This window comes from Phalacrocorax carbo, chromosome 6 (genome assembly GCF_963921805.1).
Source record: "Phalacrocorax carbo chromosome 6, bPhaCar2.1, whole genome shotgun sequence".
Taxonomy (NCBI): Eukaryota; Metazoa; Chordata; class Aves; order Suliformes; family Phalacrocoracidae; genus Phalacrocorax; species Phalacrocorax carbo.
The window spans coordinates 55,803,358-55,864,305 of NC_087518.1; the positions used below are offsets into that span (position 1 = coordinate 55,803,358).

The window sequence follows — 60,948 nt, forward strand, 5'->3', positions numbered from 1 at the left end:
TCATCTCCCACATTATCAAATAAAAACTAGTTGTCCAAAGCCAGGCAACATTGCCATAACAGCTCCAGCATATGCCATCAATCTTTCCCTGAAAAGTGATTTTCCTTTCATTGCACTGACTGTCCTCTGATTTAGCAGAAGGTTAATAGCAGGACAATGTGGAGAACATGCCTTTTCCAAAGCCACGCAGAAAAAAGTAACTCAATCCTGGCTTGCAGCTTGGCCCAAACGATGTCAGAGCTGCCTCACGCCCTGACCAACTCCCCTCCAGGTGAGAGAGAAGAAAACTGATCTTTAAGAGAGGACGAAACTTGCCTCCTAAGGAATTCACTCCCAGGTACGGTTCGGCTCATGGGAGACATCCACCACCTCCAGCAGAGAGCTGGGTATGATGCCACCGACCCACAGGCACATTCTGGGGATGCAGGGCCATGCTGACCGCTTTTGCGAGACCAGCAGTGCCTCTGTTCCTCCAGTTATTCATATTCTGCCTCCAGATAAGGGTCCATGCTGGCTTCTCTGGCATGGATGGTCTCCCCAGGGTGTGAGGCTGAGCCCGAGGTGGCAGCGTTTGGGGCCCAGGATGCTCTGCTGCACAGCCCGGCTGTAGCACAGAGCCTCGCAAGCTCTGCTTTGCCATCAGACTGTAGTGCCACACAAACACCCGTGTTTTTTCACAGCAGAAGGAAATTTCTCCAGGAAATGCCACACTCAGGCATTCATATTTTATGCGCACAGCTTTTGCTGTGGAGTAAGAGAGAAGCCACATCAGCTGTCAGTGAAACACCCTCTGGACTGAGGTTTTTCAAGCGGCCTGGTGTGTCGATTCCCTAATTGCACTAATGGACCTAATGAACCAAGCCTCCTGGGGGAAGCAGGGAAAACCTCAGTGAGAGAGTCATTTAGAATTAAACCAAAGTCCTTGGGAATATGTTGCCAGGAATAGCTCTGCCTCGGAGGTGGTGGCGGTCCATAGGTCCTATTCACCCACAGCCCATTTTAATCTCCAAGAGTGCTTGTGACCCCCTTGGTGGGCAAACCCACCTCATCCAGGGCTGTGGAGAGCATCAAGGAGGCAGCTCTGCACCACCGAAGCCACAGTGCCCACGCTCTCCTGGGGTGCAGGAGGGGTTTCCTGCACTAGCACCCTCTCCTTCCAGGATGTTCCTTGTAGCTTCATCTCATTTCACCCCACCTATGAGGTGCTGGTGAAAGAGCAGGGCACACCACTCCCAGTCCCGGTTCTGAGATGGCCCTTAACAACTCTGCCTTTGCTTTTTCTACAGGATTTGCTACTGGCAGTCATGAATCTCTGCAGATTTTCCAGCACAGCCTTGCACTAGCCGCACTCTCAGCCCTGAAGAGGAGAGGCTCAAGAACTACGTTGTTTCTTCATGCCAAAAAAATGCAAATAAACAAGCAAACCTCTTATTTCCTAATGTACCCAAGCCTGATGGTTATTAACTGGATGTCTGCTATTTTTAGTATCTGTTTTAAGCTGTTTTGTCTAATTTCTCTGCCTGAAATCGGAGTGTATAGCGCACAGCTTGCTTCATGATCCTGAGGTGATTTTTAATTCATAAAAGGCCTAGCGCTCATTGGATGCTCAGAGCTATCTTTTAATAATAAAACAGGTTATTTCTTTATCTAGCTCCCCTGCTGTAACTGCCTGGTATTAATTTCCATAACGTTTTTTTTATTAACTTGGGCAAGGAAAGCGTCAGGACCCAGCTCCTGCAGACTTGTGCTTGGGCTAAAACGCCGGCAGCCATCAAGACTCAGCGACCAACCTGCGTTGCAGTGCTTGTCAAAGTAATGGGGTGGAAAGGGATGCAGGGTTTGTTGTGCTGTGGTTGCCGTAGAACTATTTAAAAGGCATTTCATCCCAGGAAAGCAAACTTTAAAATACAACAGATAATCGTAAACCTTTCATATTTTTCTCCAGTTACTCAGGCTCCTGTTTGTAACTGCAAATATTTATATGGAAGCCAGGATAGTTTATCCCTCATGCCTTCTTAACAGCAACGCAACATTACTTGCAGATCTTTAGCCCCACTCACACAGAGACCTCACAGAGACCTGCTTCAGGGAAGGGAGTTTAGCTGTTAACCCTTTCAAGAAGGACAGGAATCATAATATTATTACCTGCAGGTAACACTGCTCAGGACCAGCAGTGGAACCAGAACTCTGGGAGCAGTGGCTGTGAGGGTTGTAGGTTGCCTTCTTCCCACCTTATCCTGCAAAACAAGAAGGGTGAAAGCTTTACAGCCCTGACCAGGTACCTGCCATAACACAGGAAAACCCCAGAACTCAGCACTGGAAGAAACCTAGGATTATTCCATCAAATCGATACACCTACTTAGGTATGACCTGCCCTGGGTAGTAGAATTAGTCCTGAGAGTAAGATGTACTGAATGCTTTTCAAACCTGCATGACAGAGATGTGAATCATAGCACAGTAGACATATTTTAATTCTTGCAAGGATAGAAAATGGCCTGGAAATGTGTTTTACCATCAGCCTTGAAAAAAATAAACTTAGCCCCTCTCAGATCTCTGCAAGCCATGGGAGAGCACTATTGTCCCAGATGAAAGCTCAGGTGGTCCTTGCTTTTCTTTATTAAAAGAACAAACTTCTGAGGGCTATTTTCTCTGGAAAAAATATGGCAAAATTACTGAGAGCAAAGACTCAAAGATAAGACCTCTGTCTTTGCTGTAAAAAATATATCTGTGCAAGTCAGGACTCAGGATTAGCAGGCACCTGTAGCCTTTAGGAGCAGGGATTTCCCAAGCGGTGTGATATTTGGTGGCTAATAAGAGTACTGAAAGCTAACAGTGCAGACAGGGCGCTAGCAGGCTGGAGAGATGCTACTCAGTGTAAATGTTGGAGAGGCCAAGAATTTCTCAAAATTCTTTCTGTGGGTTTTTTTGGCCTTATTTTCCCTGTAAACTGAGAGACGACTGCACTTAACTTTCTCCCGGGAAAGCCAAAGAGGTCTGCAACAGCAGCAGTGTTTGGAAGCTGTGGCCACAACGTCATGGAAGAGGGGGAACCCTCAAGAGAGATGCATAGCTAGTTCAAGGCTTATGTGCATCACAGTGCACCTTAAATAAGCTTTCTTATGAGTTTTATGCAATGTCAAATGCACTTTGATAGCCTGGGTACGGATGCGATCCCCTCCTGTGCAGATACTTGCAGTGGGGTCACCCTGAAGGAGCAGCTCTGTGAGGCTCTGTGTGCAGAGCAAAGGTGAATGCTGTACCTTGCCTCCAATAAACACCTTGTGGCTTCACCAATTTTTTTGCCATTTCGAAGCTGTTCTTTGGCTCTGGACAGCCCCTCTGTGCACTATTTGGAGTCCCCTACTAAAGGACAATCTGGAGTTGCTCTTCACAGGAGGCAATTCACCTGCCTGGGTAGTTTATGCAGCCTTTGAGGGTACTATGCGCTGGGTACACTTGCTCTGATGCTGTTGGTTGATGCACCCCTCAACTTCACCTCCCACATGCAGACAAAGGAAGCGCAATAATAGTAGCCACACTTTTAACAAGGGGAGTCACAAAGGGCTGCTCAGTGAAACTGGAAAAAATTGGGAAGACGAAAGTAAAGAATGGATTTTTCTAGGCCAGCAATGCTGCAGCTCTGAGAGAAGCCAGTAGACATTTAGACTCCAATGGGGAAGGGAATAAAACACTTTCAGTGGTCAGAGGAAAGGAGCACTTTGCAAACATTGGTGGTTTAATTCCCTCCTGTTTTAGCTTCATCTTCTTCCGTATAGGGTTCAGGCTTTGAGATGCCACATTGACTGAACCAAAGCATTGTCCCTGTGGATTGATGGCAAGACTCACCCCCGTAGCTCAAAGCATAGAGCAGCAGCCCCAAAGTCAACATTTCCACATTTCCTAGCAGCATTTCAGGATTTCCTATTCAGTCCGAGCCCTCCACAATAACTTGCAGCAGCTACTGTTCCTTTTTCAAGGACACGTTCACTAGTAGGCACGCATGGTACCTCACAACCACTGAAGGAGAACGCAAAATTAGATAAGACAGTCCCGATAAGATATATTTGTATATAGGTTACAATTTTCTAACTGGAAACCAGCTCTTTTATTTTTTCTTGCCCTTTCACTAACTTTATAAAAAGGTCCCTGTTCCCAGCCATTCACTATTTCATTTCAGTTAAACATATCTGCTATTTTCAAATACAAGACTAAAGTCGATTTAGACAGGTGGATTAGCCCATAAGCCCCCCTAAAGCTCTGCCCCACAGCCTGGGAAGTGACTCAAGGCAGCAGCACAGCAGAGCTGGGCCGGGCACGCCTGTTTTGAGCCGGTGTTTGATGTTCACCCTTCCCGCCCCTTTCGTTACCACCTCCTTGAGGCAGGCACATGCAGTGGCTGTGACTTACCCCCACATCACAGCTTTACATCCCCTCCGCTAATTTGGGTGCAGGAATGAGAAGCAGGAGAAGGAGGACCCTTGCCATTCGTGTTGCACACCAATCCCCTCCGACACCCACCAGCAGGACGGAGCGCCGCGAGGCCCTGGGGTAGCCCCGCTCTGGGGCGAAGGGTGCTGCTGGAGGAGGAGAGGCGCCCGCTCGCCGGCCGTCCCGCGCCGTCCTGCCGGACGTCAATGCCGCGTTAACCATTGCTGGGGGGATGAAGGCAGCCCAAACCTGCAGCTGCCTGCCCTCACCGAGAGCTTAATCATTTTTAAATGGGGAGAATGAATGCCACGACCTGCAATTATTCATCTTTTGTGTTGTTAGCTACAGCTCCCTGCGCTGTGCCAAATCACACGGTTTCAGACCGGTTTGGTGGTTGGAGCCTTATCAACAGCCCCCATCTTCCCACTCCTCTGCCTGCCCTCCCGCTAAACCACCCTGTCACCCCCCAGCCCAGACCCCGGTGAGGGGCATCAAGGGGCTGGGCAGGATCAGCGCTGCTTGGGGAAGCCCTCGGGGTGCTGAGGGAGCCCTTGGGGTGGCACACGGCCAGAGGGCACCAAACAATGATGCCGCTGAGGTGCTGGGACGTCCCTGGGCCCCCCCCAGAAGAGGGGGGCCCCCGGGAGTGCCGTGTACTGTGCAGGGAACGTGCTGTGCAATCCCCCGGAGTGGCTCCCGCCAGCAGCCCCACGGTAGCACCAAGGGTGCTAGTGCTGTTGGGGGGGGGGGGAGAAAAAAAAACCCACACCAAAAACATGCCTTACCTGATAGTGGGTTGCAGTTGTTGCCACTGGGGAGAGCTCGGGTCCCAGCACAACCCTCTCCCACCTCTGGCTTTAGCCATAAAACATGCTTTTCTCCAATGCATTATTTACACATCCCTGGACTTGAGCAGGGAGAAGCCCCTGCAATGCCAGGAGAGCCGCCGGTGCTGCCACCTCTGTGCCGCCGCGTGGGGCAGACCCAGCCCCAAGGGCAGCTGGTGGCCATCACAGCATCGCCCCTGTCCCTGCTGGGCTGTGCCCAGGAGAACTGCGCTCTTCAGTAGTTTTCCAGGCGGGTTGAAGGACCAGCAGGTGCTGAGCCTGTGGGGTCAGAGGTGTAAGAGCAGCCAGGGCCAGGAATGGGGTGCCTGAGCCTCCTGCAGACGTGCACCTCGTCTGTGTGCAGCACTGCAGAGCTGCAGCATTGCAGAACCTCTTCGGTTGTTTCCTCATGCCGCGCTGAGGCTGTGAAGCTCCCCGAGGAAACAGAGTCTATTAGGTGATGCTTGTTAATGGGACACCTGACTTCAAGAAGTCTTCAGAACTACTCAATTAATATAAACAATGTTTCATTTAATTCATTGTCCTAATTATCACTCATTTAAGTGCACTATTCACTATGGAATTGTAACTTTCACTTCTGAGAGACGAACAAGATTTCATTCAAGACATCTCCTGCTTCATGAGCTATGCTTATAATTTGACTTTTGATTTGTCATGAAGTCGTTGGGGTTACACAGAAGACGGGAGATGGGTTTGGCCCAAACAATACTTTTTTATCCTGTGCGAAGCTGCCTGCTCATAGGTGCTGTCTTCCAGTGTTGGGGAACAACCACGCAGAATGCTGAGGCCACATTTACACAGACGGTTATATATTTGTACATGGGTTATAAACAATAACGTAACATTGCTTAAACCAGGAATAAGCAAATAATTGTACTTAAAATTATAGATGTATACAACCTCCCTCTTACGCAGGAGTAAAAATCCAGAGGTGCTATAAATCGTAGCATTCCTAAAATCACGTCCAAAGAAAGTTTTATTGTAACAAAACTTGGCTTATCTTTAGTGGTATCAGGTTTTACTACTTTTTGAAGAAAACTAAATAAGACCTTTGACAGCTGCTACTGTCAGACAGTGGTATTTTTGCTGCTGGAACCATGGCATTTAACAGATGGAAAAGCAGATAATGTAATAATATAGCATTCGCAAGTAACATTTCAGAAGTGGTAGTCATGGTCTTTAAATAAAACTGGGCAAAGCAGAGCTGAGTCAACTTTGCTCCCGGATCCAAGAAAGCTCCAGTTGCTTCAACTCTGACAATGTCAAAAATGTTCCGTAAAAACTAAAGGGACAAAAATTTAAACCCCATAACTGGAAAGACGCAATAGTGCCTGCGGGCTCTCCAGGGCGAGCGGCGGTGCGGAACCTGCGGAGACCCCACGTGTGGGTGGGAACCAGCCGCTGCACACTGACTGACCGGGGCCACCAGGACTCCATCAGCGAGGCCACCCTACAGCTCTCCTCATCGCTTCCGAAACACGGCAGGAGTTGTAAGGAGCTCCCAGCTGCATTTGGTGGGCAGGCAGTCCCAGTCACTGTGGCATCTCAGGAAGCCCAAGGCCCTTATGCTCACAGCGACGTCTCCCAGTTTAACCTGTGCAGAAGAGCAGTGCACAGAAATCAAGCGAGCAGAACACAGCCAGTGCCCCCCCTCTCCTCCCTGCCCTGAGACTGTTTTCAGTTTACTCTCCATAAAGATAACACACCACAAGAGCATTGCTTGTCTCCCAGCCAAACATGGAGACCACATAAAGCATTAGCAAAAACCCACTTTGCTGGGCTGGGTGAGGCACCGTTTTTGTCATCTTTGGCATGCTGAAACAAATACATGCTGGATGCAGCTTGCCTTTTGAAACAATAGCTCACTCAATCTTCATCGTGGGACTAAATGAATCGACAACCCTTCAGGGCAGCTCCTGATCGAGGCTGTTGCTACCATTTGTATCAAACCAGTGGATATCAGCCCACAGGAAATTATTGTAGCAAGTCAAAATACTCAGTGTGACTGCCGCAGGGGAGGACGAACTGCTCATAACAAATCCAAGTGTTATCTCATCCCTGGCACCTCTTCTAATCAGTGTTTGGCTTTACTCACCGAAAGCTCTTTGCACTTCAGCTCCGAAGCTCGCACTGCTGCTGCAAAGGGTGAGAAGGGACAGAGGGCAAGAGAAGAGAGGACAGAAAGAAGTAAATTGTCACCTATCAGAGACTCCTGTCTGGCAACCCTCAGCAAGTCATTTGGGCTTAAATCCCTTGAGATATTGAGATGTCACCTCTTACTGTTCCTTTAAGCTTCCTACCCTCGTGTCTGGGCACTGAACACCAGTGCCTGGTCCTGCTGCCCCTGAACACGGCAGCTGAGGCTGTGAACACTGACACCACCACTGGGATGGCCCATTCGCATTCAGAAATAAAAGGGCTTGCAACCATAGCTGTTAGTTAAACAGCCCAGCAAAGAGTCAATAGCATCAGGTTTAGTTCATAAGAGGAGTAACCCTCTGCACTGAGGATCTCCTGTGACCATCTGCATCCCCTGAGGCTCCCTCATGTCAATCCATCTGTGATCTCTGGCTCATATGAACCTCTCCCACTGGACACAAAGGTCTCAGGATTCATGCACAGAAGCAAATACTCAAGCCGTTTTGCAAAACCTCTGAAACTCAGACATCGCGGTCAACAGACCGTGCACAAGCTGAGCGAGCATGGGAGCCTGATTTTCCTTCATTTATAACTGTGTGTTTGCAGATGAATTCACAGCTCTTCGCAAGTCATCATGCTACCTTTTGGAGAACCACAAGCCATTTTCATACTCCTGCAGAGAGAGGGAGTCAAAGCTACTTCACCTTAATAATTCTTTAACAATTTTGCTGGCTATAAAATGGGATAAAGATGGCAGATTCTGGTATTTTCCTGGCACTGTCTGGGTGAGAGGATGATTAGAGGCACAGTAGTGGTGTGATATCAGGGTGCTGGAGATCTACTGTGAAGTAGCTTTGTGGATTGCCTTCATCCTCCCCCAAGGAGTCCTCACCTATGCACAGGCAAACGTAAAATCGCATCCATGACTTACGTAGCTTGAACCAGAAAACAGTTTTATCGTGATTTCTGAATGGAATGAGGCATGTGTAGCTATATTGATTTTCACTTGACTAGGCCCTCATAATACCTGAAATCAAAAGTCCTTTCAAGGGAACTTGGCCGAGAGGAAGAGACCTAAGGGTATTGCTTCACCAACAGGTTTGGGGAAAATAGGAAGCTGGGTAGAGGAAAGCCTGCTCCTGCCTCCACAGAAGGAAGGGCCGTGGTGCAGCCTCGGCCACCGCTGGGGAAAGGAGGCACAAGCACTTGCCAGAACGTCTCCAGCCAAAGCTCACGCTGTGTTCAGCAGAAGTTCCTCCATCCTCAGGCTTGGTTTTGTTCCCATGAATCAGCAAAGCTCCCGGTGCCCATGGAGGCAGAAACGCGGCTGGAGCTTCGCCGGGGGAAGGGGCTCAGGAGATCACCCTTCTGCCTGGATGCCCTCGCGCCGGGCAGGAGCTGAATGCACGCAGCAGCTTCGCTCCAGTTCAGAGAAGTCAATCAGAAAACAGGTTTCTTCACCTCTGCTGTTCAGAAAACTCAACAGTTAACAGTCTGGGATGGGACTCCCGAGTCACATTTTAATTGCAAAAATAATTCGTACGCTTAGGGTCTACTTTTCTTTTGCCAAAGTATTATTGTCCAACATTTTTAACTAATACATACAAACATAACTTTTTTTTCTGTTATTGTTGGTATTCTGACCTTGCAAAAACCCAAGACTAGAATCTCTGCTCAACCATATTTATTTCTTTTTGTGGCTCTCTGGTCTGTGAAATTGGAGGGTTGCTCTAGGACCCAATACTGCTGGAATTTATCTGTTTGGAGAAAAGTGCGGTTTAATCTATGCTTTGAAGAACAAAGCAGAACACACAAAAAATTACATGGACTGTGCAAAGAGATTATAAAGGAGAAAATAGGACAAAACAAAGTAGGTCAAATTTGGGACATAATCCAACATTGTAAATTTGTGCTTATGGGCCCAAATGTTTCCTCTTTAAAATCAACAACTGTGTCTGTGAGGGACTGGTATGTGAGGGAAACCAGCTTGCTGCAGCTGTGCCTCTTGGTAAGGGGACAGTTTCCCATATAGCAGAAACTTACAGCCTAAACCACAACATTAAATGTCTTCGTCTCACAAATGCCAACACACACAGGACTCCTTTCACAGCAAAAGGTCTACTGAAAGCAACGCGACTGTGCAGAAGGCTAAAGCTAGGCATGTGGGTGAGCAATTGTGTGTTCACAGTCTACGGGCCCTTTATCCCTATAGGCACAAAATCTTACATTTCGAATTAAATTAACTCATCTATACCTGTGGGAAAAGCCCAGTATCACAGAGTGTGCTGCACAAACAAATACACTGACATTCATAACAACTGATGCGTTAACTGGGATTTGAATAGAATCATTTAAGCATTAATAACATTTCCATCTCTGGAGGTCAAGCCTTTTCACTCCCGTGCGTTTTGACATCCATTAGTAACCGAACATATTCCTAATAGAAAGCTAATTAAAGCCAACACAACAAGCATTTGTTTGCATAAATATAAATGGACGCTGGAGATAAAATTAACCCCACAGTACTGTGAGAGCCTAGCATACGCAAAAGAATCTTAACATTTAGGGTCAAGACAGCAGATCTATATTCTTAACTACTACACACACAAAATCCAATACTGGGTGAGATGAACAGCGATGCTCCCAGGCCAGCATCCCATCTCCTGCCACAGAAGCTTTAGGAAGAAACTAAAGACCTCGCTAGAGGAGAAGCACATCCCCAGGTGATCATCTACCAAAACCCCAAGCAATTACTTGTGCTCAGAAACAAGACTTCCTTATTTTCATATATGTCAAGGCAAGTCAGGTAAACTAAAGGTCAGGGAAGATAAGTACGCTTACTTGCTCCTGGCCTGCAGATATGCAGAGTTGTTTGTTAAGGTTATTTTTGTTTTTGTCATGGGAATTTTTGTTCTTTTGTTTTGGTATTTTTAGAGAAGTTAGACCATGTCTATGGTTTCAATGAAGTTAACATTTAAGTTAAAATACAGCTATTGGTGAGAACAGATTAATAAGTGATTTGTGCTTTTCTTATTCTGCTTGTTGATCTTCTTATAGGGCTGTACCTCAGAATCCTAAATGTACAACTGGGATGCTAGTAAAGGCTAGTTCAGGAAAAAAAAAAAAAAAGAGATGTTCTTAGGACATTTTTCTGTGTTAAACATAGCAGAGGTCAGTTTGAAAATTAATTTATTTCAACACACAGAGGAAAAGATGCATAGATGCATATACAAGACAATTCAAAATACCATAACAATGGGCTGCAAAATAGCACTTCTAAGTAGGTTGGAAGAAAACAGATGCTTCTGCCAGCTGCAGTCAAAAAACACCCTCAGTATTACACAAAGATGTATAAAAGAAGCCCAGGGACCGATTACTAGTTGAAAGATAAGCAGGATATTTTGAAGAATGGCTCAAAGCACATAAGTGTCTAAATTCCTTAGCTTCCAAAAGACCTTGGGGGGCGAGGGCAGGGGGAGACTATGGTGACCGAATTCCTTGCTTCCAGATGGATTTTTTGTTTCCTTTTCCCTCTGATAGAAGCAAGCCTAGGCACTGCGCATTGTAGCATGCAAGCAGGGCTGTATTTTACAAAGATTTATAGAAAACAAATAATCTGTGTGACTATATAACAAAACGAGGAAATAATGCAGCTGCTAGCTCATGACAAGTGGAGGATCTCTAGTTACTAGCAATGTCTATTATCCAGAGTTATTTTTCAGACCCGTTACAGTTCACCATATGATCTCACCAGCATAAGGAGGGAGTGGGTGCAAGGGGGAAAGTGGGATCACTTCTTTCAAGTGATTTAAAACATTCATTGGAGTTGTAGGCTAGGATAAATAACAGAATTTCCCTGCCTCCTTCTTTTCAACATTTCCATACATTTTCACTTTTGGGCTTTAATCTTGTAAGCTGCAGTCGCTTTGGCCCAGACCAAAGGCTGGTCCTGCACTGCCTCTGCCAGGATAGTGGCCAGTAGCCAGAACTATAGGGAAGGAGTATAAGAAATATGACAAATTTAATATGACCCTTCCTCCATCAGCTTCCAATAACCAGTAGTTTAGAAATCTCTATGCAGAGTTCACTTAAACCATGGAAGAATCATGGTAGAAATTTTGCTTCTATAGTTAACTGCTACTTGGAAAAGAGTTTTAAGTTAAAACACATAAAAACACATGTATAAACATATATAAAATATAGGTCTGATCGGAGAAAGGCACCATCATGTCACATAGCTGCAGTAATCACTGCAGTTCACAGGTAGGTGCACGAGCTGTCATATGCACAAATACAGTCAGCAGTAATTACTTAAAAAAAAAACCAAAACCAACTGAAAAATCTACACTGAGGGAAAAGTAGTCGTGGTAAAGCATCCCCAGAGCACCAGAGAAGCCATGCTTCAGAGCCACTCAAGCTATAGCAATCTGGCTGCTCTCCCAGAGTGACTCATCACCCACACCACCTAGGTCAAACCGACAGCACAGATACTAGAGAAACTTCTCTCCCACGCACACAGTTATTAAACAATGATCAGTCCAGCTGCTTATCCAGAAAGATTCAAGAGATCTATCGTGTAAAATAAAACCCCATTGTTCCTAGCTTTTAATAATAATTCTCTGAAAAGCATCTCTAATGATCGTGACCACACAGGCTTTATGGGAGAGCTAACCCTGGAGGACAGACCGTATGTTTTTGCCCTGGGAAAAGCCGTGAAGTGTTTCTTCCTGGACCCACTGATCAACTGGAAGAGGAACTTTGGTTTGGGAGACAAGCAGCGGGAGAGGGGAAAAGGAGGAGAAGATCACAAAGGTTTTTAAACCATAACTGCTGCAAAGATGTTGTAGTAGAAGTATCTGCTTGCTACTTACTGCAGTACAGCAGCTCTCAAGGCGCTCTCAGACACAGAAAGGCCTCCTGCATCACCAGGAACATGCAAAAGCTTATAACTGTCCACCGTAATGGTAACTCTACCCTTGCCTTCCTCTCCCTCCTAGGAATTAATGTCCTCGGGTTTCTGTGGGTGTTCACCCTAAAGCCTTCCCCAAACGAATGAAGTTCATCTCGCACACCAGTACGCTGGCATACATAAATAGGAGCAGGATTATTATTCTGGGAAATTAGTGAAAAAGGCAACAGGGAGACCCCGTAGAAGTTGCCTTCACCAACTGCCTGTTGCCTTTTTTTTTTTTAGCTCAAGTACAAGTAGTGCTTTAATGTTTTCCTTTAGACAAACTATTTTGATAAATGTTTATGGAAGTAAAATGAAATTCCCCACTGCGTGAGTAGCTGAATGTTTAGACAGTTTGACATAGGAAACATTATACAGTCTCTGTAGCAGTTTGTAGGAAAGTTTGATGCAAGATCAGTTTCCTGTTCCAGTCATGACACATTGTAATTTATAGTAGTAGACGACGAGGTAGCAGCTCTGAGGGAAGCATCATGCCAAAATAGAGGGCATGTCCTTGGAAATAATACCATTCACAGAGCAGCAGTTTGCAAGCTTTTGGGGATTGTCTGTTGGCTTTTTTTTTTTTTTGAAATGAGGCAACAGAAAGAAAAAGAGTGCAGATCTCAAATTCTCCCACATGCTTGTAGCAGAATGATTGATAATACCTCTCAGAGCTTAATCCAGACGAGGAATCCACCGCACAAGGTGCTCTACAAACAACGCAGCCCTTTACCTTTACAAACGTCACCTTTCCTGCTTACCTGGAACTACCATCCACATGGAGTAATTTTGCAGCCTGAATCCCAAACTCTGCAGGAGAGATGTAGTGTTTTCTCCACTGCTGCAGATGTTCCAGATCTTCATCCAAGCTCTCTTCAGGGCCTCATTCAACCAAGTATTCAGCCTAGTATTGCTAGTAAACATGAAAATTTTAATAAAACATCCCTCACCCTGTGGTAACATGAAGTAACGTTTCCCAACCTTCATTTTTATCTGCAGTTTGATAGTTTTAGCTTTGATGGATCTGTGGAAACAACCAAGAGTAACAGCAGATTGTTGACTGTAGTGCCAGGTAACGTTCAAGCACCGTACAAATGGGAAACAAACCAACTATTTTATTTTTAAGTAATATTTTATTTTCTGTTAGCTTTGTATACGGAGCTTCAGCCTAGTTAACACGAACTGTGCACTGCAGGTAGCTGTAGGGACAGGAATGCTTGCATGCTATGCCTTTGCAATGCCACCAGCTCTAGAAAGCACCACTTTACATACTTTTCAAAACATCAAACAAATGAAGTAGTATTTGCACGAGAACATTGCATTATAATGGCAAAAAACATGTGTAAACCTTTTTGCATTACTCAAATATAGTATCTACCTTGAAATATTAGGCCATATCCCTACAAGGTAACGTGTTATGGGTGAGCTCTCTGAACAGGGGCTTGCTGTGTTCGTAAGCTAAGGCCTGCTATGAAATCCCCGAGTGCCTTCTACAAAACTGCAACTTGGCCTTTGAGCCAAGTGCAGGTTCTGCTTTGACCAACACAGCCCAGATAGCAACATGCCAGTTGCACCGACGGAAGAATTTGCCCAAGCCACAGCCGATCTTCATCTTTCAGTGTCATACAATGTACTCTTCGTGTTGTTCTCTGACAATTCCAAGTGGTCACTTTCCAAAGTGACCTCTGGTCGTGCTCACCTGCTTAAATACCAGGGATCAGACTTTCTCTAGGACATAACACAGGTAACTCCTCTTAAAATTAAGATAGGCAGCAGGGAGCTCACTGGCAGGAGCCAGGTTCTTAGAGTACTGAGAAATCTACATTCCGATATTTAATTTAAAAGTTTAAGTTTAAAAACTTTACCCTAGAGCTTTAAATTGCTGGATCCTCCATTAGAGTATACTCCATAAATCAAAACTTCAGCTTTTGGGGCTGTGGCTGCATTGACACTAGACTAGATTAGTCACAATGCTGAAAGCCCTTCATTGCTTGCCGTTTCACGGCCTCTTCCTCAAGTACCTTGCAGTAAGACCTGCTTGCAAATCAGAGGTTAAATGTGGTCCAGACAAGGTCAGACAATCAATGCATACTGTACTCTTGGAAAGGCTTAGGTTGGTTTCAGGCTTTTTCCTGTAAATTAATTTCTGTTTTAAATAGCTTGATTGAACCTATATATACGTATATTTAAACTTCCCTTAAAAGTTCGTCCTCTTAAAACAGAGTTTTGGATTTCATTTCTCTCAGTGGCATAGCAGTTAAAGAGGGGTGAGCACACCCGTTTGATGTTATCCGGCTGAGTAAGACATGAGCATAATGAACATGGTCACGCTGCTCTTCTGTTAATCCACCCTCAACATCTACACAACAGCAACCTACACAACAGCAGCAGAGTGCAATGTATCTCCTTGCAGCATTCACCCCATATGGAAGTAATAACGGCTTCTGTGCTTTTTGTACTCTCAGATCCTGACAATCCATGGTCAGACATACTCATGCACACTGATGCCTGGTCTGGGCTTCCCATCACAGCCAGGTTTCTGGCACAGCTTTAATAAACCATCAGACTACCTATTTTGAAAGCAAGGTAAGGAGGAGGAAGAGAGAAAGTAGGTGTGAAATATTTCATGAACTTTGTAAACCAAGAAAACAGGTCACAATTCTGTCCAATGGAGCCTACAATCCTCCTCAAGATGCACAGAAACTGTTCAAAGCATAAATACTCAATGAATGCCAAGCCTGCACAGTGAGGCAGGTTTATGCTCTCTGTAGGAGCTTAAGGAGGGTCTCACTATGTTGCTTACATTTTGTTTCCATGCACAAGAAGTCTCTGAGATGTATTTATTCCATTCATACGAAATAACAATTTCATGTACTTAAAAGAAAAAAAAAAAGAGAAAGACGGCAGCACAGAAAGTTTTCTTCATTACAAAGTGTTTTTCCATCAGGCAATTATTTATAGGAACTTTTGTTAACACTGGAGTTTAGGCTCTGGAACAAAGTGGATATATTGTTTACCAGCTTTGCCAGTCAATCTTCTCTTACAAAACCTCTCCCTTCCCCCTCTCCTTTTCCAGCCAAGTCAGTCCCCAGCTCAGGAGTTTCCTTTGTCACCAAGATCTCCTTTTCCACAAATTGTCCCTTGAATAATGCCATCTTCAATGTAGTGCCCCGAGGTATCCGTGCTCCTGCAGAGAACTGTCGAGGGGATCCGCGACGAGCGTCTGTCCTGGCTTTTATCCTCAGAGGAGCAGCAAATCATCCTTTTCATGGTACCCCACATCTCATCATCTTTGTATGAATAAATTATTGGATTCATGACAGAGTTCAACAGGGCCAGGAGAAGAAACCACCTTTTAACATTCTGAATCCCACAGTAGGTGCAGTTCAGACCATCAAGCAGTAAGACGACCAGGCCAGGGGTCCAGCAGACAACAAAGGCACCTAGAAAAAAAGGAGACAAAAAAAAAAACCACCAAAAAACCAAACCACCAAATGAACCAACCCAAAACCACAAGACTTCAAACTGCTAAGGGTTTGGGGATTTTTGGCATCTTACAAACTTACTGGGTTCATCAAAATTCTACATAAAAATTATAAAAGCAGGAGATGACAAAATTCTAATGACAGTAGCAAAAAATGTATCTACTACAGCTTCCCTGCCAAGCCCTGAGCACGAAGCAGGGCAGCTCTCAGAAGGCTGCAGGGAGCAAGAATCCAGCTGCTGACAGCATCAGCTCAAACACGAGTGGGGAAAGGTCATCACAACAGTGATTTGTCCATGCTGATAAATAAAGAAGAGCATTAACAAGCAGAGAACTTGCGCTCTGAATGCGGACTTCCTCTCTTCATCTCCTGTGCTGGAGAAGATACCAGGTGGCCCACTTCCACCACTGCCGCAACACGACCCAAAGAGGAGACGTGTCTTCTGTCACACTACAGTTGGCGCTGCGGAGCTGTAGGCACAGTGCCCAGTTCATAAAACAAGAGCCACATAATTTAAACATGTCCTGGCTGGAAATGCATCCTAGCGTAGGATGCATGTCATTGCCTGCGACACACAAGCACTGCTGGCTCCCCAGCTGGAGCAGCAGCCCACCTCTCCACTGCTCCCTCCCGGTCTGTGCGTGCTGGGTACTTGAGACCCAGCAACTCGGATCCAGGAAACAAATTCAGTTGTAAATGAAAAGAGAGAAAGAAACAAATAGCTGAGTTAGCAAAAATGAACGGAAGGATGTAGCAGTCAGGGCAAAGAAATGAAGCAAAGAACAGAATAAAAAGCAAAAATAAAGACAAAAAGGATGAGGAAGTAAAAGTGTAGTGACGGAGGAAACAAGAAAACTCTTAAAGAGGGTCATTTCCCCAAAACATAGCAAGAAACCATAGGACCAGCTCAGGAGCAGCAGAGTCCTCATGTTTCAGCTGTGAGGCAGAGAAGACAACAGCCCTGTGAGGAACGAGTGAGACACAAGGTGATAATAAAGACTGAAAGATACAAAGTAGGACAATTCATTCCTCTCTCACCAGCCCCTCAAAGGCTGGTGAAAGGGGGAATAAGGGAAAAGAGATCTTAGAGTGAAGAAAATATAAAGAAACCCTAAAAACCACAGCTCAGGAGGAAGTTCAATATTGCATTTGCATCTTTCCATGTTACTGGACATCCCCACCACAAAGGCAGGGGTGTGGGCAGGACTGGTGGGGAGGGGGGAACATCGCGACCAAACGCAGCCCTTGGCCACGAGCCTGGGAGGGGTCCTGAGCTGCCCCATCTGCCCTCCTGCCTCCCCCTGGCACCACAGCCTGTCATCCCTCGCCTTGAGCCCAAGGAAGGAGCAGACATATGCATGATAATACTAACTTAGCACAAGCCACAATTGCTGTCTGACATACAGAAATAGTAAAATTACAACTCTGCACAACTGTCACCGTTTGAACAACGTACTGAGGAAATTCCAATCATTTATAACAGCAGTTTCCCCTTTTTGGGGCTTAGAAAAAATAATCAAACAAATAAGGATGACAGTAGCTACATGCTAAAAAGCTCTCCTGGGGGTGTTGGTATCTGTTCAACAATTTTGGTAGGGAAAGCAAGTCCAGCTCATTTTTTTTAAAGCTGCTGGTTTTCCCATATCTGAGCTGTGCAAGCAAGCAACGAGAGGGCAGCCTGGCTCATGGCAGGACGCAGGCAGCGCCGGAGCCAGGACTCAGCGGCGCGTCAGGCATCCCACCGGCTGTGCTGTGCACAGGGGCTGGTTTCAGCAGCACTGGACACTTCTCCCCATCGAGGGTCTTAATGGACACTGTGCCCACCTGATTGGGCAGGCCATAATGGTATATAAAATGAATTAATGTGATTTAGTAAACATTAGGATTGCTGAAAAAAACTTATCTAGGACAAGGTACCATGGATCTTGCTGCAAATCTATGCTCCTGGAGTCCAGACAAAATTCAACCGATTTACTATGTTCCAGGCAATATTGTACAGAACAGAAAGGCAAGAGACCACCTCCTCAGAAACTGCATTTTCTACTGTGCTGTACCAAGATTTTTGCTATGCTAAGTACTAATTTCATGGTGTTAGTTTGGAGATACTGGTTACCATCAGTAACGTTCTTCCATTGCCCACTGGCATAGGAGCTGCAGGCTGCTACCACAATGCTTCTCTGGTCAGTCTCTATACTACACACTGGTTTGGCTCCAGTGTGCTGAGTAAGCAGTTGTGATACCAACTCTCTCTTACAGTCTATAATGGAGCAAATACTGCTGATTTATTGCCCTGGGGTTCAGCAGCCAACCCCATCCATTTTAACAAGCGCTGGAACCAGACCACCCGGACACAATACGGTGCCTAGTTGAGTGTCTCGGTAAGTATTTGGACAAAGAGCTTTTGCTAGCCACCAAGGGTCACTGGCAAAGTTGCCAACTCACCAGCTCCATGCAGAAATTAAAATGGTAACAAACCCTCCTTAGAAAAAGCACTGAAAGCATTTTGACCACTTACACCACAAAGCCTGCAAGGTCCAACCCTGCTTTCATGGAAGTCAGCAAGAGAGGAAACAGACCCCAAAGCCACATTTAACAAAAGAAACAGACAAAACCCTTTCAGACAAAGCCCAGGATCACAGGCCGGATTAGTCCATGAACTCCTAGGGTATATCCATGTCTACCTATACAGGCAAAGCCCTAAAAGGTTTCAGTGGCAAAAGTAAGGGAAGATAAAGACATCTGCAGACACGCCTCTGCACATTTCCCCCACCCCACAACTGAAGACAAGGACAGGGGGCAGTGCAGTGACAGTGTCGGAGTTACTGGCTAGGGCTTTCATGGGGCTGTTGCTTTGACTCCATCAAAAATACATTTTGCTGTGTAGGGAGACAGCACAAGGGATTCACACCCTGCTCTTAGCACCGCAGAGATGAAAGCGAGGCATGGCTCACGCTTGCAGCCTTGCTCAGATTTTGCTATTTTTGCCACAGAGCTTTCAGAGGTAACCATGGTTCAGCATAAATATGTAGCTTTGTTTTGGCCCTTTGGTGATTTTCTTGTTTGCAGACTCTTCAACCCGTAGGAGCTCCTCTCCCTGACAGAGTGCCACACTCCAAAAAGAATTTAATTTCTGGTACTCTAAAATTTGCAGAAGTGACATGAAATGTAGCCTGGCTGCAATGCGGATGAGAAGAACAGCTCTGAGTCTTCCCACCGGATTACGGGAGATGAGGTGCCACAATGCCTGTTTGAGGATTTTCCATTAGATTTAAACATGTATTTTTTTGTAGATTATATCATCTCTGCTTGAAAATGAATTCCTAGGTACCTGGAAGCACTACTGATGCTTTGGCAGCATCATGTCGTAAACCTCTGCACATCAAGGCTGTCCCTGTAGATGCCAACGCTGAGAAAGAAGAGTGCAGTAACTTCCAGTTGCCTTTGCCACATGTGCACCCGAGTTAAAGAGCAACTTACCAATTAAACTATAAATTCACTGAAACTGCAAATCATCTGCCCAAAAGCTGCTATTTCACCAGGAATCTCACTGCCAAGTTCAGATGAGCTACCGCATACACACGACCTGAAAATCACATACCCGCACACCTGCAGCCACCCTTCTTCAAAGCTACACTCCCAGGCTTAGCTAGGACTATGCCACAAGGTCAGCCTAAGAGGATTTTAGCCCCTTTTGCCAGGTTTCACATCTTCCAGTTTCAACCAGATAACTTCCTACAGTTTAGCACGCCAAAGGGAAAGCCTTGCTCCTATCCTGTGATGGACCATTTCAGGGGTTATGGTAGGAAAAGTTACGTGACAGGGGCCTGAGTCCCAGCCTCTGCAAGAGGCCATCCAGGCCCAAAGGGTAGTGCAAAAAGCCACCTGCAGCTGCGATCACCACGGGTCCTTGAAGTCACCCTGAAATCCAGATTCCCCCAACTCTTAACTGTAGGACCACAGGAGGAGAACACCCAGAGAGGACCGCAATGTTTTGCTGGAGGGGCAGCCAGCCACAGGCCCAGCCTCCCCAAGAAGTGAGGGGGAGGCAGATGGGGTGAGCAGCATGCCAGCAGCACCCAGCTTCACGCAGCCTCCTTCCACACAGCAGTGGGGCAGCAGGATTTTGTCCTGAACCACCCATGAAACCAAGAGAGCACATTAACGAGAACTCTGGTTCTCATCATGCTTCATCAGGCAACAGAGCATCTTGGAAGAGCTTTAAGTTAAGACCGTATCAGATGCGTACTCCAAAGGATTTTCAGATGTCTTGGAACAAGCCATTAAAAATAACTGCCTTGGGCAAAATCCACATGCCGCATAGAGCTGTAGGTTGTTGCATCAGTGGATGTAAGCAGAATTTTGGAAGAATCACTTTGGTCACTTGGTGACTGCTTTGGTAATTGGAAAGCCCAGAAAAATGTGCTATTCAGTTTCTAATACATTTTGCACAGTGTGCTTGAATGACTTGGCCAGGAATGCACATTTCAAACTCTTTTAAAAAACAAATCCCCATTCCTAGAAATAAATTTTTACAAAAAGCCTCTCAGAGTAAAAATTTGGAGGAATGATATGAAGGAACATGCCAAGATATACTTCCTCTGACAAAGGAGTTTTGGGTAGGTCCTTGCACCCAGCAACACATGCACTCAATTTGACTTCTTTGGAAGCAGGCTCTGATTTGGTTTTGTTTCTGACTGACAAAGTAAATATATAAAATTATGATCTCGAAAGTAGCTTTACTTTAGGAGTAATACTAGAAACTCAGGCTTTCTAAGTTAAATTTGCCTGGCCCAGCATACAATGTCATTAAATGCTTTGCCCAAGTTATAGTTTAATCTTGTGGCTGAAAAGCCATATTCTGCAAGTAAGAGAAAGCTAATGCTGATCTTTAAATCAACCTATAGTTCTAAGGCCCCTCCCCCTAGTAGAAGAAAGAATAAGTTGAAAATGAAGTTCAAAGTGGAGTTCCACACAGCATCATGGCCATGGTGAGAACAGAAGACCTGCCACAGGGTAAAGAACCACGAGGGATCAGCAAATGGCAGCCACCATCGCTGTCCCTCCAACTCCCACATCAGCCAGCCGTGTGTCCTCCCCGGCACACAGACCACCTCTCTGCTCTCACCTGCAAACACGCACGGCTGGCATCGAGAGCTAACAGTGTTATTCCAACACTCACTTTGACTTATACAAAACCAAAGTAATATTAACTACATAAACGTACATATAAATTAGACAAAAATAAATCATCATGCAGAACCTTATGTGACTTCCCAGAAAGCAGCCTGCAGTTCTGCCTTCCATAAAGCAGCTCAATGAACTGCTTTTTAAAAGTGCTTTTCTTTTTGTCTCTTTCCAATGCAGCAGTTAATTACAGTCTACCTGATGCTTATGCATTAGCGCAGGATCATATCTGGAGCAAGTCAGAGTTTTTCTGCAGAGGTTTCCTGCTGCCAGGTGGATGGTTTAAGTTTCACTGCACGAGAACTTCAGGTGGGCCAAAAGATCGAATCTTGCCCCTGCAAGTCAAGGCAGGGATAGGAACCACCACCACATTGTCTCCTTTAGGTTCTGTAAAGTCAAGGGAAAAACAGGAAGGGCCACTGGGGAAGGATATAGAAGGGAAAGGCTCTGGCAGTAGACAAGCCAACTTCAGAAGACAGGAGTATAAGTGAGAACCTTGTACTTGCTTGAACGATCAGTCCACTTTCTTTTCCAAGGCACTGTAAAGTTTAGCTGATCTCAGCTTCTGAAGCATTTTAAAGCATCATTTGGTAGACAAAGGTGTTGTGTACTACAGCACTATTATTTCAGGGGGAAAAAAAAAGAGAAGAGAACCAGATACCAGACTGTGCAAACAGCATCCATAGACCGCAAGGGGAAGAAAGTATTCCTACCCTGGCAACTCCTACCTCCATGAAAAGTGACACTTTTCTCCCAGAGCTCTATAGTAGTGTGTCCCAGGCATACATGGACACCAGCTTTCCCAAACACTCCCACTTTCTTGTGCTGTCTCATACAACATCAGAACAGTTGTCAGCATGGTAAAGCCATATTTGTGGTTTAGAGTCCCCCTCCACCTGAGCCCAGCACCACAAGTGTCCCGTGGTACAAGCCACGCTCACATAATACCTGGCTTCCAAAAAACACCTCACTCAGAATCAAGTCTTCCTGAGGAAGACTGACTGCTACAGCTAATACTTCGTTCCAACAATCAATCATCGGCCCTGTGCATCTCTAATTTAACAAGCAGCTACATCACAACTAGGTGAAGAAGTGATCTGAGCTGCCTAAATATCAGAGCAGTGTCTCTAGGGCAGAACCCAGCTCAAATCTCATGTTATGACCTAGCGATCCAAGGCCATACTGTATCAGCATCTGAAAATATTTTGCACTTCACAGAATGAAGGTGAATTCTCCACTTGCAAAGCAAATCTCTGTCAAAATCACAGACCCACCAGCCATCCTCTCCTTTCCCCAGGGAAGATGCATTTCCAGGGGGAAGAACTTAGTAGGTTTAGGAAACAGCCAAGGGGAAGAAGTGCAAAGAAAACTAACCACATCCAGCCATAGGATTCATGGCCTTGTGCAGAAATTAAAGAACATTCTTTTGAAAATGTTCTCCTACCTAGTTGTGAATCCTCACAAGCCTTCCTCCAAAGTGATTTTTGTATTCACACACACACCCAAAAAAACCCTGTAGATAATTTGTGTTTTGTAACAATCTGCCTACAACATAGACATTTTTCTTCTATGGGTTGACCTGTCCTCTACTTTGCATTCTTGCATGGTGCAACACTTATTTCACTGTCTAAAGCAGACAGAAGTCTAAATGCCTCCAGCACTTAAAAGTTTGGTGAGGATTTTTGTTTGTTTGTTTTGGTTTAGAGGGTCAGGGGTCTTTGGTTTTGTTTAAAAAAAAACCAAAAACACCAACAAAAAAACCAGGCAAAACCAAACCAACACAAACCCATTCATTGGCACCGCCAGCCTTGCATGCTGCGGTTTGTAGTCTCTTACCTAAAAGAGTCATGACGGTCTTCATAAGCTTCACAGGAGTTCTCCTACGGCTAATGGATCCGCTAGTGTGCGACGACAAGACATTAGTTTTCCTCTGGACGTACATGTAGATTCTTATGTAAACCACCACCATAATGAAGAAGACAACGAGGTTTAAGATGCTCCAGAACACCAGGTAACTTCTGCTGTAAATAGGTGCCAGGGATGAGCAGGCGGTAATGTCACAGAGGCAGTTCCAACCCAGGGTAGGAACAGCACCCATGAAAATAGCAATGGCCCAAATTGATATAATTAAAAAGGTGACTCTCTTCTTCGTGAGATTACTGTGGATTTTCATCCGCATTATCGACATGTGCCGCTCAACAGCTATGACAAGGAGATTCACCAAGGAAGCTGTCAGGCTGGTGTCCAGAAGACCCTGACGCAAAAACCAGCGGTTAACAGTTAATGTCTTAGACACTGGGCCAGTGTTGAACATCAAGAAGACATAGGCAATTCCAGCAAAAAAGTCTGCAGCAGCTAAGTTGGCCAGGAGATAGTAAAAGGGAAAATGAAACCTCTTGTTCTTGACCACAGCTGCTATGACCAAGGAATTTGAAATGAAAATAAAGAGGCAGAAAAATGTCCCAAAACACAGAACAACAATCAGTTTTGGTCCTGTCCACTCATCTACTGTGTCAGTGTTTGTCTTGTTATAGAAGAAGTCCATGCGCTTATCATAGTAGCATTCGTTCATCCTGGATTAAAGCCCCTGCATCCTAGGAAGGGTGGAAGGAAAAAAAGAAGGATTAAAAATCAACTATGGACCCTTACTTCAGTCACCATACCTAACAGCTATTTTGGGGGGAGAGGAAGGGGATGGGATAGGGACATGATATATTAGTGTATATTTGGAGGCCTCAAGTAAAAATTCATGTTTTACAGAGTTAATGAAGAAGAAGATGCTCTGTCCACTGGAGGACTGCAGTGCATGATGCTTGGATGAATCAGGAAATTTTAAAAGACTTACCTGCTTACAAAACCCGAGCACAGTGCCTTTGCACTACCAGTCATACTGTACAGGCAGCAAAGTGGCAGTTAAGAGGTTAAAAGTGACTTTCTGGAGGTCACAAAGAAAATCTGAGCAACAGCCAAGCCATTCTTGCTGTGAAATCCCATGTTTGAGCCACAGCACCATCATTATTTCCATTTCTTAATGTATCCAGTCAGGACAGGGAAGTATAAGTCATAACTCTTCCGTTTTAGTGACTAAGCAATAAAAGGCCTATTACTGAAAAAAATATTTTTTGCTTTTTTTAAATTATATATATTGATAAATGTAAAAATGTACTTATATAAGATGATACAGGGACATATATTCTGAGCACACACCTGTTATTTACTGCTATAGGATTTAAGCAAACGTGCTGAAAAGGAAAAAACACATTCTACATATCTGACGGCTCTAAGGCCAGGGATTATTTTTATTGGGCTGTCAACCCAGAGCACTGTGAGCACCACACAGCCCAATTATCTTCAAAACCAAAACACAGCTCCCTACCCAACCACAGGATAAAGCAAGCCCCAGCAACAGCAGTAGGGCTGGGGTTTTTTTCCTTATACACACTCAGCACTATTTTGGACACAGGGCTATTAAACGTGATGGAAGGGGGAGTCTGTGTTCCAGATTACATCACACTTCAGCTACTCCGGTGAGGTCAATGTCAGCTGCCTTGGCAATTTTACTGCCTTTATTATGAACCAAACTGAACTCGAACTAATCTACACAGGCAGATCCAACAGCAATTATTCATGGTGACCAGACCCCACGCAGGGTCTCGCAGCCTAGCAGGGAGGGTTTGTGTCTGATCATCACTAGCCCTCACATTCACTGTCAGTATCTGAATAAGGGTTTTAACAATGACTTCATTAATAGATATTGTATAGTTTTAGCAAAACCTAGGAACCCAGCCGTGGCACAAGATCCTAATCTTGTTAGATATTATACAGTGTGGCAAGCCTGTACCTGACTCTAAGGACAGCGAGGAGGAAGTATCGGGATACAAAGCTGCAGGAGAGGCAGCGACTCTACTAATAGCTTTTGTAAAGCTCCTTGTGAGCCTCAGGCTGTCACAAGTGTCAAAGTGATAGCCTGAGTGAGGCTGAAAAAAACCCAACCCTAGCAGCAGTTACAGGCAGGAAGATACAAAAAAGCATAAGCTTTCCAGCTCTGCAGCTAAAACTGATCACTGGCAAAGATTAGGTTTGCTTAGTCTCTTACTACCCTGTGGTTACTTAACAGTTGTATCTCAACTCTCCAGGGACTGGGAAGCAAATTAAGTGATCCCGAGCAGGCTGGATAACAAGCCACATTTATATTAAAAGCTCCTTCTAAGTTTTAAGGTTAAAAGGTTCATCTGCCATTTAAGTTAGGCTACTTGTGTCATTTCTCTCATGCAATATTTGTATTATCTAATTTTAAATCAACTTGCACTATTCCATGAATATTATTTCCAGAAATGTGATTTTTTTTTTTTTTTTTTTTTTTACATATTTCATTTTTCTAAACTACCTCCTTAACCTTTTTTTCTTGGTCCCTACCCTACATCTAGTAGTCAACACGAAAGCAGGCCATTTGACGTTGCTGTCCATTTTATTCCTCAGGAACCTAGGCAGCCACTTTTATAAAAGAATATACTACTTAAAGCATCAAATTCAAGCACATAGTCAGAATTAAGAACAATTACTTAAGGACAAGAAGTGGAAGGAAACAAGTAAATCACCCCTTGTGCTGAAATATTACAGAGCATCCCTTCACGTAAAAATAAAAAAGCCTCAGATCCACTGTAATTCAACGCCTACCGCTCCCTGTTCAGGGCAGCGTTGGGCAGTCAGTACATTCCCTGTTCTCACCTGGGAAGTACTCAGGAGTCAAATTAACTCTGTAAGTGACCAGAAGTCCCTGAGGAGCTGTGGATATCAGCTACTCAAGCAGCCGAGTGCTGGGAGCCCTGCCCCGAGATGGCTCTGCTCTTACCCACCAAGGCAGTAAAAGAATTGCCGAGCTTGACATGAGGCTTTTACAGGACAGCCCAAATGCCTGCAAATAGAAACAGCGTTTTGGGCAAGAATGGCAGAAAAAAAAAAAATCTGTGAAAATTATAGGGCAGGTTTTCTGAACATGTTGTATCTTACTGTGTAATCATCTCAACAGACAAATCTCTTGCAGCGACAGGAGAGTAAAGAGACCTGCAGATACTTTTCGCATCTCATCTGGAGAACAAGCTTAAAGAAACACAGAATATCAACTATGAACCTATTATAAATACTTCATCTTATTGAGATCCCATCCTCATTTGAAGTAGCACCCAAGACAAAAAAAAACCCTGTACATCTGTAATTCTCCACCAAAATAATCACACTATGAACACTCACTGTCACACATCAGAGCACAAACGACAAATGATTTTGAAAGCAACGTCTTGAGGTGTTGAGATAAGGCAGGAGAGAGTAGAAAAGCATCCAGCTGAGGCCTCAGGGTCACAGGGCAGACTTTGGAAATGTCCACATGGAAGCTGCATCAAAGCAGTAGCTGACCTGGAGCTAGTTTGCATCCCAGTCCTTCAGAGCAGAGACAGCACTGGGCCGTCTGTACCAGCCTACGTACATAAAGCACTTGTCACACCAGGGTCCTTCCAGACAGTGGCTTATTTCACACCTTCATTTTATTTTAAGGCCTCCCAGGAGAACTAGCCTGGCCCCAGGGGAGCTATGCGGCTGTACCCTCAGTGATCCTGCCCCAGTCCACACCAGACATGAGATGCATGATAGGATATCCCGTATGTCCTGGCATGTCAGAGTCTAACACATTGCAGGACTCTATTCTCCAGGTCTTCTCTTCTGCAGCCAAAGCAGAGATGTTTATCTTAGTCAGGGCAGGTTTAAACTTAAAAAGAAAAAAAATCCTTAAATATTACATATTTCAGATTTGTTTATTAAGTACGCACAAATTTGAAGATTCAGGGAAAATATTGTTCATCAAAGTTTTAAAAATAATAGAAACTGAAATAGTAGAAAAACAGCTAAACTGATCAGCCTGGCCTTATAAAGACAACAGAGAGTCTTCTAGAGCCTGAGCAGAGAGGTCCCCAGTTCTGCTACTCAATTCATGAAGAATTGCCTTCTTTTGCTTTGAAAGTGGCTCTCACGAGCTTGATACTTCTCCTTTTTATGGGAAAGGGCAGCAAACAATCTCCATTCACCTCTTCTGTGCCACTCAGTATTTTAGAGCCCTTCGTATAGCCCTCCAAAAACTCAATGCCAGTAACCATGTATTGCATATTCTACAGCTGGGTTGAGCTATTAGCTTGCCGCAGGTCACTCGCAAGCAAATACATCAAAAATGTGCAAGTGCCAAGAGTCTACCCTTGTCAAAAATGTTCTTTTCCTTATTTCAATCTATTTAATTACTTCCATTCAACCAATAGCAGGTACAAAGATCTGAAACCGATGGACTGTGAAGTGTGTTTTCCTCTACCACTCTGAGTAAGCATAAGCTTTGAGTGGGAGAAATCATCTCTTCCAAAAATCTCAAAGGATTTGGTTCGGTTAAACTGCTTTCAAATGCAAAAGCATGCAGTAAGAATTCTTCCCAATCCAGCACATCTTGAGCTCTGTTTGTCTTAAAGACAGCTTGTGAATTTGAATTAATTTCAAATTCCTCTATGTAAATGCAACTTGTATCAAGTCAGAATATGTTCTTCACCATTCTTAAAATAAAAATCAAGAATTTGCATGAGTATATAGGATTACACTAGCTACCTAAATAAAGTTAGTGAAATAAAACATCACCTAGATAATGTTTTGGGCAAAAGCTTCAGCTAGTTGCAAGCTAACACGCTTTAGTAGTTGTGTTTCAATTAGAATCTAGTTTACTTCAAGAAAGCCACTAAAAATCTGTATATTTAGAATGAAATTTAATATCAGTTATTTAATTCAAGGATTTTGCTGGTTCAAACTGTGATTAAAATCACCTTTTGAGTTACTTTGATTTAAAATTAAATTCAGCCTGTAAATCAGCTTTAACATGAGTTACTTGTTATTAATGCAGGCGTTTCTGAAGGAAAAACTCAAATAGCATTTTAATGAGAAGGTCATTACAAAATTTAGCCTGCAAGCCATAATGTGATTCATGGCACGCCCCACTGGTTTTCTGCCTCTTTCCTGTCCATTAAAAACCAAGTTGTTTCAATATGTTGGCCACAACCTTGTTGAAGAGTTGGCGTCAGTTTGGGGGGCTTTGATGGCTTCTGCCCTGCTCCTGTACAAATGCAACAGGGAGGGAGCGGGCAAGCATGGGTTGGCACAGTGAGCTACCGTGAGAGGATTCAAGCCAAGCTTGCAGCTGGACAGAAAATTCCATCGAGCAGGACTGAACCTATAGGGGGACTTTAGCAGTGAAGTCCTATCGCAGGACTGAAAGTTAGCCTGGGTGAGAGGTGAGGGAAGTTTGCCCAGGCAGAACCCCAGTTTACTGCTGTTTTTCCCGAGCTGGCACAGGGATTTCTGTGCAGGAATTCAGGGCGGTTCAGCATCCAAAATGATACACTCTGGAACAGAAAGAGGAACAGCGAAGCCGGTACAGTCCGGGCAGGTCCGTGGGACAGCACAGAGGAGCAAGCTGCGCCCAGGCTCAGCTTGCAAAGTGGGCAGGCTGCCAGCCTATGCCAGAGCACTTCACCTCCCTGCCTGCCCTTGTCCATTAGCAAATACAAGGTATTAAATAGAGTTCTCTAAGACATTTTGAAACTTTTTACAGAAGTTGCTCTTCAGAAAGCAGAGTTTATCACACTGACTGATCACAGGTATTGGCGGCACAGCAAGGAGGCAAGTCACTTGAAATACTGCCTTTGCATTCAATCTCTTACTACAGAGAAATATTAAGCAGCAGCAGCCGCTGCCTATCCGCACACACTGCTCAGGCTTTTTAAACTTATCCCACAAGCGGCAGATGGCCCTTGATACAGCACCACAAAAGGAGTGTCTGGAGGCGTGCAGACTACGCAGCCCCTGGCAAGGGGTCCCGCGGCAGTGCTCTTGCTCGCCCGCACGCCGTGCGACAGGCGGACACGAACACCCTCTGTCCCTTCCTCTTCTTCTGGATAAACCACCAGTGCTGCTTTTATTTTTCTTCTTCCCAAAAAGCTCTCACCTCGCTCCCAAGAGGAAGGCGCAGGCAGCAGAAGGAAGCCGGGGCGCTGGGCAGCCAAACTATACATACAAGCAGTACTAGTTCAGAAAGGGAATCGGTTCCTTGTTCCCCTCCACACCCTGCGTACATGTATGGCCATGGAGGAAAACACAGCCAAGTGATTGCACAGTAACCCAAGAAACCCATTCAGGTTACCTCAGCTTAGAAAGAAATACCAGTGCAGAAAAGGGTGTGTAACGCAGCAGAGGCCAAAAACGTTAATATGTAACTGTAAGAAGGAGTTTTGTGAGGTAAGTACTCTGGTTCACTTTTAACTGTCTTTAATAGTTAATTGATATTATAACAGAAATCAATTTAGAGAAACAAACTGAAAGGAAGCACATGAAGAACAAAGTTATGCCCAAATATCTCAATCTAAACTGAAGCTTTTTAATCCAGTACTGTTAGAAGATGCAACGGAAGCTGACATTCGTTTTAGAGACAAATTATCTCAGAAGTAACTGTTTTACATTTTGTTTATTAAGGAAATTTTGCGGGCACTGCCTGTACTCGGAACAGCATGCTACATGGTCCACTTTAAGGAACGGAGAATATACTTTTTAAAAGCCATTTTTTCAATTCAGCTTTACAAATTGGGAAAAAAGTTATTATTTAAAAACTATAAGGCTCAATGGGTAAGTTTTTTAATCCAGAGAATTTATTAGCAAGGCAATCTACTGCTGGTTGTGTTCAGCTATACTTTTTCTTTATAACTTAAGTATCCCCAATTTCAGATAATTGGCTGAACTCAAATCAAGCACGCACAAGCAGCACATCCCATCATCTTGGTCTTCAACCCTTTTTAGAATAAGGAGAGCCGAGCGCTACATCCATTTCCACTCCAAACGTGCTTCATCTACATAATGTTAACTTGATGGGAAGTGCAGCATTGCTCATACTTCCAGCATGGCTCTGGTCATTTCCAGTAATAGTCCATTTTAATGGCATCATCTTTTGGACTGAAAAGGGAAGGGACTGGGGTGAAACGAATCAAGATGATTCTTTGGCAACTCTTACATATTGGTGGTGGAAACATCCAAGGTTTCATTATTTATCATATATCCTGTGTAAAATACTGAGGCTATATGATGCAAACAAAGGGCCTTAAGAAAAGTACTAAACCTACTAAAAGCGTAGAACCTGAAGACTGAACACCAAAGTTGCAGAGAGATGAAGTAGTACTGCAGCCACGGACCACGGCGCTCTGTACACACAGGCTGATAAGAAGCTTAAAAACCACTGTCGGGGCCCAGAGGTGCCACCCCGTGCGCGTATGTGACTGTGCTGTTCCTCTGCAAGGCGCTGCATGCTGGCACGGGCAGTTGAACTGTGAAGCACAGAGGTACAGGGGCACCTGCACCAAGGTATTACAAAGCTCAGGCTCCGGCTGCTGAAATCCTGTTGTACAGGATCCCTTTAGTACAAAGCAGCTCTACTGCACTAAATTGTTTTTTAAAGCTCTGGTCCGCTGCAGAAAGTTGTTAGGGACAGATACTAAGTAACTCGCTAGTTACCACAAGTTTAGACTTCAGACTTTGGTAATTTAAGACTTTCTGAAATTATGGTTTACTAAATCTATATATGGAGTTCAAACTAAAAACTTCACTGCAAAGCTTTCATTTAGTCTCCTTTAAGTGTGGTTCTGGAAGGAGCTGGCAGGTCATCCTATAGTGCGGAAACAGACACAGCATTTAAAGTATTTAAAAGCCATTCAAACAGCCCGTACGTTGTGAAACATGCCTAGAAGAAAATACCTGTTCTGCTTCTAAACTAAGTTTTCCATTTCTGCAGAACTTCCAGGTCTGCTCATCGATCACTATCAGCTCCATTTCACAGTTCAACAAATCAGCTTTCTTTCAGAAAACCTACAGAACGTGAATACAGACTATTTCAGTCACAACCAAGTGAACTTTTGTTGTTTGCTTATTTCCAGCACATAGCTGATGAGGACTTGATTAAAACAAGCCACCTGACTGTATCTGGTCTGTTAACAGATGCAGAGCCCTGGTTTGCAGGCAAACATTTCGGTGGAACTGGGAGAAATGGTGGGTGCCAAGAAATATTTGCTAGAGACATGGAAGTGGACCTAATGGCTTAAAAGTAGTACCCAGGTATGGGAATCTTCAAGGCTAATACCCAAGAGGAATATATTCTCTACCGTGTCAAACCTTATACTTCAAGATTTTATTTCCTTCTCTGATAGCATAAAGACTATGTTGGAAGATGTTCCAAAATGGTTAATGGTCACGGTAGCACAGGAGGATAAGGATACAGTCAAACTTGTCTGAGACTATAGCCTGGCATCCTGCAAAACGCCAAATGCATCTTTCTTTACTTGATGATAAGAAGTAAAGCTGGCAAGCTTTACTTGCTATTATGAGCTGCTGCTTCTTTACTGATCGTGCAAGGGGTTTTATTTAGTTTTTCATTTTCAGTATACAGATAAACTTAGTGAAATCAGATTTTTCACTGAACAACTGGACTTACATTGTGCTTCCTACTACACCTCTTAGACGACCGTAAGAATATGCAACAAAGCACATACTCTTAAAGCTATGGCAATGCATCTTAATCTGTAACAAGAAATGCCTTTTTCTAGATTCATATTACAGAAGGGAGAACAGAGCTACTTACATGACCTCTGAAACAGAGGTAAAAGAGGGCATTCCCCCCCCCCCCCACTCCTTTTTACCCTTAAGGAAAAAATAACTTATCAAAAAGATATAGTGCAAAACAGGATGATTGTATTTTTCAGTGCATTGCATAGATTATAGATGACATTTTCTATATTAAAAAAAAAAACAACTTTATAAAAGAATCTGTGCCAGCCCCCCCTCTCCCGGTATATACTTACTACCAGTGCCTCAGCAGGACACGACACCCGTCCAAATCCAGACATGTGCGAACGAAGCTTCAGATACACAGAAACTCACATGTGCACGTAGGAAGTATCTACATTTTTATATATGCACCATATATTTATGCACACAGAGACTCGCACACGCGGTGGAGCCGCAGCACCGCGGTGCCCGGGGCTACGGAGGGGTAGCGGCGGCCGGAGGGGTAGCGGCGGCCGGAGGGCAGCCCCCCGGGACCCCCTCTCCGCTCACCGGGAAGGGCCGGCAGCCGCCGCGGGGGCTCCGACGCCGGCGGCAGAAACTTCCATAAAACTGCCGAAAAGTTTTGTTCCGCCCGGCTACCGGGAAAGGGGGTAATAAATAAATCACGACGGTGGGGACGCCCGCGGTGCCGTCAGCGGCCCCTCATGGCAGGCGGTGGCGGGGGGCTCTGCCCGCTCCCCCACCGGCCCCGCTCACCGGCAGCCTCCGGAGCGCCCGGCCCCGCCCCGCGGCCCCGCCCGGCCCCGCCCCGCGGCCCCGCCCGGCCCCGCCCCGCGGCCCCGCCCCGCTCCCGGGGGAGTTTCTGCGTCGTCCCCCCCCAGGCACGAAGGTTTTGCTTCGAGGCACGCAAGTCGGGCTTTGAAGCGAGTCAGAGGGGCAGAAGCCTAAAGGGTGGTGCTGCCCGACCAGCCCGTCAGGAGGTCCGTCATCACTCGCCTTTTGGGAAACAAAAGCAAAATCCCCCAAAAAACCCCTGCAGTAACTTCCATAAGCAGATCAAGACAATACAGACACGCATCAGGCCGCTTCCTTCCAGCTGTTCTTTTAAACTCAGTATAAAAAGCAAACAAGATCCACCTCACACCCAATACAGCCACACAGACTCTTCCAGGCTCGTGTCACTTCCAGAAGGCACAACCTTGCACACAGAGCTTTGCCATGAAGGGCAAGCCAAACTCAGATGTAGAAGATGGTACAAGACCAAATTTACCTGAGGATCTTGATCCGATGGGTCTGTCCCACTGCTACCTACTTGAACCATTTACAGAGACCAGTCAGATACACAAGACGGACAGAGCTACACACGGGTCTGCTGAGAGCTGGAGATCTGACAAAACAAAAATCTCAGCAGAAAGTCTCCGCTCCATTTCTCAGAAATCCCAGTAATGATCACACCATGAAACCTAGAGAGAGTGTTAAAGATGAGGTGGAGCCTCGTACCATGTTCAGAATATGAAATGCCAAACAGCCTCCGCTCCGGCAGCTTTTTCCTGCTTTATCCATCAATGGAAGGCCCTAAAATAAGAGCCCAAACTCCTACCCACCCTGCCCCCCTCACCTGAATGCTCACCTTGAAGACGGCTCAGAAAGCTTTCTTTTCCTCCTTCCTGCCCATTTCTTTCTAAGGTAGCCTTCTCACTGCCTTTCCACCCATTTCTTTCCCCCTTTTGTTAAGCCCTATAAAAGCAATTAGCAAAAAAGCTTCTTATTCCCAGGAAACAAGGCAACCAAAAGTAATAGCTTTTTTTTCAGATCACTTTTCAGAAGCTTATACTCTAGTTCCACTTCCATTACTGTGCATCACCTCCTTAGCCATTGGAGTGGGACCACCTCTCAGTCAGCAACTGTATTCAAATCTGTGTTAATGCACAAAATTAAGAGTCATCATATGCCAGATTTCCTGTTAAGTTTAACCTCAGTGGAATAGAGAGCCAATGAAAAGCTCTAGCAACTAGCTCTTCCCTTTTTTCCAAGAGGAAAAAAAACCCCACCAGACAGATGGTAAAGACACAAATTTGTTTCTACAATACATTACTGACCTGCTCTAATGTGGTAGGGGTGAGGCAGTAGTCTAGCTAGCAAGCAGCTCATATGATTTAAAAAAAAAAAAAACAATACTGGACAAGAAAGCTTTATGATGCCATTATAGAAATTAAGCCTTAAAATCAGTAAGAACTCTAAGCATTTTCTACATTCCTATAGTTGATAATACTTTCCCTCGTTCCCTGCAGATTCTCTCACAAACAAGTATTTATCTGATCAATGGCTTTGGCAGGTCGCACTCAACATCCTACTAATTGGAAAGAAGCAGTCTGAGTCAGAGCTTAGGGGCTCCTGCACCGCGGCTCACAGCGCCAAGGGTGGGGGATGTACTCCCCTCCTTCAGGTAGGAGAGGCACTAGACCTCAGAACGTGATGAGCCTGACACAACGTTCATAAAATAAGAAGTACTTCCACAACACGCTACCCTGCCTCAAAGCACTGCAAAAAAGTTAGAGATAAAAGAAAAAAAAATCCAAAGCCAAGGGCTTGGCCTGCTTCAGTCAGGTGTTGGCAGTCCATCACCATCGGCAACATCTCCCAGTCACAAGAGATGCAGAACTCGCACGCTCAGGCTAGAGCCCTTGGAAGCACGTACTGCCCAGCGTGTTGGTACGCCACATCAGGGCAACACATACTGGAACATGTTATGTGGCTAATTATCCACTAACATAGCATTAATTAGCTGCTTTTTCTAGGTTCAAGTCTCTAAGCTAAGACGGGCACAAGTACTGGCAGGAGGTAGGTCAGTAAGGACAATACAATTCATTTTCAGACATGCCGAATTTTGGTCCTGTTTACTAGGGGACTGCTTGGTTTAGAAAGAGACATTCCAGAAAGTAACCAGTAAAATAGCAGCCAATAAGGGAAACACCAGCATCTCACACACAACAAAGACAAGACTGCACACAGCACGGGCCAAGAAACCACTAGCAATCAGTTAATGCCGATCACTTCTGCAGACTACAGAAGAGCACTTGGATCATCCAGGGCCCCAAACCAAATGCTGAGAGACTTCACACCAACCCCAACAATTCTATACATGAAAAATTGACTCTTCTGTCCTGAGTGGAGGACTGTAATCCTCAGTTCTAGATCATGCAGTTAGCATCTGTTTGATGAAAAGACAATTACAGAAAATCTTTGCTACCAGTGTAGAGCCTTGGTTAGCAGTAGCAATTTAATTTTTATCCACAAGCTGCAGTGACAGCTGAGGCCACAGCAAGGCACTGCTCAGGCTGCAATGGGGGGAAGACTCTCCGTCCCAAAGAGACTTCATTAGGAGAAGCATAAAAATTTGCAGAGCCTGGATGCATGGAAACACTGACATGAAAACCCCCTCTTCTAGACATCTAGCTGCAGCCTGAGCAAGCGGAGATGGCATTACTTTACAACAAAAACATATTCATTGTCAGGAAGGCAAGAACTGGGAGGAAGGTTTGAATGACAGCACATCTTTCTGGACCTCAGTCACCATTGCTCTTAACTGGTGGCCAGAAACAGTGCAGGTATTAACCTTTCTTCCTTAAACATCCCAGAAGGGACACAGAGAATGAACACAGACCTATTAAAAAAAAAATAATGTTTTTCAACCTACCAAAAAAAGGTGTGAATCCAGCATTGGTTTTGCCCATATACCCACTTCCCAGTGGAAAAAAGAAAAAAATAAAGGAGGAAAGAGGAAAAAAAAAATAAAGGAGGAAAGAGGAAAAAAAAAATAAAGGAGGAAAGAGGAAAAAAAAATAAAGAAGGAAGGAGGGAAAAAAAAATAAAGGAGGAAAGAGGGAAAAAAAAATAAAGGAGGAAAGAAATCTGTTCTATTTTTCCACTGTCCTTTGGGAAAGTATTTATTCACATTTAATTCAAGACCAATTATTTTCTCTTGCCCTGCAAGTTCAGGCCAGTCTACACTACGATGAACTGTTGCCTCTTCGCAGCTCGCAGGCGATTACTGCAGAGAATGCTACGGCTGCGCTGGATTCTTCTGCCCACTGCAGGCTTCGCGGGAGCACTACTGAGGGTCGCAGCGAGATGGTACTGTGCACTTCTAATAGCTTTGCTCAAGGACAGCAAATCAGGCTTCTGTATCTAGGCCTGCGGGTAAACATGTAGTTCCATGAACACCACCACACACTTCGGACAATGCTGTTAGCAAGCCCTTTCTTTTTTATCAGTTGAGTTTTTGTTCTCCTGACTGCCTGGCAGCACCAGAGCACGAATTTTCCAAGTTCTATTTAGCAGATAACCATAATGTAGGAAAATGATGGTCAGAAACTATCAAAGGCTCCTCTAATTCTCTTCCTCACGCCAGATTTCAAGGGGATACAATGCAGTATGTTGAGGAGTTGTCTCCTGAGGACTGTTTTCAATAAGTCAGGATCTCGTTCAAGTTTACCAGCATCATCTCCTTCCCCCAAACCAAGCTGCCACCCACCTTACTCATACAAGGGCAGCATTTCAAATCACCTCTGCAACTTGAAACACTAGCAAGCCACAACTTACAGAGTCCGTCATTAATAGTTAATGATATGTATCAAGACCAAGCCCTAGCCACCACACGCTGAAGCGAACATCATCCGCTAGAGATGATTTGCTTTTAGGGAGCAGATGCCCCATTAAGACAACATGGAGCATCTCTAACAGCCCCCCCAGCTCCAGGGGCAGTCAGTACCACTGAAAGTCTTCAGAAGCACGTGGTAACACCTACGCAGTACTATACTGGAAGTGCTTTAAAGCTACCACAAATGCTTTGATCTCATTGGAAAAAAATATAAAGGACAAAAAACACCACCCAGTACTTTGGGATGGTCGTCTATAAAGACACCCAGACAATAACTGAACAAACCAACCACCGGACTCAGTTGTTTATGAAAATAACTCATATTTTCTTCCACATAAGATGTACTTGAAACAATAAGGTGACTCCCTGGCATTGTTTTGGCCTGAGTAACCTCCAGGTTATGGCAACACAACAGTGCAATACTTAAGAAAAAAATTTAAAAAGGAAAAAAGCAATAATCTTTTCATGCTTTTTCACATGATGCTTGCTATGGAAGTTTCCAACCATGCAAAAGTAGTATTTACCTGCAGTTAAAGTAGTAAGTTTAATCTGGACACAGAACACATCAAATATTGTGGATATAATAGAAAAGACTCAAAACCAAAAAAAAGAAACCAAACCGCTTCTGGTTTTGCTAAAGCTGGTAAAGATTGTAATTTATAAATTGTTTGTGTTAAAATGGTATATAAGAGGGAGAACAGCAAATAATTTGCACTTCTGTGCAGCTCTGTACTTTTTGTATAAATTTATTTCAAGGAAATGAATTGTGCCAAGCAGAAGTTACAGCCTCAATGCTGACTGCATCACTAAGTGAAAGACTCCTCCCTTCTCCTGGACTACTTTTTATTTAATATTTTTTAATCATGGAATTATTTTAAAAATTATTTTCATTTATTTCTTATTAACAACAGTTGGTTCCTTCCTCCTAGAGGTGATTAGCAAACAGAGCTCCCACAGACATTGCTCAAGGATCAGCCTTCTTTAACGTGACAGAACTTGGGGCAAGAATGCCGAGTCCTTCACAGCTTTCCTCAGATGCCGCTTCTGGGCTCTCCTCCTGGTCAGCCAGCTGATGTCACATTAGCAGGTTTTCTTTCCCCAGCACCTTAATTAGGTAAGGTTAGTCTGTTCACAACAGGGCAGATCCAGATAGTGCATTTCATTACAATTTGGAATTATTCTTCTCCATACAACTATGGGGGGTTTTGCATATATTAGTGGTGAACTTCAATGTGTAATCATCAATCAATAAGTATCAAGTTGTCATCACTCTGTTGTCTGCAGAAGAAAAAATTTCAGTTTTTCATTCAGCAAGAAATGCAACAGGAAGCATTTACCCATACAAAACCAAGCTGAGTTTTGTTCCTTCTGTTCTGTGCCCTCCCATTTCAGCATACAGCTCCAACACCTGCACTGGGACAATTAAGCAGAAACTGCTATAGTAGCAAAAGCTCTAGATTTACACTCTGGCTACCAGGCCTGCACCCTCAATACTCTGCAGCATGTTACAAGAAAGAATATTTATTATGCTCAAGCAGACAAAAGTCTCTTATCGTGCACAATGACTTGGATGTGAAACCCGAAGCTGTACCTGGCTGGAGTTGTTATTAACTAGCTGGCTTTCAAGTGCCCACAGCAACTGCTGGCATACCTGCCCATCATCATCATCTCACAGGCTCGGTTTTGGCTATGAGGTTTCCCCTCTGCCAGAGTACATCAAAAGTATAAAGTTGCGTTTCACAAAAGCCTCACTATGTAAGTAGACAAGTATCCTACTGCTAAAGTAGGATTTGTTACACCAGTTGGCATGGAATAAGTGTTCACATTCAGCTCTAGTCCTTCTCCCATATCCTGGCTTCCTTGCACGGTGCCCACGACCATTCTGTGCACAAGCAGGAATTCTCCCAGACTGCCTAGGGACAGTGACAAGACCCCTTCACTCCCAATCAGGGATTCAGAGGTGTGTTTGAATCTGTTTCTGAGGAAACCTAAGAATAGACTTCCAGACCAGCAAGCACCAGGTGAGATATTCATCTCTCACCAACACCAGCTTAGAAAGGACCACTGCTAAGATCTCCAAAGGCTTGAGTTTGGTGGCAACCAGACATTTAAAAGCGTGTTTCTGATATTCTGACAGATGGCATTGAACCAGTTTGCCTCAGACACAGCATAGCTTTGGGATTAAGTACTGGTCCCTGGCTGAATCGCATTCGCTTGCCTTCTGCTACGACTCCCAGCCTAGTGGAAAGGTGTTTTAGAAACAAGATTTGCAAAATCCTAAGAAGCAGAGACCTAGTTTTGCTCTTGACTCCTTGGCAGTTCCATGTTATAGTCTGCAGTCCTCCCCCATCAACTCCCACCAGTTTCTGCACAGTGCTTTTCATATGAGTAGAACACTTAAAACATGCATTTAAGCTCAGAATTGCTGCCCCTGCATCATCAGCAGACTAAAGACCTAACACCAAGTAAAGCACAAGATGAACGGAGTCCAAATGTTCCACAGGCTGATGAGTTCTGGATGCTACCGCATTTGTGAAACAGCACAAGCTAACCGGTGTACTTCTGAGAAAAAGGTTCATTAAAAACACCCTACTGACCTGCTACAGCAGCAGCTGAATGGCATGCAAGCTTGTTCTTTTCTGTAACCAACACTGCCATGGTCTTTTAGAAATTCATGTAGATCTGTTACTGGAAACCCACTTTGTTGGTATTTCTGAAAGAGAAAGCATTTTATTTACAACACGTGAGAAGTTACTGGACACAAAATGTTCTAAAATTTCCTCTGGAGTGCAACAGCTAAAACCAGACTATTTGTTTCATTTGTTCAGTATTGCTGTAGGAATAAAAAAAATGCAATCCCACCCTAGAAACACCACATATGTAACTGGTGGAACAAAGCAATCTAAGTGATACGAAGTTGATATTGTTCTCAGATTCCCTTACATTTTGTTTGCTGTCCGTAAGACCAAGCAAGTGATCTCAAGTCATAGTGGCATTGATTCTCCCTTGTTCACATCAGCTCTCTGAGTGCTCTGGGCTCATTTTCCCTAGGAACCCCAATGCTGGATTTGAAGGGCCCTAAGGTGGATATTCGGCATTGCCGTGCTGAAGAAGTGCTCTGCAAAACACCAGTTCAGCACACTGATTGATCCAGTGTTCGGAGGGAAGAAGAGTAGAACAGTGTTTCGCAGGTCAGACAGACCATCCAATAAACTCAGAAGCACAGACAGTTAAGTTGTATTTTGAGACGCTTAGGAAGTGCAGCCCTTCGTCAGTCTGGAAGCTGTGGTTCATGTCAGACTAACCTTATTCTGCCGGGCTGTTTATCTGACACTAAGACAAGAAAGGGACTAGAGCTACAGAGCATGATGCACATTGCGTTCCCACTGGTTACTGCAGCTACCAGAAGCACGAACGAGAGACAGCACTAGAAGACAACAAAAGGTAATTACTGAAAACTTCGTTTCACTTACAGCCAGTTTATACTGGAAATGGATGGAGGAACTTTAACTGAAACAAGTAGTGGGTCTTTCGGAAGACATTTCCTTTCAATCACACATTTCCAAGCAGCACATTAAGCAAGCCTGGACTCCTAAGTGAGTTTAGAATTATCTGCTCGGCCCTTGCCACACTCCTGCCAAGAGGATATTATCTGAGACGGCAGCAAGCCCTTCCTGACCTCAGCTTCTGGTGTCACGGGAAGAAACATTCACTTCAAACAAGACTTATCCAGCTCTGTGTAACTATACTTAAACGGACTCTTTCTACTCATCCTTCCACCTATGTTTCCTTTAGCTGTTACCTTTGGAAGCCTGGTGCAGCAGCAGAAAATACAGAACAGGGACAAACACTAAGCATGATTTTCAAAACCAATTACTGCTTAGTCATTTGGATGACTACCCAGTCACCCTCCCAATTTCACCACAGACTAAGCTAAAAGATTTTAGTAGTCTCACCAGTCATCGTAACTAATGCTAGTAGTATGGTGTTGAGTGATTAACAAGAATGAATACAAAACTGATCAGAAGTGTAATGAGAAAAAAAATGTTTTACCTTTATGGTGTCGTAGGAGTCGGTAATGAGTGCAATGAAGAGGCTGAGGATCATGTATATAAACAGGCTAATGAAGGAGTACAGATATAATCGACTGAACACCCACACCAGCGTGCTCTTCTGCTGGATTTGAGCAAATGTTGCAAACATATCATCACCGTTGACCAAAGAAAACAGACACTCAGCCACTGTGTTCAGATCTTCAAACTAGAAAATATTAATAGAACGTGAAGATTAATCATCCAGATTAAAGGGAAAGTGAGAATTCTCATAAAAACAAAAGTAATTTTTTTAGAGTTTTACTCGCAGCAGAAGAAAGCAAGCCAGCCCAGTCAACCAAATGCTACCACACTTTCATTCCCGCACATTCAGACCAAAATATACCTGTCAGTAATAGAACCAAGCAGCAATATAATCTTGGCTAAGCACTATACATTGACATCAGAAATATTAAAGAAATAAACTCATAATGCTCAACAGGCAAAACAGCTAGTAACTGACCACCACAGAAAGCTTAAGTTACTTAATTTTAAGCTATTTTAGACCTGCAAGAAGATATCATTCTGCTTGCCAAAGCATGCAGATAAGGTGATTTCACAGAATCTGTACAGTAAATCAGTGGCGGTATGCTAGGAACAGAATCCACATCCTCTGGTTACCCAGCTCCGCAGCATTACTGGAGTAGGGGTAATCAATCAATATTGTATTAAGAAGTTAGAGATAGCATATAGCCTTCAGAGCTCAAACGGTCTAAACTAGATTTGTCTTGCGATAACATCATCTATCTGTCATTCAGAAAACCCTGAGCTGTAGGTAAAAGCTGTAGCTGGGCTGTGAAATTACTAAGCACACACTGGACAAAATCATGGTTTCATTTCAATTACATCCTCTCGAATTCCTAACTGTTTCCCCAAACTGGAACATGCCCCGAGGGTAAATTCCATTCAGCAACCAGGTAAGCACACTTCCCACCATCACTCTGTCCCTCCAAATAACTGGATTTGTTAGCTATACTTCATTGGACAACGTGAATTAATGTGCTATGTTTTAATGTAGCTGTTACCAATGATGCAACGTGACCATACTCATTTGAACTGGGGTCCTATATTGAAAACAAAATGTCAAGGGGCATATGTTTTTAAGGAGAACATACTATTGCACAGGAACAGCAGGTCTGGTGTTACTTATGGCTTATTTAATTATTATTATTTTTAAAGCCATTATGAGACCCAGCAGCACATTTTCTGAGAAGGGGTGCATGGTATGGGTAGTTCTTGAGTAACCCACAAGTTTTGATGCATGGGTACAGAGAGAAACCCGCTAAGGATTTCTCACCTATAAGCCTCTGTATCAACATAACAGAAAACACAGGATTCCCACACCCTCCCTCTGGCTGCAGTAGGAGAAGGAAAAAAACCGTATGTGTTTCTATGTTTTTGAGCTAAGGCCTTCAGAACCTCCGAGCACAAGGACCTCTCCTCTCCTGTGTGCCCGCACAGCGCCAGGGACGGGTCGGGCAGCGGGAGAGCCCTGGCACGGCCAGCTCTGCACAGTGCCACACTGCCTTCCAGCGGGGGCCTGGGGAACTCTCACAGGGAACCCCCACGCAACTGCACCTGCTTTCCTTGGCATTGATCTGTGACATTTAGCAAGAGGTAACGTTTTCACAGGTAAGCATATTATTGACTACGCTTCCTTTTGGCTCAGACAATTAATGCACTTGTTGCAGGGCAGCTACAACTGTATTTATCCTGTGCCTGTTATAAAAAATTGAGCCTCTGGTATGACTGAGGATCCCACAGCATCCAGCATCCCATGGAGAAATGTATTGTCATCAGCTTAATACGTGCAGACTGCATACCTACATTCCTCAAAGGAGAGAATTACGTTATATTAGAGGAATCTGATCTCTGGGGGCACAAGAAGCTGAGCAGCAAGCGCTGCAGCATGTGTCTCTGTTACAATATATACTGCAAATAACCAGAAATCGAGAGTGACAAGTCATACATTTGTTACTGATTAATGGACATCTAGAATTTATCGCAACAGCAATCTGCCTTTTTTCAAACTGTCACACAGAGCACCTGCCAACAAAAAACAAACAAGCAAGCTTTGTGGTTTTTTCTTTTTTTTGGCTTGTGTTTTGGAATATCCAAACCTTACTGATGTACCCAGGTTTCAGACAAGATGACATACCAGGCACACACTTCAATATCAACTTTAAAAAAAAAAAAGCAACAACCCACAACAACCCAAACAAAACAAACACACACCACCATCCCAACCCCCCCAGGAAGCAAAGTAAACAAGACAGACATTCATCCACCTCTTTATGAGTCAAGTTTTAAGAGCTGAAGTTCCATGGCACAGGACAAATTTGGAAAAAAAGAAGTCAGAGTCAAGGAGATTCCCAGAAACGGTAACAGTGAACTGGTACCTCTTTATCCCAATGGGACTGGGATTGCCAGAAGAGGGCGAGGTAGACCAATTTACCTCTAATCCGCAGTCAGGCATTGCCTGGATAAACCATCCGCTCATCACAGACACAGCCTTGTTATTTGAGATTACATTGACTTCACGCACACAGTGAAAGCAAGAATACAGTTATTTTGCTAAATGGAGAAGGCGGCGGGAGGTACACATGGAAGGAGAAACACTCCCGTGTTCTTCATGTTACAGCTTTTAAATAAAAACATGACTTTAAGTTCTATTTCTGCTGTTATAACTAGGAACTACACAAACGCAGATATTCACACATCGTTAGACCAGAAAAGGCGTACGTACCTTTTCATGATAAGGTCCCAGGACGATCCAGCCACAGAAAGTATAGCCAAGATAAATCATCCCAGCACAACAGCAAAACCTTAGCACTTTGGGCAATGATGCCTGCATAGTTAAAATGAGCACCTACATGTCAGGGTGGAAGAAAGGAGAAGGGGAAAAAGCACAAGTTAGAGAGACCTGAGTAAGAGTAACAAATAGATGCTTTTAATCGTTGAATATTCAATTCCTGTCTTACATTGTAGGTTTGAAAATATCCCAGGTATCTGATGACTCCAACCCAGACAAACAAAGTTGATGTTCCAAGTAAAATGCTGCAGACGTCATAACTTGTGAGGTTCTGAGGGATCCAAACAGAGCAGGTGGTCAAGTTACAAAGTGGTAGGTATGTCAGCTTGACAGCTATTCAAGTTCCAGCAGTTCAAACAAAGAAAGCAGGGCAGTCCATTACAGAAAGGACGTTGCTACATCAAAAATCAGACCAAAATGAACTGCAGTTATTTAGTGAGATCACCCAAATGCAATAGTGCTGCAAATGAAAGCACATCTGTGCTGATACTCTTGCAGTTTTGCATGAAGAACTGAAACCTCCACCTTGGTTATGACACAGTTTTGATATTAGATTGAGTATCTCCAAATTTTTGTTTAAGAAAAAGGTTAATATATGCTATTGTTAGGCAAACAAGCTCTCATTCGCTGTTCAGTAAAACATGAGCCATCATTTAAATGAAAGCAAGCCTCAGACCTACAGCCCTTTCCATGCAACATGAATTTACATCTCTGAACAGCTGTTCAGAGCCTGAACATAATTTTTACTGTCAGTGAAGTTTAGACCTTTTTATCTTCCCTACTTGCATTTTTCTTTAGAAGGCTAGAACTGGTTGCAAGAAGCACGAGATACCCATCTAGCTCAAGGTCTCCTGCCCTCATCCCCCTACTTCACCAGACAGCTGGAGGTTCTCAAGTGCTTCCTCTGAAGGCTGCTCTGGGCATGTGCCCTTTGAGCTTTAGTACACATGAAGCAGGAGCAGCACACTACCTACCCAGTTTTTCCCAGAATATGAAGTTTTGTGAACATATGACTTGTTGACATACCGCTCTACTGGGAGGGGGGAATCTACAAAAAACCCCAGACGAAAAAACAACGAACTGAACAAAACAAACAAAAAACCAAACCCTGAAGAGCTGCCAGCTGGACAAAACACACTGATTTCAGCAAGCCCAGACTGGGAGGTCAAGGACTGGCATCTGACACTGTCTGTGCCTGTAGTTTGGACAGGCCAGGAAAGCAAGCTGTAACAACCATGTTTCCAGTCCCACAGCCATCAAGAGACCCCTGTTTTACCCAAGGGGATGACTCTTGATTTCCCTGTACAAGATGTACTACTACTTCCTACAGAAGTAACACAACCAAAGTTGGTTGGGGTTTGTTTGTTGTTTTGTTTTTTGTTTGTTTGGTTTTTTTATTAGGAACTGTCCTACAACAGGGATTAGGAGACTTAGCACTGTGGAAATAAGATGTTTAAATAGTTTACATGGTCTTACTGAAAGATTTTAGGGGAAAAGGGACTGAAACCAGTTACCAGTCAAACTACCACTAGGAGATGAAGAAATGAAGAACTAGCAAAAGTAAACAAGATGACTAGTGACTATGATAGCTCACTTTCATTTGTCCCTGAGTTAAAACACATTATACTTGGTTGTTACAAGACTAGTATTTATCTGAAGTATTAAACTCTCACCTTGGCTTTTATTTCCATTTTTAGGATTGACCCAATGATTGTCATCACATCACTGATAATTACCAGGACATACCATCCATTTATGAACTCCAGGCGATCAGCGTGACAGACATGACGCTTGTATTTCTCCAAGAAGAAGTTCACAAATCTCTGTTGACAAGCATTTAGATGTTTAGTTACAAGTCACCCTAGATGAAAAATATGTACAGATGCCCCAGTAGTACAGCAATGCTCAAGTTTCACATACTCCCTTTTTCCTATAGTATTTGCTGGAATAACAGCTTAAAACTCATTCTCAATAGCAACAGAAATAAAAAGCAAAAACATTAAGATTGGTTTAGGCCAGCGAAAACCAACTTTCCACAGAACAGCTGACTTCATAACCAATCCCCACCAGCCTAACCGTGGCTTGTTAACACAAAAGTTTCTACCCACCTCCAACAGAGCAAGGCCACCCAACTAAAGGTGTGCAAAAGAAAACGAATAACTCAAATACAACTATAAGTCAAGAGCTCTCATTTCCAGAGCTGACAATATCACTTCTTACACCCAACACTGCCCATCTGCTTTCACGTGCTCTTTTTCCTCAAAAGTAAATGCTGACATCCCTATTCCTGACAGCAGTTTGACAATGCCTTCGCTGAATTGTCCCCTTCACCCTTGGCTTGTTTACAAGCCACAAAAAGGCTATATTGAACAAGATAAGCAAGTATCTGTGCTTTTATATCCTACTTATCCTGAGCTCTTTTTCCAACTCCCATGAGCCACATGCTTGCAAAGTTTGTAGCAAGTAATAGTTACAAGCTGGTACATCTCAGGGCCCAGCCAGTGTTTCTGCATCAGTATTTGGACCAGAAGAGCTGGGTCTGCTTACATGAAGCTCTGCAAGCAGCTTGAGATGAAGTCAAACAGGGCTAGTCTCAGTCTGCAAAGGAGGATGAGCAGGGAGGAAGGTGGCAGCAGGTGGTGATCAGGGATTGTAGAGGAAGAAGGAAAGAACAACTAAAAAAGGGGAGTTCCAGCCCCAGACCGACCAAAACACCAAGCCAGACTTAAGACTATATGCTATGCTTTCATTTTCTCCAGATAGAGCTGGCTTTGAGAGACGTACATTAAAGCACTAATTTATGGCAAGACCTCTATGGGAATTCTACTCTGAAGCCATGGAAAAAAAAATTCATGTTTTTGAAGGTGCAAGGTGTGTTGGCTGTTAGCAGCACAAAGACTGAGAAGGTTTCTTGCTTAAAATCCTGGACAAAGTTATGCCCTGGACACAAAAAGTGTCTCCTCTTGCCTGCAACAGATACAAAGTATGTTGTATTACAGCATTGCCCAAAATGGTGTAAAAACCCATTCAGCTAGCAATTGTTCATCACAGACATACATACATCTACACATCCTTTTTAGAGACAGAAACACAGTAAGAGAGCAACATCCTGCAACAGATACACTACCCAATATTTCAAAACGTTATCACTCAACAAGGCTAACAGCAAACACAACAAAGACAAAATAAGCCTTGAGATTATGAGCACTGTACTTACTTTTTGTAGTCTCAAAGCAAGAACAATAGATCGCGTGCAGAGGATGAGAGAAGCAAGGCAACTTAAAATGACAAACCCATCAAAGACTAGAATATATTGTGTGTTTTTCTGGAGAACTGTTGAGTCAAAGAAAGGAAGCGAAGTTAGTCTTTTCACGTGTCTCTGAGCACAAATTTTAACAAAATTACACACTTTGCATTTAAACACTTTCACCCCATAAATAGATGAGTTACAAGAAATATTCTTTCTGCAACTACAGAGATTGGGCCACAAGAGTGAAAAGCATGTTCAAGTTCTTCGAAATAAAACCAAAAATGGGTCTATTAATACAAGTGTCCCCTTTTTGTACTAAGTTCACCTGTCCTTCTATACTCCAACAGTGTTACAGCTACATGGGGTAAGAGGAATGCAGGCTTTGGTCCACACCAGCATTATTAAATTAAAACCAAACAAAAAAATCCCACCTCATTTATCATTCTGTGACCTACAATCAGAAACTTGTTTGACACTCTGTGCTCATTCCTTTCATCCACAGGTTTAAAAGCTATTATGTGAACCCAAGTCAGGTGTTTTCCTTGGCTTATTTATATGAACAGGATGGGGAATGTCTTGCTAGATAGACTGATATAGAACAGGGGAAGCGTTGGGAGGAGGTGTAACACTGCTATCGTGCAAACACACATGCACCATACTTACCAGAGCCAAATACATGCCAGTCTTTACATTCTTGAATATTAGTGTCACTGTCAAAATAGATTTTGATTTTTCCACTGTGGGCTCTATTATTGAAAGTTATCTGCAAAAACAAGAGTATATCAGAAACAAGGCTAACAAAATTTCATTCCATAAAAAAAAGTCTCGGTAAGTGCTTTGACATAGTATGCATTAATATTTGTTGTTGGTGTAGACATAATTTGAGAACATGTCACATACAGCATAGAAAGCAGTATTCCAAGAAGCCAACAAGTTTAACCTTTAGAAGGATAACAATTACTTATCTCCTTCTCAGGTTATCAAGTTACCAGCTGGAATATGATACAAAATAATATTGTCCCTTAGCAACACAGATTTCAGCAGCCTTTCTGAAGGAGAAGTAAGGGCCAGGACATGCTCAACTGCTTTTCCCTTGCAGTCTAAATATAAGGGTGATGACTACCCCTTAAGCTTCAGTTCTTGTTATATATATACAGTGTTCGCAGTGCCATACCCCATGTTCACTTACAGTATTTTGAAATGCATAGCAGTCAGGCAATTCACGGGCGTGGATTGTCTGTAGAGCGATGCCTTTCAGCTTGAAGGAGATTTCAACCTGTATAAGCCTGAACATTTTAAAAAGTGTATAAATATATAAATACAAACAAAAATACACACATACACAAAGCAAGGAAACTGCACAACTCAGAATCCACCATATTCCTATGAAAGGACAAATTAAGAATAAAATAAAATCCCCACCACCGCTTTACCTGTAAAATTCAAGATTGAAAAAAGAGGAGTTCAGCTTCAGTTCAGCCTTCTTACCAGCTAGCTCCTGTGGCTTAAAAAAGATACATTCTGGGAGGAGAAGAGGAAAAGCTGTAATCTTAAAAACTTCACAAAGCAAGCAGCATAAAACTGAGATAATCAGGTTGAATGGCAAGTCCTAATCAGTGAAAGGATTAATTTTGAGCAAACCCATCCACAGATAGCCCCAGCTAGCAGGATCAGGAGCAGGTTCATGTAGTATAGCTTGAGAGGCTAACAGCAAGGACTCTGCTCTGAGAGGTGGTAAGGACACCCACCCACTGAAGGTACAGACTGACTGGCATCCAGAATTCTGTATTTGAAGTTTCTGCATAGAGGGTGAGGTGGGACAAAAAAACCAAACCAAAAACAAAACACCCCACCACACAAAACTCACAAAAAACCCAAAAAAACAACACACCACACCCACAAACCCACCAAAAAAAATCCAAAAACAAAAACAAACACAAAAAACCCACCCACAACCTACTAATGCCAGCAGTTGAAAAGAGCTTCCTACAGTCTACACCAGTTGCCATTTCTAGGCAGGTAACTAAAAACCACAAGTGAAAGAGGCAAAAGGCATGTTAATGTTCTGATGATTGCCATGCAAAAAGCTACTGGTTTTATACTTTACTGATTTAGCGTTAGAATATAAGTACTCCACAGCAAGACATTTTTAGTACAACACTATACCTGTTTCAGTAGAAATATTTATGTTCAGCATATCACTGGAAGGGAGCATCGTGCCTTTCTTGTACTGCTGTTTACAGATTTTTAAGCCTGATCCTTCATGTTCATAACCAAGTGTCCCCAGGGATATGTTCTTTAATTGCTTGTACTAGTTTAAAAAACAAAACAGAAGCAGAAGTTAGAGACAGTTGTCTTTGTTGCATTAGATAGTAACTTGCAATCTCAGGTGTATCAATATAGCTTTCTACACTAAAAAAAAAAAATCTTTACTTTCACATACGGTCTGTGAATTGAGAGTGGCTATCTCATGGGAAGCCAACGGGGCTGCTGGCCACTAATTAGTAGCGATTAGCATCCTGGTAACACAGTGACTGGGAGCCCTGTACCTACTGGGCTGCCTGCAAAAGATTACCCATGTGCCAGACAGCAACCCAGCAGACAGCTTTTAATTAGATGCCTGGCAGCAGCTTCAATGCAGAATTGCTACTAACCACACACGCTCCAGGGATATCTTATGTATTTATCTCATGAAGGTGTTAGTTTTCACACCGCTTGAAGCTTGATTGCTTTACATATAATCCAAGACCCAGTTCTTATCAAATCCAACCCAGGAGTAAAACCAAAGCTGCTCCCTGTGTGACTACAGGAGAGGGAAGCCACGCATTTGCTACATATCCCGCAACCAAGGAACATACACAGAGCTTGGACAGCCTCCAAAAGTAATTTAACCTGCTTGCTTTACACAAGCACAGAAGCAACTGAAAACATGCCTGCAAGAAAGGCACGTTCTTTTTTCACTTATTCTAAACACAGCACAGGTCACCTTCCTCATATGTTAAGATACACTTGAGCACAAGGACTAGAAAAGGAAGTGAATAAAGCTATGCCAAACCAAGCACTAACACACGGATGAGCCCTGAGCACCACGGCAGAACTCTGTTCAAGGCCAGTCCTCTCCTGACTTGCCTTCCACACGTTCTCAGTGTCTGCTGGAAGCAAGATATATCCTCAGATCCTCGGAGTCACACCCTCCAGCCCTGCACAAGCGAGGCAAACCCCTGGGGCACAGCTCTCCCTGTCATTCTTGACTCGGACAGCTGAGGAGATCAATGACTAACTGTGAGCACAGCTGTCTGCCAGCTCAGCTCAGCACCAGCTAACATTGTCCAAGAAGCCAGACAGACCCTTGGCCCTTTGAGGAAGAAGGCATTAACATCTTAATTCATTAGTTTTTGTCATCATGACCCCTAGTGAAAAATCTCAGGGCAGTGTAGAGCACTGGTCTACTCTAAGCATTCACCTCCCAGGAGGCCTGAAGTAAATAAACACAGGAAATCAGACAAGGCTTCCCATTCCTTAAAAAACAAAAACAAAAACAGTTGTTCATCAGGCTTTGATACAGATTAGACCCTTTTCCCTTAAAAATGGACTTTGCTATTATGCATCATTCAGCGTCACCCTATTTCCTCCTTCCTATGAGCGTTATGATCACTAGCCCATCGTGTGGGGTACAAATCCCACTGGTCATTATCAACCACACGCTCCATGTCCAAAAGAGTCGTAACAGGAACCACATTTCCATCCAAAGCCCTGCCTCAGAGTGCTGCTTCAACTCCTCACAGCTGAGCTTTGAACAGGTTTAGACAGCCTGGCAGAAAACCACGGTCTCCGTACCCTGCCAGAATGTTATCTTAAAGTAAACTAAGGAAGCCAAGTCTGACTAAGGCAGGTCAAGTGAGCGGAAACAGTAGTTAGATGCAGCGATCTGGAGATGTCCTCAGAGGGATGTGGAGTTGTGACTAACAGCCAGCCATTGCTCTGCCCACACGCGCTTTCAGGCTCTGCCACCCTGACAGCATCACATGTGGCTCTGGGTTACTCATATGCCACTTTGAAACAACACTATGAAACAGTAAAAGCAGAATTTCCATTTACACATTTCTAAGCAGCCTCACACAGAGCAGCCAGCAGAACATCCTGGTCCTCCAGACTCTGCCACAGGCAGGTTACAAGCATAACAGCTCTGGAAGACTTCTTTGTAACAGCAACTTCCAAACCGGACCCAGGAGAGGAGTAAGGAAAAGCTGTGTACTCTTCCAAGGGGAAAGTATGTTCTTTTTTTATTTTTTGTGAAGATATCACAGTGGCACATTATACAAAACCTAAAATTCCATTTTTACACCTCCAGTTTTGCTATGCACTATTACCATCTTCTGCAATATCTGCTTGCCCCGCCCCACCAACCACGCATTTCAAAATAAAAATCAAAACCAAAAATACCGAAACATATAGCTTCTAGCTGTCCATCTCAAAACAAAGAAAAGCATTGCTCTTAGCTTAGGACAGCGTAGGACAGCTGGCTTGTCTCTTCCTAGAGGGCATCCTTCAAAAAACGAAGCAAAAACAGAACAAAAAACAAACACTTAAAAAAACACCACCAGTCATAATGTTCACCTGAAGGAACCTGAAGTCTTACATGTGATAAAAAAGCCTCAGGAACACCACAGAACACTAAGGAATTCAGATAACACAAGTTTAAAATCTCCTTAAAAGATGTCTACCTCTATACAACATAGACATTTTATGACATGACCTTTTCCTGATGCCTGTATCACACATTGGCTCATTCTTGAGGATATAAAGCTATTATTTCTCTACTGTCTTCTATCTGGACTTCACCTCAGCCTTAGTGCCTACAAAAGAAGGAAAGTGAGACAAAGCAAGCAAGGAAGAAAAAAAGCACAGTTTATAGCAGAAATAGTGGCAATATTGAGAGTTCAAAGAAAGACTGGGAAAACTAAGTGAACATTCATTGAACACACCAGGAGTGAGAGCCTTGGCCTTACCCAGCACAGCAGAAACAGCACGTTTGATCTGTTGATGGCTCTGCTGTAGCTTAGAGGAGGCGGCCAAGGAGCAGCAAGCTCCCTCGCAAGCCCATGTTTAAGTATAGCCTTCGCACCACTGTGAGTGCTGGGCATAACTGACAGCAGCAAAACTGCTTTAAACCAAGCGTCGGAGATGATGTCCCAAGGTCAGGGAAAACGAAAGGTGATTTAAAGCCACTTTTCATTCATCCCACGTGAACCGTCTCTGGGCTTATCGTCATCCCCAAACACAAGAGTCATTTCATTTTCCACACACACACTCTTTCATCTCATGACTTCTAAATGTATTAATCTTAAATACAAGAATGTTTACTGAATTTTCACCCCAGATTTATTCACTTTCCTCCCACGATTGTAAAGGGACCGTTCTTTAAAATACCATCCCTAACTGGGGCAAGTGCCCCTACATTCCTGGAAGTACCATATTCCCCATTTTGAGGCCTCTGGCACTCACTACAAAGCTACAATTCAGCATAGCTGTAAGCACAAATTTTTTGAATACCATGCATAGGTATATTCAGGGCCCATAGCTCTTCAAAGTAAGACCTAAACAAAGGTTCTAGTTCATGAAAGATGACTGATTTTCAAACTTTCAGGATTTCAGTACTACGCACAGAGTAAAATTTTGTTTTAGATTTGTCTCCACGAGACAAAAATGCAGACATGTACACAAAAAATTCAGGATACCCCACCTACGCTGACTTGCTGAAATACGAAAACTGAAATCCAAGAATGGCAACAGAAGAATAGAACCTTAGTAGAAGTTTATAGCTATAGCTTCAGCTCTAACACTGTTCATTATAAACACACACTTACCTGATTAATAACATAAAAAATGCTATCATAAGCATCCTGTTGTGTATATATACTGCAGCTGTAGTCATCTTCATCAACTCCAGTATATCCTTTCAGGAATAGGTGTTTAAAAGCAATAGTGTTTTCCTCTTTGAATGAGACCACCAACTGGTTACTCAAACCAAAAAAAATAAGCTGGCAAGAGAAAAAAAAAGAACAAATTTGATTTTTGAACACTGGTCAAGCAGCAACATTTTGGAAACAGTTTTGAATGATAATGAACACAAAACAAAGGGGCCTGTTGCTGTAACCCTGCTACAACAGGAGCAAAGCATCTGTTAACAATGCCATAGGACTACTGAAGTCACAGTTAACCACATGCAGGGTAAGAGAAACAGAAATCAAAGTCTCCCGCTGATTCTCAAACTTACAGTGCAGCAATTAAACAGACAGCTAGATCACTGCCACCTTTCACTCATCCTGGACCAACAATTCTAACTGGAATTTGCCAAAACTTTTGTTGACCATGCAAATGGCAGAAGAACGAACCTACAAGTACAGCCTGATACCCCAGAAATGCCCTGCTTTGCTATGGGACAAATTCCTGCACCTTCCTCCTACCTCCAGCATGGCACAGGATTAGAGCAAACCTATGTGGGACCCCACAGCAACAAAAAGCATCACCTGCCTGACACAGGTGCTGGTTAAGGGGTCTATAATAAGAAGCCACAGCAGACAGCAGAGTTACTACTCAGGATTTGTGTTGCCCTACCATATGGATGCTCCCATTCCTACCACCACCACGGAAAACATAAATGGAACCTGGAAACTGAAAAATGAAGCAAAAAGTTTCTTCACAGGCATAGCAGCAGGAGGATATCCCAAGCCCAAAACAGCTAACTCTTCATCCTAGGTTTAAACTGCTTACTAACAGCAAATGTAAAACTGTCTCATTACTGCATGGAGTTTCTAAGCCCTGCCAGTTTCTTGTGGAAGCAGGGGAGAAGTAAGAGTAGAAACTGCAAGCAAAAGAGCTGTGAACTTAGAAATCCCCCAAAGCAAACAGGCAGGCTCCACTAGGATCCAAATTCCTTCATTCAAGACAATGGAAGCTGGCAAGCACACCTATTTTTATCCCCTTCACTGCAATACATCATCTCTTGTCCGAGATAGTAATTGCTTAAATCTAGGGCAGGCTACAAGAATATATGCAGTTGGACTATTTTGTGCAAGGCTGTTGGGTTGTATGGCAAAGTCACAGCCAGGACAGAGAAATGGGGATGTCAAGCTGAAGACTCTATATACCCAACAGAGCTAAGAACTAAATCTTCATACTTTCAGCTCAGTTTTATAAATCAACTATTTATATCTTCAGTTGACTGCAAAAAAAAAAAATCACCAAGCACTATAAATAAATCTGCAGCACTCTAGTTTGTATTGCAGCTGGAAGATCCCTGATTTTTTTAGAGATACTGAGTCCCTCAGGGGACTCCCTACGGGATTTCAGCATGATGCTAGAGTAAGACTTACTCCCTGTACTGGGACAGAAGCCTCTTCTGCTTTTCAGTCAGGCACAGATACCCCAGCTGCTGCACCACACCAAAGAAGCCACAAGTGTCATGACTAACAGGCTGGCATCAGGAAGAGGCAGCTAGAAGGAGGCTTAACTTATTCTTAGGTTGTCCTTCAAGGGTCTTGCCCTCACTCTGAAACAGAGATGCTTGTTGGACCGATCCATTTCCTATTAGCTCACATCTGAGACCTCCCTGCAGAGCAGCAACACATTTTCCTTCAGAAACTCTATTTTCCTTTTCTTGCCGACTACCAGCCTGGCATCCGAGCAAGACCCAGGGCTGACAAGAAAAATCTTAAGCAGTAACCCAGAAAATCTCATGGCTTTTGAAAGGTAAACAGCAGAGCACCCCTTCTGCCCACAAAGGACAGTGGGAGACTAAGACAGCAGACAGAAAAATTACATGTTCAGTCACTCTCCCCAAAATTTAAGTCAGTAGGTTAGGATAGATGGAAGCGCTGAACCTTTTCAGAGCCATGTGAAGTTGTATTTTGTCTCATTACTCACACACAAAGGTTACTGCCTTGTTTGGAAGGGAGTCCAATAACCCACAGCTGAGGTACAGCTGCTAGTAAAGTAAGATGGGGCAACACATCCCCTTAGCTTACGCTGTGCTCACACTGCCCACCCCACCCCCCACACACCCCCACACCTTAATACGCTCCCTGTCCTCAGCAGCTCCGACACTACGGATAGCAATTGCGCCAGCACTGGCTTTAATAGCCTGTTTCAGCTAGCCTTGCCTGGACAGACGGACCGCCGTACCCTGCTCCTGCCTGCAGACAGAGCTCCGTCAGGACTCGGGCACAGCACAGCAACAGAGGCCGGATCCTGTGCCAGCACGGCCAGAGAGCCTGCTACGTCTTTCCAGCGGGGAGATGAAGAGCGAGAGCGGTCAATAAAACACAGGGACACGTAAGCCCGGGTTACGCTTCATTCTAGCGGGCAAGTCAAACACAAACCTGGAATCCTGCAACTCAGCATGTTTTTAGGAGTTGTATATTTAGCTGTACTTGCAAAGTGTCAGATGTCAGAGTCCTGCATTTCAGAGGTCCAGAAAAATAATTTTACTTACATGCGTGTCCCATTTGGCTTCCCTCAACCTCCAGTCACCATTTCTTAGTGGACTGTAAATTAACCAACTACACTGATGATACCCGTGCAGTTTAAAAAAACCCACCCCCTTCTTTGCCTCTTCCTATTAGTTTCCCTGACTGTTTGAAATGCATCGTTTGACGACAGAAGCAAGGGGCACATCCGATTCCTGTAGCCCAGCCACCCCCATCACCACCAGAGACTGCAGCGTTTTCACATTGAACATGGACATTTCAAGTTACTGACCAGATTTCAAGAAATATCACTTCTGAAACAGTGCAGTGAAACTATAATCTATGAACATAACAGGAAGCAGAGCACAGAGCCATACTGTGACGGCAAGCCTGAAGTCGGCGTGGGATTTAGTGGGAAGAGTAATATGCTTCAAAGTGTTATTTTAAAAACAGCAAAATACCTGGTCAAATACTGCCCCAAAATCTCAAGGAGGCTTTTATAACTTAGTTTATGTTATCCTTCCCCCCTCGACACATCTTTCATAGTACTGTTTCTTTCTGGACTGAAGCAGGAAGTTCAAGTCAGTAACAAATACCCAGGGGTGGCAAAGGCCCAGAACCACAGACCTGTTTCTCCTACATGTCATTGCTACACTTTCTAAGAGTGAAAGCAGAGGAAGGATTACCTGTGTAGTAACCATCAGTATCTTCAAAATCTGCAAAGCCAGTTTCCATGGTATTTGACACCTTGCTCTGTATTTTTCACACGGGTTCATGAAGTAAAACTTCAAATCCTCTTTCAGAGCCATCTCCTTTAAATCTAAGTCTGACTGAGCCATCATATTTCTGCCATAAATAATACATTAATTAGAAACCAACAGAACGCTTCAGCAGTTTCCTCATAGTGCAGTTTCACATCAGATCACCACATGACATAAAAAAAGATCTGCAACAGTTTTATGTTTGTTTTACAGCAAAATGCAAGAAGTATTTCCCCTATGATCACATCATTAAAAATCATTCAATCACACTAGATCATCAAAAAAACACAACCCTTACACAATTATTTCTCAGGAAACAGGCATTAAATAAGAGGATCTGTAATAGTAATAGCAAGCCTACATTTAACTCTTTCTTGAAACTAAATATTTGAAATAGAGGCCACCACTAACAAATTTCTCTGAATAACTCGCGTCCTACCACCAGAAAAAGGTGTCTTAAAGACTAAACAAGCAGAGCAGGCTTCACAGCACGCTTCTGTTATGAACATGTAGCTTTAAGGGCTAAATTCACAGGCATTTCTTTATTTATCTGGGCATGTAAAAATCAGAGGAACAAGCACAGAGCATTATTGTTGTAGGTGCCTTAAATAACTCTTAAGTTTCTCCCTCTCAGCTGAGTGGGACATTGAAAACTTTCCCTTTCTCCTAATCTTTTTAACCCTGTTTCCCAGTACTGTAGTTGTCAGAACTTTCCTACTGCACACAAAGATCAGAACCAAACTTAAAATTTTTTTCCTCTCTCCATGTGTTAAGGTAGAGCAATCGTATCTGAAACTGGCTACATAAGCCAATTATCAGTCCCATTTACCATCTGGAAAATTACTCCCCATGTTCTGAATTTTATAAAGGATAACATTTTCTCTCAGTGTCAAAACCAGAAGCATCAGTTCGAAGTTTTCAGATGTGTTCTTACTTCTTTTGTCCTCACCTGTGTGAGGTGTATCAGTATTTAAACCCATAGAACCAGCTATCTTTTAAGTAGAGAAATGAGAGTTAAAAGAACACAGTATAGTCGATACTCTGGTGTTTCCTCATAAGAGGAAGTGGAAAAAAAAAACAAAAAAGCTTTTTTTAACATTAGAAGCTCAAATGTTACCTTTATTACACAGCCTGAAATCAATAATTCGTGAAGATGGTGGGAGGTGGGCTGATTTTGGTTTTGAGACAGGAAAAAACACAGGAATGTTTTTAAGAAAAAGAACCTGTAGAGGACATCCTTATTTAAATTTGTTATAAAAACTTCCTAGACTAGTTTTAATAATGCTTCAGATACAAAAATCAAACAGCAAAATTCACAAAAACCACTATTTCCCTTGATATTCAAATACATACCATGGAAAACATGGTGGGTTTTTCCCACAGTTTCCTTTGAAGCCCCTACAGCTATTCTAAAAACTCAATGTTGACTAATAACAACACTGACTTTTACACAACCCCCGCTTAACTCCACTGGCTAGGGATTATTTTCAGTGATGCCTTTAACTTCCTTTATTAATTAGCTGTAGAAATTGTGAGCAGGAAACGCAGCCAAGGAAAGCAGCGTACTTTTTCAACTTAAGAGGAAGAGATGAGATTCAAGCCTATGTCGCTCTTGGGCTTTGTCTTCCAATAAAGAACGGCTGTTCTCTGGTGTACTAGTCAAGAAATAACTCATTTGGCAATAGATGAAATACAGCAACTGTTTTCTAATCCATTCATTTCTAGAACAGATTCAAAATAACATCCAAATAAGCTGCATTAAATCTGCAGTATTAGAAACTTCAACCAGAGCATTAAAAAAGTTAAAAAGCTGAGTGATTAATAGTGACTTACTGCTTTTAAAACTAACCATCTAGTTCCACCAAATGTTTATTAGCCCAATGATCTAAAGATAATCCAAACGACGCACCTAGCTCAAGACAGAGTAACAGAACAACTCAATCAGACACAGCAGTGTAAGTAACACCGCTCAATAGGTTTCCATGGTATGTTTTGTAAGGCACTGACACAAGCAAGTTTTATGAATAAGACTAACTCTGCTATGCATATTTAAATGCATATTTAAGTGCCATTAAGTGTTGTGCACCACAAATAATAATTGTTACTAATTCCATTCTAAAAGCTGCCTTAGGAGAGCCACCATTGCAATGCTGTATCTGGTAGGACAATCTGTTGTTCGGACAACGTTTTGTAGCGAAGCACTTCAAAGCTCAGGGTTTTATTCCAGAAAAGGTTTCAACAGTAATGCCTACCAGTTACAGCTACCTACTTACAAAATAAGTATTTAATATCCAGCTCTTCAGCCGGCAGAAAAAGCACCATTGAGTCGATTAGCTAAAGAGCTATAGAGCACACAGTCAATTTGGGGGGATGGGGGGGAGTAATGCATTACAGGAGCAACCCTAACACTCTCCATCAGACATCCATATCAAGAGCATTTACCTACTTGAGCTCTACATCTTGAAGAGGTATTAACAAGATGGGGGGGGGAAGAGGGGAAAAAAAAAAAAGGAAAAATCACCGAGTTGGGGGTCTACGTATCAGACTGGGCAGCCCCAGCTTCACCTTCATGATCTTTTACCAAGTTCACTAGCTCGCCCAAAGGCGGGCATCGCCTAGCCCTTCTCAGGACAGCGAGCTCTAAGAAATTGAGGGGGGGGGGGGAACCTAAACAGAAAGCCCTCCTTTCACAGCGCGGCGGGCGTTCCCGAGGGCCGAGCCACCGCCGGAGCAGCGCCAAACCCAGCCGCAGCAAGGGGCGCCCAAAACGCCCTGCGGCTCCCGCTTCGCGCCCGCGGCCCACGGGCGACGTGACGAGCGGGGGCCGCTCTGCCGCCGCCGAACAGCGGGCCGAGGCAAGCCCCGGCGGGGCGGGCGGAGGGCTCCCGCCTTGGGCACCACGTTTAAAAGGCGGCTCTGGAGCGCTGCCTCCGTCTGTTTGCTAGCGGGCTGCCCCAAGGGTGGTGGGAGCCCCGCCGCCCCCACGGCCGGTTATCGCGGTCCCGCAGGGCCGCCGTGCCCCGGGGCGCTTCGCTCCCTCCCGCACCCTTGGAAAGGGCACGCCCCGATCCTTTCCTCCCCCCCCCCCCCGCCCCACGATCCATTCCGACACCACCACCACCACCACCACCCCCCCGCTCCCCGTCCCGCTCACCCGGTACCGGCGGCCCGTCCGCCGGGCAGGTGCTTGAGGGAGATCTCCATGAGGCCGCAGGCAGCCCTCGGCGGCGGACCGGGGGCAGCCCGGGCCGAGCAGGGCCCCCCTCTCTCCCTGCTTCCCTCCCTCCCTCCCTGCCCGCCGCCAGCCGCCACGGCCCGGCCCCGCCGCCTTTATGGGGTCCCGGGCGCCACGTGCCCGGAGCCGCCCCGCCGGGCCGGCGGCAGGGGGAGCCCCCGCCCCTCCGCCCCTCCGCCCCTGCCCTTCCCGGCAAAGCCACCGCGCTCCGGCCCTCCCTCAGCCCGGTCGCGCTCGGGGGCCGCAGGCAGCACGCAGCGGAGGCCGGGGGGCTAGCCTCGCTACTAGAGAGGTGGTCGTTTTGCAGCCGAAAAGGCACTTGGCTCCTCGGAGGATGTGGTTTGATGTGGTTACTGTAAACTTGGGTGTTCAAAACCCAATGCAGACCTCTAAGAGGCGTCCTTCCAGCCAGTATGAGCTCTGTACCTCGGCCCTACGCGCAGGGGATGGGCAGCGTGGGAGCCTTGCCTAACGCTCTTGGATGATGCTGTGCTCGGTTACAGTCACGCTGTTTAAGGGAGAAGAAGGAACAAAAGCCCAGGCAAACATCTACGTGCAGTTACTCAAAATCAGCTGCAAGAACATGATGTCGGCTCATGCATGGAGGTTTTCTTAACGTGTCCTCTGAAGTATCTGGTTTAGGAGGCGTGGTGGTGGCTGCGGGTTGACAGTTGGACTTGATGATCTTAGTGGTCTTTTCCAACCTTAATGATTCTATGGTATCAGCTACTGCCTCAGGCAGGAAGATGGCCCTGACAGTTGCCATCACAGGTTTGGTCTTTTACAGCGGCACCTGTTTTTCCTCCCCATCTGCCAGAGACAAATTATTCCTTTACACATTTTTTTTTTAATTGGAAAGGTATGAGCATATCTGGGTTCGATTTCTTCCTCTTTTGCATGCACACTGTTTACTTGCAAATATGCTTCTATCAAACATGGAAACAGGTACCTAGAAGCAAGTATGGCCCCCACCTCTCTCTTCCCCTCAGTGTAACTTCATTCTGTGAAGAGATCTGAGCTCTGCTGAAAACAAGAAGTTCTCACTACCTGGGCATATGCAAAACATTGGCATGGAAATTAGCCTTGGTATGGAAACAGCTGTTACACAAGTTTAGCACCCTGCAACTTATTTTCATGAGGAAATACTGACTATCAGTATTTTTCAGACAATTCTTTCCAGACCCCAGTGAGAATCAGAACAAAGGAACTCTTTTACCCCTCCACACCTTCTATGACAGTGCTGAAAGCCATGCTTTCCTTAAGATGGCATTCCTAAGCATAATGAGTTCATCTGATGTGTTAATCTACTTCTTTGCTCTCCCCACCTGCATTTTACAGTTCTATCTGTGTCTGCTTGATTGTATCAGAGGAAAGATAGAGATGTCTCCAGGATGCAGCTTTACATGTATTACTCGCATTGCTAATGTTGAGATCACTGATAGTGTTGAAGTCATGAGGGGTTTTTTTTAGAATAAGATCTTGGTCACACTCCTTGGCTCTGCAAGGCCATAACCAGTACATCGTATATGACATGAAATAAGATTAAAAAGCCGCACCACACACATGACAGCAGCGGCCACAGACCTGCTGGCAGAGCTGTGCTTCATCTCAAATGCAGCCAGTAGGCTAGATAACACAGCATCAGCTGGCTGCTTCTCAGGTGAGCCAAATACTCAGGCAGATGAAGATCCCAAATACCAAGGATCAAGCAGGTCAGAAATCTGGGCAGTGAGCGGTTAGATTGTTAGCAGCACCACCAAGGAGAATAATACAAGGTTTTCTTAAAAAAAAAAACCAAAATATAGATAGATCTCAGATATGTAATACAAGTGGTATTTATTTTTCTAGTCAGAACTGGACATTTTGAGCAGATGCAAGCCCATAACTTGTCAGGGTACTGTTCTTCTTTCCCCCAGGTAACAGCCTGCATCCATGGCCAGAAATAGCAATTGCTGCTTTGCTAACTTTATAAGCAGTTGTCCCTCTTCCTCCCACCCCATCCTATTCTTT

At 44.1% G+C, this 60,948-nt stretch overlaps 2 protein-coding genes across 2 annotated transcripts; both read right to left on the reverse strand.

Annotated features, from left to right (window-relative positions):
- Positions 1-13,495: 13,495 nt before the first annotated feature.
- Positions 13,496-32,019, reverse strand: LPAR3 (lysophosphatidic acid receptor 3). Its single transcript, XM_064455432.1, has 3 exons — positions 31,955-32,019; positions 22,872-23,629; positions 13,496-15,809 (listed from the first exon to the last, which is right to left on the reverse strand). Exons 2-3 carry the CDS (start codon positions 23,605-23,607, stop codon positions 15,460-15,462), a joined length of 1,086 nt encoding a protein of 361 aa, XP_064311502.1. The 5' UTR covers positions 23,608-23,629; positions 31,955-32,019; the 3' UTR covers positions 13,496-15,459.
- A 5,032-nt stretch (positions 32,020-37,051) lies between these two features.
- On the reverse strand, positions 37,052-59,009 carry MCOLN2 (mucolipin TRP cation channel 2). Its single transcript, XM_064455433.1, has 14 exons — positions 58,858-59,009; positions 55,629-55,788; positions 52,342-52,515; positions 48,641-48,785; positions 47,908-47,995; positions 47,664-47,760; positions 47,138-47,237; positions 46,442-46,557; positions 44,898-45,047; positions 43,394-43,495; positions 43,159-43,281; positions 40,375-40,581; positions 38,919-39,034; positions 37,052-37,599 (listed from the first exon to the last, which is right to left on the reverse strand). The coding sequence occupies exons 1-14, from the start codon at positions 58,905-58,907 to the stop codon at positions 37,563-37,565; spliced, it is 1,665 nt and encodes a 554-aa protein (XP_064311503.1). The 5' UTR covers positions 58,908-59,009; the 3' UTR covers positions 37,052-37,562.
- Positions 59,010-60,948: the final 1,939 nt, after the last annotated feature.

Bases quoted from the DNA above. Each gene is read 5' to 3' on its own strand.
- MCOLN2 (XM_064455433.1), bottom strand. From the start codon at position 58,907: ATGGAGATCTCCCTCAAGCACCTGCCCGGCGGACGGGCCGCCGGTACC. The intron at 52,516-55,628 runs GTAATCCTTCCT...TTCTCTTGCCAG, and splicing joins TACTGATGGTTACTACACAG to CTTATTTTTTTTGGTTTGAG. The intron at 37,600-38,918 runs GTCAGTAGGGTG...TTTCTTCTGCAG, and splicing joins TTCAGCTGCTGCTGTAGCAG to ACAACAGAGTGATGACAACT.
- LPAR3 (XM_064455432.1), bottom strand. From the start codon at position 23,607: ATGAACGAATGCTACTATGATAAGCGCATGGACTTCTTCTATAACAAG. The intron at 15,810-22,871 runs GTAAGAGACTAC...CTTTTTTTCTAG, and splicing joins GACCGTCATGACTCTTTTAG to GTGCCTTTGTTGTCTGCTGG.